The sequence below is a fragment of the Lytechinus pictus genome, chromosome 16, assembly GCF_037042905.1.
Source record: "Lytechinus pictus isolate F3 Inbred chromosome 16, Lp3.0, whole genome shotgun sequence".
NCBI classification, from domain to species: Eukaryota; Metazoa; Echinodermata; class Echinoidea; order Temnopleuroida; family Toxopneustidae; genus Lytechinus; species Lytechinus pictus.
The window spans coordinates 19511830-19565451 of NC_087260.1; the positions used below are offsets into that span (position 1 = coordinate 19511830).

Consider the following 53622-nt stretch of genomic DNA (forward strand, 5'->3'; position numbering starts at 1 on the left):
TGGAAAGTTGATTCATGATTTTGCCCCCCCCCCTAATCTGAAAACAGGATCGACGCCCCTGTGTATATATAATATAGTAAAAAAAAAAAACTTGTATCTCAATTAATATACAAAAGTATTGGCCTCATCGCAATAAAAGGGTTAGTACAAGAGATTTTGAACTCGCACATAACATGCATAATTTGTGTTACTTTTTGCTTGTTTCTTTCTTTAATAAGTTTTTCAATCTCTCTACATATGTTTTAGAAAGATTATATGTTTAAATTGGTGTATATTTTCTGTTATAATGAGATATGTTTAAGTGGACTTCAGGGAATGGTCGTACGCAGCAAGGGGGAGGGGGGGGGGCAACTTCCCGATCAGCTGTTGTGAAAACACAATTTTTTTTCCTTAACATTTCATCAAAACTATGAAAAATGTGCGAATGTGAGATGTGCACCAAATACTTTTATTACACTTGTAAAAAAAAATATCCCCATTGAGCAGCTCGGTTCGTTTACTCTATCGTTTTTATTTTATTTGTTTTAATAAGTTCGAGTCTTGCCCCCCCCCCCCCCGGAAATATTATCTGCGTGTGGTCATGCAAAATGGCATGACTGGAAATCCTACATTTTGAAAAGAGCATTTGACAGGGCCAGACTTAACCCCTTTTTCAACATCTTATTTTATGGCGCTGGTGAAGTGCAAAAATATGTGCGCCACTCGGTAGTGCGCCCCCCCCCCTTTCGCCAAAAGCTGGATCCGCTTACGCTCTCTCTCTCTCTCTCTCTCTTCCCTCTTCCCCCTCTCCCTTCCGTCTGTGATGGGGATAGGCCCTATTGGATATAGGCATGACAGGAGTTGCAAAAGCTAATTAAAAGAAAAATAATAATACAAAATAAAATAAAATAAATCTAGAGATGTGAAAAGATAATTCAGTTATGGATTACTACATGAAAATATGATGTAAAGTGTCAAATACGGGGTCGTTACCCAAAAGCCTTTTTATTAGCCTTATTGTTATTATGATAATAATTGAATTCATATTATGGATATAAAGTAACATGACCCATACGCAGTGATAAGCCTCATATTATTTCATGACCACCATAGGAATCAACAAAGGGTGGGGGCATGCAGGAGGCGATGCCCACAAAAATATTGGGGCAAATATCGATCCCCTAAAAAAAATTATGTTCACATTTTTACAATTACTATTATTCATGATAGGCCAAAATGCTGTGCAAATATATGTTTAAAATACCATAAACATACAAAATTGTCAATATTTTGGGCGTGCTTTGCGTTAAAAAGTTTGTGCTGGCGAAATATTTTCTGATTTGAAATAAAAAAAAATCTTTTACCATCCCCCTATCTAAAGCATGTATGGAGTGATGCCCTTAATGTCCACAATATTATATACGTGCACACTTTATCCCAACCCCAAGTAAAATGTAAATAAACAATTTATTCAAAATTTCAATATCAATCGTTCAGGAGTGTACACCAGGGTGACCAGACGTCCCGTATTTCCCGGGATCGTCCCGTATATTGCCCCTTTGTCCCGGCGTCCCGACAAACCCTTCCCGGGACGCCTATTTGTCACGTATTCCAAAATATTGAACAAAATGTAGTTAATACATTTAAAAGTGACGAATTTTCATCCAATAACCAACAGATGACGAAGTAGAGACAGCGATAAAATCGATAACTGTAAACTTTTGCAAGTTATGCGGTGATTTTCTTGCTAACCTTCATTGCAAACGAATTCCCTCCTGTGTGTGGCAAGCTACTTGCTAAAAAATGCTTGGCATGTACGTTTGGAGCAGATTGTCAGTGGTGCAAACAATGACATGATAAACAGTTTTTCAACCATAATAATAAAAAAAATCGGCGGGAAATTTTTTATAATTATATTATGGATTCTCAGATTGCTGATTTGGGGATGTACGTAATGGGAGGAACAAGTTATTGAGTTTTCATAACTAGATCTAGTTGTTTCAGCTTTCGTTTTTAGTCTGGTTTCGTATGATGCCGCGATGTTTCATCTAATTTTTAATTTTGACAATGTTTCACTTTGAAGTTTTATTAATTTCTTAAACATTTTACTTTGTTAAAATTAAAAAAATATATTAAAAAGAAACACGTACCAATATCATAATGATTTTGTTAGATAATTGGATTGTTTTTGTTTGCTTGAAGTTTGTACTTTTTTTCTCTTTCTTTCTTTTCTATCCATGTTTCTTCATCTTTCTATCCTCCTGCTTGCCCTTTTTTGTTCCATCTATCTTTATTTCCTATCTTTCTTTCCAAATTATTTCTCTCTGTGTTGATTTTCTTTCTTTCCTTCTTTCTCTTACTTGCCTTCTTTATAAAATTTCCTTTTTTTCCTTCATTCTTTCTTTCCTTAAACTTTTCTTTGCTTCCTTCTCCCTTAACTCCTCTCCTTTTTCTTTTCTTTTTTTCTCCCCTTCCATTATTTTCTTTTTAAAAATTATTTCCGCCCTCTTTTTCATTCTTTCTTTCATTCTTTATTTTATTTTTTCTTCTAATATTTTTTCCCCTGATTCTTTAGCCTATTTCCCTCATCAGCATCAGCCTGGTTAGGTTTGAAGGAGAGATAGAGTTGGATGTCATCGGCATAGATATGATAATCAATATTATGGCGTTGTAAGATATGTCCCAAACTAATCAAGTAAATCGAAAACAAAGTGGGCCCGCCCACAGAACCCTGCGGTACACCGTGAGAGAGGGGCATACTACTTCCTTTCTTTCTTTCTTTCTTTCTTTCTTTCTTTCTTTCTTTCTTTCTTTCTTTCTTTCTTTCTTTCTTTCTATATTTAATTCAAAGAATGACTGAAACCTTTTTTTCTCTCTTTTATTCTTTCTTTCATCCTTTTTTATTCTAACTTCTCTTTTCTATCTTTCGTCTCAATTCATCCATTTTCTTTCCTCTTTTCTTTCTCTCCTTCATTCTTTCGTTCACCCTTCCTTCCAATTCTTTATACTTTTTTCACAAGCCTTCTTTGTTGATCTTTTTTTGTCGATTGTCCCGTATTTCATTTTGTGAAATCTCGTCACCCTGGTGTACACTATAAATCAGACTTAACTAAGTGAACTGCCCCCCCCCCCAAAAAAAAAAAAAAAAAAAGAATAAATAAGAATAAATGAATAAATAAATAATTCAAAGCAGCAACGGAAATAGTCATATATAGTGACAACCCCGTCTGTAAGCAAACTGATATACCAGTAGGTTCCATGGAAATACTAGCTTGATATATTCAATGGCAGCATCTTGTACTTCGTACTTTTTGATAAAATATTTGAAATATAACATCAGAATCGACAAAAAATACAAATAAATCAGGAAAATTACGCCCAAACAAAATAATGAACATATCAACAGAGCTTAAAGATTATCACCTCACATTGGCGGTCATGCACAATTAATACGAGCTATATAATTATGAATGCGTTTCTATTCTTCATTTTCCCTTTTCATGCTATTCCCGATACTTCTATACCCTTCAGTTCTTTCCGGATAGTATTTGTAATCCAATGATTTTGTCTCTTTGCACTCCAATGATTTTGTCTCTTTGCACGTAAACAGAGTTATCACAGATGCGCCAGCTGCAGATCACCAATACTTATATGCAAGGCAGTGGCTTAAGCCTCTAAGATGGCGCATAATGACATCAATGCCCAAGGTCCATTCTTGCAAACCATATAACTTTATGCCAAACACAGCACAATATATAAAAGATATCAATGAAAGGCATACAAGATTTGTACTACATGTATTGTATCAAAATATGAACATTTATTGAATATGAATCGTATGCAATACATTTTCAACAATATATTTGACAATAACATTAGTACATAACTGTTATACTAATTCACATATACATTTACTCTACTTTCTGACGAGTCAAACTTGACTAATGGCTTCTGAATTATTACAGAATTAAGTGAAAACGAACCCATACTTAGTCAAAGTGACTCAGATATCCAATACAATGGAGTCTAATCCAAGCCTACGTCATCCCTAGTCAAATTTGACTCTGGAGGTTTGTTGATTTAGCCTTCTACAGTACTCGCCCAAGTGCTACATCTATAGTCTACAAGCACAGACTCAAATTTGACACTGTAACCAATTATACCATGTCTAGAGTAAAGACTAGACTCCAAACTCTCGGTCATTGTCAGAAATATTTTGGTAGAGGCAGCCACAGTACAGAGTGAAATAGTCTCACTCCTTCAGACTCTGCATTATGCATTATGCAAATTGTGAAAACCAAAGGTCTGTGCCTACAGACTACTACTGCTACTATGATTTGACTTAGTTGAAGAGATGTGTATCTCTGCATCCAGGCTTATACAATGTAAAGGGTAATATCAAATATGGTTACTTTGGGGAAGCATTCAATGCTACAGTTGTTCTCTATCTTCAAGCCCATCCACTGCGCATCACAGATCAGTGAGTTTGAATAATTCAGTTTCAAATGTAAGTACCAATTTCTTTTCTCTTGAAAGTATAACGTAGCATATCCCAACCAAAAGTTGATTGTATTATACAAATCACACGAAATCATTCAATAATATGGCTTTTTATACAACTCCAAAGTTGATGTCATGACCCTGACAATATATTTTGTATCGTTAAGTTTCATCGGCTTATCAACGATGCAATTTTTAGAAAAGTCATGGATTCAATTTTGTAAAAGGATATTTCGGACCTGGCATATTCATTTTTATTTTCAAAGGGAAATCAGGCAATCAAGAAGGAAGCTATTTTGATAAATATGTAAATTATCAAAACATTGTGATTACGTTGATTTGATGGTATAGTTACTGACTTAAGATTTACATGCAAGATTAATGAAATATGAGTAAACAAAGGTCAGAATTATACATACAAGAATTATAAAATGTATAAAAATGAGATGCACCGATGCTTTTGAAAATGTAAGAGACGGAAAAACGATATTTCAAAAAATCTATATACATGTGTGTAATGCAGTCAGACAGTAACTAATAAATACAAAGTTGTTATTTCTTTAATTTTTTAGTGATTTTAAAATAAAAAAATATATAAAAGTAAAATAAGCCCCCTCGTTCAAGAGGGGAGAAGAAAAAGAATAATAGTTTTCTATTTAATATCACGCCACATTAATCTAACTGTTCTTTCATGAAACAATGGATGAATTCCTATAAACTAACCTACTGAGAATGATAATAAAATCGCCACAGAACACAGATTTATATGAATATTTTCATTTGATTATGTACTTATAATCATTTTCAGGATAATATACAGGATTCTAAAGTAAGAAAATTGGGAATACACATTCTTCGATTTGACAGGTATATATAATATACCACTGTGAGAAATTGATGTAAGTTTATACCTTCAGAGTCTTGTAAGACCGAAGTATGGAATATTTTAAACTTCTAACATTTTTAAATCTCCTATCACTTTCTGAGGAAATTGTTCTTATCTAGATTAATTTAATGATTGAGATTTTAGAAAAGGGAGAATATCTAAACAAAAATCTCTTTTAACAAAAGCCTCTTGGTGAAAGCACAGTTGAAAAATATCCAATAAAGAAAATAATAGAATAGAAATATGAAAGATGAATGGTAAAAATGTATTTTTTTATTTAAAAAATCTATTGTGTGCACATTGTGTTTTAAAACTATTAAAAACAGTGGTACTAGGTGTAATGTGATTTTAATGGTAACATTTCAGTATTATAAATATCATCTCAAAACTATCAGCTCTAATCACCTAAACATCAATATCCATTTTAAATTCGTAAGATAGCATCATTGATTGTACATGTACAATGATATATGGACTATAAATATCTTAATTTACATATAATACAAGTATGGATACATGTTCATACTTAATTGTTCTAAATTTGCAGCCTCTTTAATTTGTGCTTGCATTCAGTACACAAGATATTGTCTTGTGAATAAGCCGCTAGCTGTCGTGAAAATACCGGCCTGCATTATTCGACACAGACTGCAGGCTCATATATTTCTGACGTAACATTCCTTAAACTTCTCGCAAAGTTCTTAACTGAAGGTTCAGAAAGGGACATCTCAGTGATTATTTTTGACAATTTTTGAAAGTTTTTAGAACTCTGGCAGCCAATTGGCCGAGAGCAAATTCGTCGGTGAAAAATCACTGGGGTGACGCACCTTATAGTATAACGCTCCCATTGATGACGCTTCATACGAAAACCTAACTTGTGGAGATGATACCAACAGTGTGTATAACGTCAAACACAGACTTTATCCATCTAACATAACCATCCCTTAACTTTAGCCATCGCCAATAAAGTTATAAATAAAATTAAAATCCAGTAGACATTGTGCAGTGAGACTTTCATACGAATTTGACCGTGTTTTTTAATCGCACTATAAAACGTGCACGGCCATTATTGCAAGCGATGAGGGTAACTCTTATGACGTCATATACTGAGAGTAAAACACAGAAAAACTGAACGTTTATCTGGTACACCAACCATGCATCCATAAATGCATCCATTTCGAGTTGTTCCAGCTGTCAGCGTCTTTTAAATGAAGAAATCTCCTCGAACTTAACGACACTCCTGCCTTCGTCCCCCATGACAGGTTGATTTGAAGAGTCCACGCAAAGGTATTCTAGAACGATAAAGGAGAAAAATTCACATACTTAGGGAGAAAATATAGATACTTAAGGGGAATGATATGTCATCTAGCTGTGGCTGGAAATTTGATAATTCCATACAAATAAAAATCACAAATTACTTGAGGTCACTTTGATAGTAAAACGTGAGAACTGTATACATTAAAATTTAATGTGGTGCATCAAATAAACTAATCCATACACTATCTTAATTTGCGAAGTCATGAAGAGTTGGATACTGATACATGAAAGCAAATGAAATAAAAACAAGAAATGCCATTAATTTCTCCAAATTTAATATATAAGAGGAATTATTAAAAATTTCATTTTTGGCATATCCTTGGGCCTTCGTCAGTGCAAAACCTTTACATTTCCAGAGACGAGTCCCTGTTGGATGAACACAGTGTGTTCACATGGACAAAGTGAGACGTGAATCACATTGTTAAAATGCTAAATAGTGTGAACATAATTTCTCTTTCACACTGCTGACTCCAATACAGCGTACGCGTTGAAAGTGTGTTCATATAGTGCACTATGTGAAGATGTGATTTACAACATTAAAATGCTCAAATACACTACTCAAAAAAAGTTAAGGACCACTTTTTAAAACGTACATAAAGATTTTATACAAGGTGTTTTATTTCTGGAAATACCTCAGTACAACTGTCCTAAATGTCCTTAAACACGCTGTAATCAATTTCACGCATGGGTGGTTTCAGTTGTTGCACAATGTCTCTCGCATCACTGCACATCCTGAAAAGTGGGCCCCGAGGGGTATCAGCTACCGACATGAAGTGGTAAAAACGAATGTCTGAGTGTCTTTCAGGCAGTTCAGTAACGAGTGTGACCACCTCCTGCAGCAATAACGGCTTCACAGCGCTGTCTCATGGAGCTGATGAGGCGATTGATGTCTCTGACGTCCAGTGCATCCCATGCAGCCTCCAGAGCCACACCCAGCTGCTGCAGTCCAAGTGGATGGGCTTCGAGCTGCTCGAGACTCCTCCCCATCATGTCCCAGACGTGCTCTATCGGGTTTAAGTCCGGGGACCTCGCTGGCCACTCCATACGCTCAATCCCCTGGCCCTCAAGGAACTCGGTCACCACCCTAGCTCGGTGGGCACGGGCATTGTCATCCATGAAAATGATGTTTTGTCCCACATTTTCTGCAAATGGCACCACTATAGGTTCAAGGACCTCATCCCTGTACCTCACTCCTGTCATTGCTCCCCCTGGGACCACGTAGAGACGAGTACGGTTGGCGTAGGTGATGCCTCCCCACACCATGACGCTGCCTCCCCCATAACGGTCATGTTCTGCAATACAGGGGTCTGCAAATCTCTCTCCTGGTCGCCTCCAGACTCTCAAACGTCCATCATTGTGGTCAAGGGAAAATCTGCTCTCATCTGTGAACAGAACTCTACGCCATTGCTGTCTGGTCCATCTGACATGCTCCCGGGCCCAGTTGAGACGAATTCTTCTGTGAGCAGGGGTGAGTGGGACACACTGAGCTGGCCGTCTGGCATGCATATTGGCTCTGTGAAGTCGGTTACGGATTGTTTGAGTGGAAACAATCACTCCAGTTGCTGCAGCGAAGTCATTGTTGAGGCGGCGTGCACTGTGAAAGCGGTTGCGGAGGCTGAGATTCGTCAAGTAGCGATCATCTCTAGGGGTTGTCGAAACTGGTCGGCCACTGCGGGGTCTCTCGGAGTATAGCCCTGTCTCTCGGTGTCTTTGATTTGCTCTGCTAATGACACTGTGTGACACGCCCATCATTCTGGCTACTCTTCGCTGACTGAGGCCAGCTTCCAGCATCCCTAGGGCTCTGGCTACATCTGTTTCACTTAGGTGGTGTCTTGGCATTGCTGTTGTAGGCAAGTTGGAAGCTGGCCTCAGTCAGCGAAGAGTAGCCAGAATGATGGGCGTGTCACACAGTGTCATTAGCAGAGCAAATCAAAGACACCGAGAGACAGGGCTATACTCCGAGAGACCCCGCAGTGGCCGACCAGTTTCGACAACCCCTAGAGATGATCGCTACTTGACGAATCTCAGCCTCCGCAACCGCTTTCACAGTGCACGCCGCCTCAACAATGACTTCGCTGCAGCAACTGGAGTGATTGTTTCCACTCAAACAATCCGTAACCGACTTCACAGAGCCAATATGCATGCCAGACGGCCAGCTCAGTGTGTCCCACTCACCCCTGCTCACAGAAGAATTCGTCTCAACTGGGCCCGGGAGCATGTCAGATGGACCAGACAGCAATGGCGTAGAGTTCTGTTCACAGATGAGAACAGATTTTCCCTTGACCACAATGATGGACGTTCGAGAGTCTGGAGGCGACCAGGAGAGAGATTTGCAGACCCCTGTATTGCAGAACATGACCGTTATGGGGGAGGCAACGTCATGGTGTGGGGAGGCATAACCTACGCCAACCGTACTCGTCTCTACGTGGTCCCAGGGGGAGCAATGACAGGAGTGAGGTACAGGGATGAGGTCCTTGAACCTATAGTGGTGCCATTTGCAGAAAATGTGGGACAAAACATCATTTTCATGGATGACAATGCCCTTGCCCACCGAGCTAGGGTGGTGACCGAGTTCCTTGAGGGCCAGGGGATTGAGCGTATGGAGTGGCCAGCGAGGTCCCCGGACTTAAACCCGATAGAGCACGTCTGGGACATGATGGGGAGGAGTCTCGAGCAGCTCGAAGCCCATCCACTTGGACTGCAGCAGCTGGGTGTGGCTCTGGAGGCTGCATGGGATGCACTGGACGTCAGAGACATCAATCGCCTCATCAGCTCCATGAGACAGCGCTGTGAAGCCGTTATTGCTGCAGGAGGTGGTCACACTCGTTACTGAACTGCCTGAAAGACACTCAGACATTCGTTTTTACCACTTCATGTCGGTAGCTGATACCCCTCGGGGCCCACTTTTCAGGATGTGCAGTGATGCGAGAGACATTGTGCAACAACTGAAACCACCCATGCGTGAAATTGATTACAGCGTGTTTAAGGACATTTAGGACAGTTGTACTGAGGTATTTCCAGAAATAAAACACCTTGTATAAAATTTTTATGTACGTTTTAAAAAGTGGTCCTTAACTTTTTTTGAGTAGTGTATAATAGTGTGAACATAATCGACACTTTGACTCCTATGCAGTATGAGTTTTCGATTTGTTCACACGATGCACTGATGTTTTAATCCCACAAGTCCTGTTTTATCCCATAGTTACCATAGTAACAGTGCTTCTCATCCAATCAAATTCAAGGAAAGTTGCCAGACCAGATAACTTGCTTGACAACACATGTTATTGAAACGCTCCCCAGGATATGGCACTGCTAAGCAAAATGTATAAAAATTCAAAACTCACTTGTGAAGACACAACTTCTGAGTGTGGAGAGAACGTCATCTTCAGTCTGGTAATAGAAGAACCGTTCATCGGCTTGGCTTATCTGTTTTGCATTACTTTCAACAGGCTGCAAAGAATTTCATACAAATGAAGAAAAATAATATTCCTTTTAGAAGCAAATAATCTGTGTAGCTTTTATGGTTAAATTAGTTTATTCCTAGTTTAAACAAATCGTTTGTGTCATTAAATAATAATAATAACACAAACTTCATAAGTGTGTTGTTATTTGGATACTTGCTTCAGTTGTTCAGAAAATCTGCATCACTAATGGAAGGTCATGAATTCCACCCCCTCCCCCAACAAATTTTTTTTTAAATATATTACAAACAAATAAATAAACAAATAGATACATAAATAAATAAACAAATAGATAAATAAATGAAATAAAAAATAAAATGAATAAAAAAATAAATAAATGAAATGAAAAATAAATAAAAAAACAAATAAATGAATAACAATATAGATTTTAAGTTCAATGTGAGAGTATCATTCATAAGCCAGGTCTTCATATTAATATAAGATGGAAGAAGGGTGATTAATGGTGATTTTCCTGTTTGGTAATTAAAGCATTTTAAAAACCATATTTATGAAAATGGAATGATGCAAATAGGAATATGAATTCTAAACCAGCAACTAAATGTAAATATAAACCCATTCCAGTATCATTCCGTTGAGTTTTCCATTCTGATTTATTCATTAATGTTCTATTTAAAAATGCATCATTATCATCATAATTGTTTTCACAATGTTTCCCTAAATAATTTATGTGAAACTTTACAATACCTGGAAGTATATTTTGCCATTCGTGTCGACCGCCATGCATTTAGATGAGAAAGAAACTATTACAGGAGACCCATGGCTACTCTTATCCGTCTTACTAGTGTTAAAGGTGTATAGGTTTATCAGATCTGTTTGCGAAAGAAAAAACAAAGGAAAGGTAATTTGGACGTGTTGACCGCAATAGTGAAGCTAATAAATAAGTGAAGTTATTTTGGAAAATAAAAGTGTATCAAGTAGTATATCAACACCATAATAGCCAGCAGCTAAGACATCATTATATTATCACCACTACCATCATCATCTACACCATTATCACATTATTATCACCCCAATTATTATCATTACCACCACCATCGTCATCATCACCACCACCATTATCACCATCACCATTTAACTATCACCTCCATCATCATTATCATCATTATCACCATCATCATCACCATCATTATCATCGCCAATACCATCATAACCAACATCATCATCATAATCATCATCATCACTACCGCCACTACCACTATCACTTTCATCATCATCATCATCATCACCACCACCATTATCATTATTGCCATGACCTCCATCATCATCATCATCATCACCATCATAATCATCATCATCATCACCACCACCAACATCACCATCATCATCACCGCCAAAATCAAATAATCAATACATGTACCACCACCACCATCATCATCATCACAATAATCACCTTCCCTATCACTATCACGCTGCTTTACAAAACTCACATCTATCCTGTTCAGTCTTGTCCTCGCTCTCTTCTAGGAAACAGATATTGCCCGCCTCGTCCAGCCCAAGGTATTTGTTCAATTTTTCGGCTTTGAGATACACTTTCTTCATCTCGTAAAGATCGACCTTCAATCCAATCCCTTTCCCTGTACGAAAAACAAGATGAAAACATTCGTTTTTTGACTGAGTCTTCTGACGCATGACCCTGGCGCATGACTGACAAAAATGAAATGAATTCAACCAGCTATTGTTAAAATATTTCACATTTCACTTACACCTTTTCAAATCAAATGTTGCTCTTACCAACCTAAAAACCTGTCGGAGACATGCACCCATGGGTGTCGATCACGGGGGGGGGGGGGGTGGGGGGGATATATCCCCCCAATATTTCAAGTGGGGGGATGGCCTGTATTATCACCCCCCCCCCAATAATTTAGGGTAGAAAATTTATAATAACGATGATGAAAAAATGAAAAGTTTGATAAAGATGATTATAGTGATGATTATAGTATGCCATCAATCAGTTTGTTTCCCTCGCAATTTGTGTATATTGTTATTAAATAAAAACATTCTTTTCCAGGACTTTTAAACAGATGGGTGGAGGTTCAAGATGAAAAAGAATGAAATGTTTATGTATATGATATTTTTTAACACATGACATAAAAGGACCCCGACGAAAAACAACTTTTGTTGATAGGGTGTTTCATCCCACCAGTGGTAATATGATCATATTTTTACATTTTTTTAATAAGTGAAATGGTTTCAGAAAGAATAATCATTCATTTATCTCTAAAGCGTATCTTCGGATATGAACATCGGATGTTTTTTTCTTCATGTTATTCTTGTTATTGTTATGGACTTGAATATCTAAACTTGATTGATTTTTTCTTATTTTGGCAAAAAGAAATCTCTTGAGTTTGGAAAGGGATGACAATTTTTGCATTCTGTATGAGCACACTCATGCGGTACGTAAATTTCATTTTAACACAATATATTAGCTGATATTACATACTGATGGTTCAAGAAAATGTTGGAGAAATATCATAACATGACAGTTGAGTTTTGATTTTTTTATGTTTGTTTTGTTTCATGCACTTATAAAGCATTTAAAACATGTTAAAATCCAGGGTTAAAATCGTCTAAGGAATGACGGTAAGCCCGATGGCGCACGAGAAGTCACACAGTTTGTAATTTGTGCTATAGTCTTAATTTGTCCGAATCTGCATTTTATCATCATGCATTAAGAAGAAAAAAGATATTGCCCGTCGGGTTAGATTTAAGAGAGAAGTTGTATACATCATGCTCAATTATAAAAACAGATCACTTTGTACATTGTCCAGACAATTTTTGTCATTTTTTCTTTCGTATGAGTTTAGAAAAGGCTTACTTGTAACACAAATTGACTTTTCAAAATATTATATAAGTACAGTACACTGCAACAATGAAGGAATTTCCAAGAACACAGTGGCGTAACTACGGGGGGGGGGGGGGCACGTGCCCCCCCCCCCCGAATCGACTGGCCAAAAAAAAAAAAAAAAACGGGGAAGAGGAGAAAAAGAGGGAGAAAGGAAGAGAAACGTAGTGGGAATGAAGAAATTATTGTTCATTATAATGTTACATTATAATAATGTTATGTTATAATACATAAACATTTTTTCATAACTTTATTTTGCTCAGGCCTAGATGTATTCATTGTTCCCGGTGCTCGCATTGTCTGTTTAACGTTTTTAAGTCAATATACACCAAATATATTTCCTCGCACTTCGACTTATTATTGTTTTATGTAGTGACATATGGTTCTTTTTCTTGACTTCTTAAAGTGATTGCCCCATTTTAAGGTGTTAATATAAAGCCTTTCCTGTCCGTGCTTACGTTCGCACTAGTAGATTGGTGAGATATGTCTGCTCTTCATGAATTCCTAAAAATCAGTCCTTAAAATGTCCCTTTCTCTGATCTGAATATCAAAAATTTTCAGCTCGCGCTTCGCGCTCGCATCATTTGTTTAGTGAAATACGTATCGTATGGTCTTAGTGAATTCTTATAAACAGGTCTTAGAATGCCTCTCTTCATGTCTGAATATCATAAATTTTCAGCTCGCGCTTCGCGCTCGCAATATTTGATGAGCGAGATGCGTATTATCATGATTACAATGACTACAAAAAGTGCTTCATGTGTTTAGATGTAGCAATATCAGCAAGCGCTTTGCACTCGCATTAGATGACTATGGTGAGATATGTATACTCTTATTGGATTCCTAAAATATAGTCCTTAACATGTCCTTGTTTGGGGTCAATATTTACAAAAATCTCAGCTCGCGCTTCGCGCTCGCATTGTTTGTTTAGCGAGACAGATATGTATCATGATTACAAAAATTTGCTTATGATGTCCATTTTTGGTCTGCATATCAAAAATTTTCAGCTCGCGCTTCGCGCTCGCATTATTTGAGCAGTGAGATACATATCCGTTTAATGGCACTGTCCTTAAAATGTCCCTATTAGGTCATATACCTGGCAACTGAGCGCGCTTCGCGCGCTCACTAAGTGACTCAAAAATTTTGCTGGTGCCCCCCCCCCCCAATGCCGTGACTCACGGTACGCCACTGCAAGAACACCATGCAGATCAACCACTCCCAAATGTCCTAACTTGTGATTTTAGTGGGGGTAATCTTGAAAGATCCCCATCCACAAGAACATTTGTGTCAATCATCCCCCCAACCAAGAATACCGATCGACACCCATGCTTGCACGACAAGATAACGATGTATGCCAACTTGATTAAAAGCAAGTTGTTCAATACAATTATTTTATCAAAATACTCTGTATGGTGGATTAGTTTTAAGTGAACCTTAAGAATTCATCGTACAGATGAGATAAGAGTGGTTTTTAACACGAATCTAGCGAAGGGAGAATAATCGAAGATCGGAACGATGGTGTTGAACTTGGAAAAAAAAAATCAAAACTTAACAAAACAAGCAATGGAAGGGTAAACGAACGCCTTGAAAGAAACAATGTTGAGTTGTGGAATCTACTTACGGACTTCATCGGCAAGCTTCATCTGTTGCGTTGCCACCAGGACTTTGACCAAGGTATCCGCCTGTTTGACGGTCGGGTCCACTCCTCGTACCCAGGTGGTTAACATTTCAAACGCCGCGTTTCGAACATGCCCTTCCGCTGCGGTCCACATAGCCGCAACATCGCGGTACGGCAAACCGAGGTTGAGACCGAGTGGCACGTATTTCTCGGTGGGGATACGGTTGGCCAAGCATTGGACCTGCATTTCAGAAAGGCCTGGAACTTCCTTCTTTGAACTCACGACGTACTTCAGATGATCATTACCGGCTTTAAAAGGAACAAGGATGAATGTTGATAAGTATCATGAACTTTGAATTTGAAAGATTGAGGAATCATAAACGTGGTGAATCTGCAGACAAGGAATACTGAAACAAAAACTAAATTTAATGTCACTGAATACATTGTAAGATAGACTTAAGCTAATTATATTTATTCCAAAGATGAACCGTACATACTGAACCATGAATGTAAAGTAATAAGTCCAGCTTATGCTTACATGTTTGTCTTTAAAGATTTAACAATATTATGGCCTAGCATTTATAATACTGTTATGTTTCTAATAACAATAATTATAAAACAACATCGCTATCAACTACTTCACCAATATAGCACAGTCAATATTAAGGGAACATTTTATCAAAGATCCTTGGTTTTTATTGGCTGAAAAGCGCCTATCTCTGTCTGTAACCATAGCGACTGTCAGAGAATGACATGTTGTCAGGCTGACATTTTTAATGAAGCGGTCCACGGGTATAGTTTTTTTTTTTGGGGGGGGGGAGGGAGGGATTTTCTCCAGATGAACTTTGGCGACCAGGATACTGTGTCTTACCTGGATTGATGAGGTCATTCTCCTATATTTCAAAAGATCTCCACAATCTTGTTTCACAGTGTCCCAATTCTTACGTTTATCTTACCCTGATTTACGAGGTCCTTCTCCTAAAGGTCTATGGTCTTTCTTAAGACCACCACTCAGATTGTTAGCTGTGTTTCTGATTTATGTCTGTTTTACCTGGATCAACGGGACCCTTCTCCAAGATGCCAAGTTTCTTCAGAACCACGCTCAGGGTATCCACATCGAGAGTGGGAGATTCTTCTCCCAGACATCTATGTTCTTCGACCCCTTCTCAGGGTGCTAGTTGTTCATATAAATGTCTAGGATCTCAAGAACCTTTTGCTTAAGCCGGTGCTTGAAGAGTTAAAGTTCTTCTACTTGTCTTACCTGGATCAATGAGGCCCTTCTCCCAGATGTCAAGCGTCTTTAGAACCTTGATCAGGGTTTCTGCAGTGTTCCTGTTCTTCTGCTTATCTTGCCATTGGATGAGGATCTTCAATGTGGCCTCCCGGGAGGACGAGAGTTCTGAAGAGTTGCGGATATCGCTCACTTCTTGGACCTTGAGGCCTAGGATCTCGCCCAGTTTGTCCTGCAAACCAGGCATCACCTTCTCGCTAACTCGCCATAGTTGAACCTCGGTGATTGCTGCAATTAAGGCAAATAATGTATTTTAAATATGAAACATCCTCGTCTTTGACATAATTATCGTAAAATGGTAATCCATGCATTTACTCTGCTAATACTTATCAAGACAATGTATTCCCATGAAGATTTGTACTTTTTTGCTGGGTATTTCATTTTGCCTAGATAAATAAGAGCGCGAAGCGCGAGCTGAAATTTTCTCATAAACTGACCTGTTAACAGGACCTTCAAAGGACTTTTTGTAATCATGAACAGGATACATATGCCTATATAAACAAATAAGCAATACAAGCGTGAAGCCAGAGCTGAAAAATGTTCACATGCTGACCCAACGAGAGACGTTTAAAGACTGCTGTTAGTATCAGCACCACAATTAATGCGAGCGCGAAGCGCGACTTTTATTTCTTAAACTGACCTGATAAATGCATAAATAATGTGAGCACCAAGCGCGAGCTGATTTTGTTATATATTTTGACATGGACAGGGACATTGAAGGTCTGCCTGTAAAGGATAAATGAAGAGGGCATCTATATTACTAAACCATTATGCAAGCGCAAAGTGCGACCTTTTTTCCATATATTATTAATGACCTAAAACAGGACATTTCAAGCATTATTTTTATACCATGAAGATAGTAACTAGTATATCACTTAAAAACTAATACACTGACCTGGAGTATTACAATATAGAATATATCCTACGTATCTCATTTACAAATCATGAAAAGTGGAGCAAAGTTTGATAGTGGGTATACACAAACGGGATTATCTTACAAACTTGATAATCGAGCAGGAATCGAGATTAAAATTGTTGAGAATAATGATCTGTAAAAGCCCGCATATTTTTAAGCATATTTCACAATAACAGAATACATCGAGAAGCGCGAGCTAAGATTTATACTTGCCTAAAAATGAGGATACAATTACGTACGGTTGTGATAGAAATTATACCTAAATACGCATTACAACATATTTATTTATTTATTTATTTATTTCAAATATTTAAAAGAAGGGTAGCCCAATCAGCAACAAGCTGGTTTTCGTTGGGGCCCTTCGTAACAAACACAAATATCAAACATGGTGACATATTCAAATATAATCAAAGAATAGAGCATAAACTAATATCAAAAATCAAATGATAAAATAATCATAATTAACTATGGAAAATAACAAAATAAATGAAATATGATACTGTACAAATGTATATTCTACATCACCATATATTTGCCGAATATCTTAATATTTATGTTTCACTTTTCACTCAGTTTCTCTTTCATCCTCCTTCTCTTGATATTGATATTGATATATTCATATTCCACAATCATCAAAGTACATTTATAATAAATCATTTTAACACTGAAAAAAATGCATAACACACAGGATTGAAACGTAGCAATGAAATGAAAAAAAGTGGAGGGCCTACTAAAAAGCAAAGCTTGTAAAATGTAGACCCCCTATCAAAATTTTATACAAGGGTAATATGATATAAGTAGAGTAAAATAATCAGCAAAATTCTATAAAATTATATATAAACACTGTAACACAAATGTATTTACACTATATACAAAATTAAATATTGACTTTAAAATAATCAATACTACCGTGTGTAAGTATGAGGTTCACAAAATATTTGATTGAATCAATAAGAATTCAGAATAAATTTTTTGATGAGTAATTTAAATCGGTTTAGATTAGCTGCCTCTTTTATTACTCTGTCCAGAGAATTCCAGAGTTTTGGTCCTGTAAAAAATAGAGTTTTGCTAGAAAATACTGTTCTACTTTTGGGTAAGTGATAGTCATTTGAATGTCTCGTATTATATGAATGTAAAGTATTGTTTCTCATAAATTTCTTTTGTAGGACATTAGGTACACTATTTCTATCTAGCTTATACATGAATTGGAATAGTTGCAAGCGGTACAGGTCATTGACTTTAAGAATACGTTTATGACGAAACAATTCATCTGTATGAGCTCTAAAGGACATATTGCATATTATTCTCAGTACTTTTTTCTGAAGTAGCAAGACTTTATTGAGTCTCGTTTGAGAGGCATTACCCCATGCCAGAATTCCATAATTAAGATATGGTAGAATTAATGCACAATACAACATGGATAGCGCCTGTGCTGGAAGAGCGTTTTTAAGCTTATTGATGACTCCAATATTTCTTGCCACAGTTTTGCAAATATTGTTGATATGAGCATTCCACGTAAGCTTGTGATCAATAGTAAGACCTAAGAATTTTGTTGTTTGCACTTCTTTGATTTCAGTATTATCTAAAAGTATTTGATGCGGTAGATGTTTCAATGAATGACTAAAAAGCATATAATTAGTTTTTTGCAGATTCAATGACAGTTTGTTGGCTTTAATCCAGTTTGTTACTTTTTTAAATTCTGCATTCATAGTGCTCACAAGTACATGTGGATCATGATGTGTAAAGAAAATATTGGAATCATCAGCAAAGAGAATAAATGAGATAACATGAGATGAATTTTTCATATCATTAACATAAAGTACAAATAGCAAAGGGCCAAGAATACTACCTTGTGGAATTCCACAGGAAACTGGCCTTGTTGGAGATTCTGATTCATTTACTGTAACAAACTGAATTCTATCAGTAAGATAACTCCTAAACCATTGTAAAGCTGTCCCTCTGATACCGTAATTTGATAGCTTACATAATAGTATTTCATGATCTATTGTATCAAACGCTTTTGAGAAGTCAAGGAATAACACTACGGTGTGATCAGAATCGTCAAAAGAAGTAGATATTTTATTTATTAATGTCAATATAGCATGAGTTGTATTATGTTTTTCTCTAAAACCGAATTGATTATCACATATAATACTATATTTCTTAAGGAAAGCAACTGTCCTTTTATAAATTATCCTTTCAAGAATTTTTGAGAACGAAGTTAGCAAAGATATTGGGCGGTAATTACTAGTAATTAATTGGTCTCCCTTCTTGAAAATGGGTATAACTTTAGCTATTTTCATCTTCTTTGGGACCTGGCCAAGCTGCAACGATAAATTAAATATATGAAGCAGAGGATCAGCAAGAGAATGTATAATGTTTTTCACAACTCTATTTGTAATGCTATCATAACCGGGAGTCTTTTCTGCTTTCAAATTAAATACAATCTCAAGTAATTCTTCTCTATGAACTGGAGTAAGAAATATTGAACTTTCATTTTGTTTATCCAAAAAGTCCTTAAACGAATTTTCTACAGGCATAATATTTCCAGCTAACTTTGGTCCAATTTGAGAGAAATATGTATTAAATCATTTGCTATAGAATGAGTATCTTCAACCATATTTCCATCTACACATAATTTATGAACAGCACTAGATTTGTTAATTTTGTTTAGGGCCCCATTTATTGTTTTCCATGTATTTTTAAGGTCGTTTTTATATGAATTTAATTTTTCTGAATAAAACCTCTTTTTTGCTATTCGGATAGTAGTTGTTAAGGTATTTTTATAAGACGTGTATCTATTCCTTGAAATATCATTTGGATTTGATATATACGAAACATACAGATTATTTTTCCGATTTATAGACCTTAATATCAATTTTGAAACCCATGGGAGCTTTGGAACACGTTTATAATCGTAATTTCGATATTTCTTTAAAGGAACACAAGAATCTAAGCAGTCATTGAAAGATTTCAAAAATATGTCAAATGAGTCATCGACATTCACATTCGAGTTATAAACGTCAGACCAATCAACAGAGCTTAAATCTTCTTGAAGGCGTTCAATATTTTTATCACTAAAGTTCCTCCCTTTGCCTTTTGATGTTGTTTTTCCAGCCGATTGGGGGTGCATGCACGTGACCACTAGCTGCCCCTTAGGTCATTTAGCAGAAGAACAGGTCACCAGTTCGTGTGTAAAGTCGTGCGTCACTAATGCTGCAGTCATATTTCCCCTACGGCAGCCATACGGCGAGTCGAAAAGAGCCGTTTTATTCATTTTTATTCAAACCTCCTATAGTGTAGCTGGTATGTTAAACGGCTGTTTTCGAGTCGCCGTACGCCAACGTATATGGGAAATGTGACTGCGCCATAATACTGCCATTTTCATGATACAGCCCCTGGTAAGTATTGACAACAAATACTTTTCCATCCAAAGTCGATTAAGGACCTTATGGAAATTAAAGGCTCTCCATTAATTATTTTCTTTCTCTTTTTTAAGTATACCCACACCAATGTATCACATTGCGTGATGGTGGCCAACGTATGCTATTGCCTATCGGCCATGTACGTGATGTAGATTCTAAATATATCCATGATGGAGTAATGGTTTGTTTCATGATTTCATCCATGGATTCTACAAAGGAAATCCTGCGACAATATGGGATTATCATTTCCGATGTTTAAAATTGCAGCCAATATATATGGATATGCACATCGTTGTTATATTGTTGTATTGGTGGTATATAACAACAGAATAACAACAAGAATAGATGGAAGGAAAATGGTGGATAAATATCCAGGGGGGAGAGAGATAATCGCTTAGTAGGGGGGGGGGGGGGTCTACAACAAAAAGTTACCCATAGAGGAAAGAGTGGAAAGAGATGCATGGGAAGAGGGGAACAGAATAAAGGATAGACAGACCATGCAGAAGGAGTGAGAGCTATAGGGAGCGGGTCGTAGAGAAAGGGGGGGGGGGGTAGATTAAGAGAGAGAGGGGGAGAGAAACGGGAGAAGGGGAGCTATAAAGCTCGAGAGAGAGAGATATAGGGAGTGAGCGGGGTGGGGTATACAGGGAGGGAAAGTGAAAAAGAGAGAGAGGCCGGGGGCGGAGGTAGATCAAGAGAGGGGGAGGGGAACAAAGTGTATACAGGCAATAGTAGGAGATGATGAGAGAGAACATGATGCACTTATTAATCTGGATGCATCCAAGTGACGTAACGAGTCCGGTCTTCAACAAGAGGTTTATTACAGTAAGCGAGCCTCTAGATCTCGAATTCGCTACCACATACACCCCGTGAATATGCATCCATCCACGGGATGTCGCATAGTCATAGTATGCACTCAAAAACTATATATACCGTACAGTTACATACGCACTAAAACATAATACTCACTCGTCTTCAATTCAGACTGCCCGTTGCCCATACCTCCCGTTTACAGTTGTGAATATAGCTCCGTGACATCCACACATGAAACGGAGTCGATAAATAGGATTTATATGACAACGAAGATGATGGATGGGGTTGACAGATGAGCAGTGTGATAATAATGACTATCGCCTTAGTGATGAGGCTGACAAAATGGTGATGCATGGAAGATCGAAATGCGAATAAAATGCAAGATGAATCGCCGATACGATCACAACTTTCGACGGCACGGGATATATTCCACTGTCAATTTTCCACCAAAGTGGGTTACGAACATGCATTAGTCCATGGGATATAACAATATAATTTCCATACAACAAATGGTGCTGCGCGCGGCTGACGATTGAAAACCCTCGTATACGACAACTGAAAAAAGGCGATGGAATAACATATATGCACCGAACTCCCCGAGGGAGTGTATATTCAGCGCAAGCAGCGGTACGGTGTCCTCTCTTTAACAGAAGAGTGTGTGTGTGTGTGCATGTCGACTGTGGGTTAAGCGTGCACGTAGGTGTGTATGTGTGCTCGTTTTGATGTGCGCTAATAATGTTATTCCACGCATATGTGGAGTGCTATCTACCAAACAAAATCATGAAACCATTTTATGAATGGGGGACTGTCATATTTCGATCATCCTATTGTTGTGTTTGGTTTACATTCTCAGCAGTAGGTCTTGATATCGATTTGTCACGAACGGGGAGACGGGAGTTTCCCGAGTGACCACAATACCGCCATGCCCTTTTTATACTCATAGGCCGGTAATCTGAAGTCGGGTTTAACCATAGAGACGTTACTTAGTATATATCTCTATGGGTTTAACTTAGACCATGGTCTAACTCTGTGCTAAATGTATGGGAAGCCAACGATGTCAAAATTTGGTTTACATTGTATGTTTATTAAATTCATTGTGCTCTTTCCCAATTCTTTAACGGTGAAGATAATTATCTTATGTATCATTCCCAGACAGTTAAGAAGATTTGAGCGTCAAACAAGCTGATAAGTTGAACCTCTACTTTTAGATATTAATGTCACAGTTGGCTTTCCATAGTTAAACCACAACTTTAAACCAGAGTTTAAATTAAACCAGACTTCAAAATACAGGCCTTAGAATGATGCTCTGTTTTGCCGCGATGTTCGATTTTAGAGCTGGCATGGATCGAAATCCAGGGAAACAATCGAAACAATGAGGACAATTTGTTTTAAGATTATTTTATGACGTCACAATCAGATAACTGCTTAAACCTTACTTTAATCGGTGCCTTGAAAAAACAAAATTTCAGGTACGTGTACTGGATCAATGGTATGTAGGGTAACTGTACGTGGTATTAAGACGTTTTATATATATATATATATATATATGTATATATATATATATATATATATATATATATATATATATATATGTGTGTGTGTAAAGTTATACATTTGTATACTTTCTCCCATACGTGTACTGTATCAAAGCGATAGCTTTGATCCAGCTGAAGCATGGCGGCTTGTCATTGTTCGAAACCCACCTTCACCCGACAAAGGAAATTATAATTGGTATCGTGTCGAAAATCTGTCTATCTGACGGTCAATCGGATCGGGGTCGCCCTAGCCACTAACCCGTCTCTGTGGTCTAGTGGTTAAGGCACCGGCGTTCAAAGCTGGGGGCCCGGGTTCGATTCCCGGCAGAGACATTTTTTCGGCATCACCAATTTTTCCAAAGGGTAGATAGCTCTGGGGAACCTTGATTTAAGCTACGCCTACCATTGTTCTCTTCATCCATTTCTTTACAATATATATATATATATATACACAACAAAAAAAGTAAGTCCCCCCTAAATCAAATTGCTGTAACTTTTGAACGGAATTATTTTGAGACATGATATTTCGTAGGTGGTTTTCTGCACTCATTAAGCAACTCCTGGGGAAAAAATTGATTGATCGGTGGAGTCATGCATGAGTAATTAAAGATTGAATTAAAAATGACCATTTTTGAAAGTCACAAGAGTCGTTTTTCAGATTGTGCAAATACAAAGTTGGGCAAAAGTTGTTTTTAGGTGAACTTATGGTGTTAATGCTGTTTTACTATCCATCATTTAGTCACTCCACACACAATTTGATATCGTATGTTCATGGTTGAGTGAGCACAATATTGCAGGGGCCGCGGAAGTGGGTTGGGGTGGGGGGGGCTCAGCCCCCACTTTTTTCCAAAAGCATGTAAAAAAATGTAAAAATGACCATACGATTGTGATTTTGTGCATGGTCAGCCCCCTCCCCCACTTTTGGCTCAGCCCCTCCCCCACACTTTAAAAACCGTTCCGCGGCCCCTGTATTGTGACGTATCATCATAGGGTTTTTTGGTAGTATCCTCTTCAACTTGTTAGGTCATATTAAAATTTGAAAATGTTGGTGGCTCCCCCGATTATAGACAACTCCCCCATTTTAAAATTCTGGATCCACCACTGATTTGTCCATAAATTAAACTGATCATGAGAAAGTGTTAGGAAAAGAATACATTTATGCAGTATAATGAATATTCATTCCTAAGTTTCGAATGTGCTCGCTCAACCATGAAAATGTTAAAAGTTCGGAAAGTGTGTGCATGGTGATATAAATGATGGATGATAAAAACAACAGCAATTAAAGTCACATTTGAAACCGAATTTGCCCCCAATATTCACCTTATTACCCTTTAAAATGAGTCTGTGACATTGAAAATACACATTTTCCCACTTTGATGCGTGCTCACTCATCCATAAATGAACAAATCGATTTCATTTTTGCACAGAATTCTGCCGATAGGTTGATAAACATTACTGCCAAATGACATTGCTAAAGACAGCCTTGATAAAAAGTTACACCATATTGAATAAGGGATTACTTATTCTTAAACATATGCACCCATAATGTACACACGTCTATGAGAGAGGAAGTCAAATTTTTAACAAATATGAAATGAGGGTTTGTTTCATGGACAGTTTTTGTTACTTCTGCCAACAGTTATTTCATGAAACTTCGCACATGGCTTCAGAGTAACACTATCCAAAAGGCGCGCACACCAAAATAACAATTCGATACGGCACAGAGTGGGGCCAAGGCCTTAAACTTTCTTCTCATTCGAATAATTTTCGAATATTGTGTGCTCATTGATGCATTAAACATCGGGATTTTCATAACAATCAAATCAAATGAACCATGCAAGGAGGTTTGTGACAGATATCCATAGTTACAAATTGCATTTTTTCCAATAACGTAAAAAAGAGCTAATCACATTCCACATGTTCATTCAAGCGTGAATGTTTAATTAAACGCCTTTGAATCATTGAAGCATGTTATCATCATTGGGGGAAGCAAGATATCATCCCAGTGCATGATCATCTCATCTATGCTACTGACCGCGATTTATCGCTAATCTCCGAAGAGCGGAGGATCAAAACAGAGAGAGTTAATTGGTCATGAACATAAAGAAAAAGTGGATAAAAGATCAGTTTCAGTTACCAAAATGAAACAATACTTGCCTATGATATTTGAAAATTGTATTTTTTGTTTTCAATAAATGTTCATTGAACCGTGAAACGATAAATATTGTTGAAGATACTCTTCCCAAAAATGACTGTTATCATATTCTATCATTTTTATTGATAAAAATGTGTAAAAATCAAATTTTAGCAAATTTTGACTTGTGCTTATTTAACCGTGAAATTTAGCCAAAAAAGTTGTATCGTCTTTTAGAAAGTATCTTTTACAAGCCTTCTGACTCTTTTTCATGATGAGAATGTAGAATTAGTTCCAATAAAATGGAATCAAGGTCATGATATTTGGCTTGTGACTTTTGAAAAGTGACATTTTTGCCTTCTGACGGTGCTCACTGAGGCATGACGTAAAATACGTCCATAACATTTACTCAGAGGGTAGCTTATAAAATTACCTATACGCTCATGTAAAAATATATTGATAACTCGCATTGGTTCGGAAATTATTGATGTTTGTTTAAGGGGGGACTTACTTATTTTGTTGTGTATATATATATGGAAAGTATAAGAGATGGGCCTCACATAAAGGAGGCTGTTGCCCTATATACCATTGATCCAGTACACGTGCCTGAAATTTTGTTTTTTGAAGTCACCGATTAAAGTTAGGTTTAAGCAGTTATCTGCTCGTGACGTCTTAAATAATCTTAAAACAAATTATAGATATATATATATATATATATATACACTTTTACTTATATGGAAATGTATATATATATATATTTATATACATATGTAAGAAAATATAAGTAAAAGTGTACAAAGAATAAAGTTAAGATTCAAACCGAAAGGAAAAATCACGAGCGGAAACACCAGAGAAGGTGATACAGAAGAGTGGGGTGGGGGGGGGGGGCTTACAAACTGATACAAATCCTGGTTCTTTAACGAAATTAAAAATTATCTACCTATATTATGCCATTTGGGGTGAAATTCAAAATGGTAAGAATTTTATTGAATATCTTAAAGAGCCACTGAAAGAAAACAGATACTTTACTTCAAGGTTCTTGCAAACATTGAGATGAAAATAATTATCTTCTTCTCATATTATGAATAAAATAGATTAAGATCAAGAATAAAATAATGAGTTCAAATGCGCATACTTCGTGCACAAGGACATCTCAATATCACGTACATGTTTCACTTGTAAGAAATGTGGTCTTACTTAAAATAAATATATCTGATTGACTCACCAGCACTGGGTTCCTTTATGCAAAGGCGAAGATGTAGAACATCAAACGACTATAAATTCATTGGGATCCTTTAATGCGATGTCCATGAACAAGATAAATGCGAAATATATATATATATATATACAACAGATGGAGAAAAACGATGTCGCGATGAAGAACGACCGCGCCCGTGAGGCCTCAGCGAAACGCGTCGCGAATAGGGTGACACGAGATGTTCTCCTGTACCTTTCCTTTCCTTTCCTGGTTTTCTCCCTCCGCTGCTTTCGGAGATCAGCCCTATGAAGGCAATAGTATCCATAATAAATAATCATCCAGGGTTAAGTGTAGACAGGACAAGTCGTAAAGATATAGTTCATGCAGTTTAATTATGGTTATATGCAGGTTCTGAGCATGTATCAATATGTTTCAATCGACACATATGAAGTTTATAGATAAAAAATAATGTCTTAAGAAGCAGGCAGTCTTTGATAGAGACTGGTGGATCAGATACAGGAGGAAGAAGTACAACACAAGTGAACAGAGTAGGGTTTGCTGAGTTATAAGAAGAGATCACATCTGGGTAGTCTTTCAGAGATTCATTGAGTAAAGAAATAAACTCAAAGCGAATTGAGTTGGAATGGGGACATGTGGCGATAAAGTGTTCTACTGTTTCGTCTGCACTATGACAGTGCTGGCAGGTTGAGTCAGCGGTCTTAGCTATTTTTTTCAGTCTGGTTTGAAGAAGGTAGGTGGAAGAAAGAAGCTGTGCTCTCACTGTCAAGGCCTTTCTAATCAAGGAGGATGGAGGGTTTCTTGGGTAGAGGTCCTTGACGTCCATAGGCAGATTACCTGCCCAGACTGAAAGACTGGCTTTCAAAAGGATGGTTTGCTCTAGATCCTCATTGACATTTCTCCTCATTGCTATGTTGATGGTGCGCTTCCAAGTGTTGTATTGAGGTGGATCTGTAATTAGATCTACAAGTGGTGGGAGATGATATTTGGACAGAGTATCAGCAAACATCCGGATGGTTGGAGTTGTTTTCTCTGAGGCATGAAGAAAGATTCTAAACTCGAACCGACAGCGATCAATAGAAAGAATTGACCCAAGGAGGAGGAGTCTGTCCAGTTCTATCTGAGCAGACACTGGAATCAAGTCTGTGAGAAGATACACAATTTCATCGGCTGAAGTGATTGGTACTCCTAGGATCCTTTTGAATAGCTGAAGTTGTGTTTTGTTCAGTTTCTTTAGCATTGCCTGGGTGAACTTCAGAGTAGCACAGCCATAGAGCATACGTGGGATGCAGTAAGACGTCCATAGGCGGGCAGTCACTAAAGGCACAAGACCCTCCGAGTATGCACCAGTTCCTACCATTGCATAGAAGGTGTTCAGACCTCTTGTAGCGATCATATCAGATTGGTCTGATTTCGTACTGGTCTTGAGAATTCCTAGATGGGTGTGTGAATCTGTCCGCAAGATTGCATCATTCCCTACTGTCCAACTATCCTGGTTACTGGCTTTGCGGGGATTGGTGACCACGATAGCACTCTTAGATGGGTTGATACGATAATGCCAACAAGAAGCATATTGGAACGTCACTTCAAGCATTTGTTGTAATTCTGAAGGGGAGTTGCTTAGGAGAGTGATGTCATCAGCCAGTGCAATCACACCTGCGTATTCCGATCGTATGAAGGTGCCGAGCCCAAGTGACTTTAGATGTTTTATGAGGCCATCAACGAATACGGTATATAAGGTGGGAGAGAGGATACCACCCTGCCTGACCCCTTGAGTGATAGGAATGGGATCTGACACATCTCCATCCCAAAGAACATGGCTTTCCATCCTTGAGTGTAGATTTTGTATGAGACGAACAAGGGAGATGCTTATCCCAATGGACTGCAACTTATCAATTAAGCCTTCATGCCACACACAATCGAATGCTTTCTCCGCGTCAAGATAAGCGGTGTATGTCGGAAGTCTCGAAGCAGTATTGAGTTCCAGAATAAGTTCAAGGCACAGAGATGTTAGCATGCATGAGAAACCTTTCCGAAACCCAAACTGGAGCTCATCGGGTGTGTTGGCAATCTGGAGTTGACGATCCAAGGCAGGTTTTACGCAGAGTTCAAGCAGTTTGCCAAGGGTGGAGGTCAGGGTTATACCACGATAATTTTTTGGATCCTCTGCATCCTTACCTTTCCCTTTGTGAAAAGGTAGTATCAGACCTTGTTTGAGATTTTCAGGCCAGTGTGAGTGACGCAAGAAAGCATTGTAGGCTAGAAGGAGGAGCCTAACAGCAACCGGTCCAAGATGCTTTATATGTTCACTACTGATATTATCCATACCTGCTGCTCTTCCAGACTGAAGTTGATGTATTGCAGCTGTGAGATCTTCAAACGATAATGTGAGATGTGGCGAGCAGTCAACGTGAGGTGATGAAGGTAAGTGCATACTGCTGACTCCATGGTATGTCGGTTTTGTAGGCTCGGGATCCATACATGTAGATCCTATGGCCATTGAACAGCCCTGTTGAATATTATTAACTGGGGAATCAATGTGGAGTTGTTCAGTGACAAGATCTTGCGTGTTTACAGGACCAGAAGCCAGATCCTTGAAGTAAAGTTGCCATCCAGAAATGAGGCTATCGCCTTCATATCTCTGATTCTTGTATGTGATGGATCGAGTTTCCGCTTGTTGTCGGTCACCTTTGTTTTTTTTGATGAGTTGATAGAAAAGCTTTTGATTGCTCTTGGAGGCACGCTCAGTTTGCGTGATTTTGTTCTTTTCGGCTATGGCAATAGATTGGCGATAGATTCTTCTAAAGTTCTTCTTGGCAAAGATGCGCTCATCATGAAGAGTGCCTTCTTTAGAGTTACTTTGGGATTTCCAAGCTTTCCAAGCAGCCAAGGCTTCATTGTGAGCTTCTTGGGTCTTGGTAGACCAACCTGGTTTTCCCTGCTTTTTCTTCATAGCAATTGAATGGGGAAGATCACTGGAATACTGACACATAGCTTGACTTAGCTGAAGAAGTAGATGGTCGGCTTTATTGGCCTCAAGCGACAAGTTACTGTCAAAGGATTGAAAGAGAGCGGCAGCTGTTTTCTCCATAGGGATTGTATAGTGCATCTCAATCTCCTCAGAGGTGGCTTCATTCCACTTCACCTTGAATCGCTGAGCTTGGAGACTAGCAGTAGGGCATGTCATGGAATCTCGGCTCTCCCTGTTAGGCTGGATTAAGCACCTCATTGTTGTGGAAACAAGACAATGATCTGATGTGTTTAGGTCATCTTCGGAGATGTCGATCCCGCGAAATTCACTGGATTCATAAGTATGAACATAGAATCCATCAATATTGGATTTGTGTCTACCATCGTCGGATGCAAATGTGTATTGTGAGCTTGAGCAGTGTAAGGAGGTCAGACTACACAAAGATTCTTGATGAAGAAAGTTCCGCAGGATGTTACATGTTTTCTTGTTGGGTTTGCCAATAATGTCATTGTTGAAATCTCCCAGAAGAATTGGGGTGGCATCTTTAGTTGACGCTAATATCTGTGAGATGGCGGCCAAGCAAGTGTGTAGTTCATTTTGAGCTACTAAGGATGAACCACATGGAAAGTAACAATTGATGAGGACAATTGGTTTGCAGGCAGATGAGAGTTTGCACAGAACTGCCAGTATTCTTGGAAGAGTAGTGGGAATCTCTTTACAGGTGGAGACTACTGACTTTCGAATAAAGATTGCGACTCCTCCTTTACCTCGCGTTCTGTGACTGAAGAAGGCATCAATCCGATCTTCAGATGCTTTGAAGATATGTAGATGAGAGTGACTAGTGCCATGGAGAGGCAAGGGAGAGCAGAGCCAGTGCTCTTGTATCGCAAGAATATCAAGGTCCAGAAGTATTTTCTGGATGTAGGCTTTGCTAGTGTTGAACCCCCTTACGTTCAATGTTGCTATGGAAATATCTATTGTTTTGATGGGTTTGACTGGAGCTTGGTGCGATCTTTGGGAACGTTGGTGATTTGGGCTATCACTTATCGGGGCAGTTCGGATGGGTGCGTTGTCTGATGGTTCTGGAGAAGTACTTGACTTGTCCATACACAGTCGATGATCTGCTTGTGCAGGGTGTGAAGATTGTGTACTGTTCCTGGGTTTTGAAGGTTCCCTCCAAATGTTAAGAGATGTAGAGCCATTGGAAGAAGGTAGTAAGCTTTTTCGAGAAGGGCCAGGTGAGAGGTTGTTGACGCTCGACCATGCCGAAAACCCGGCTGTTGGTTACATGGATGTGAGGGAGGGATACTGGGGTCCAGGTTGTCATGATTCTTTCCCTGTACTCCAGAGTTCTGGGTGACTGGAGTTTGTGGGTAGTTTAGATTTTCGGTTACAACATTTGAGGATGATAGATTTTCTTTTCCTAGTATCCTTGGAATAGTTGAAGTAGAGCTTTGTGAGTGATCTCGTCCTCCAGGCAGATTTCCTGATAATGAAGCAGAATTCTTTCCTTGTTTACTGTAATCATTAAGATTTGGAGAAGAAGGGTAGTCTTGATTTTCGGGTACCAATCTTGGAGACAGTAAGGTAGCATCACTCGAGATATGTGGTGCAGGGAATGGTTTGCCTCGGGGATGGGAGTCCTGGTTCTTATGGTCTTCTTGGATTCGTTTTTGTCTAACCGAGCTGGGGCGGTCTTGGCGTACGGGTTGAGCAGAAGAAGGACATTCTAGATTCTGTGTCATGACTCCCTCATTGTCAGGGTTTTGATGAAACGATTGCCTCTCTGACGTGAACACTGGTTTCTGTATAGTTGGGTCACATCGCACATCTGGCATCGACATGCGGGGGCTACGTATCTTTGCAGAATTCAATTGAGTACCAACAGGGCCAGACTGAGAATGGTCAGAAAGAGAGGGAAAGGAGGCTGTTCTGCGAAGAGGTATTGTGTCAAATCTGTCTTTAGCAGATGCGGAGCCAAATGATGACCTTCTCACTTTCTTCAATTTTGTATTTAGTCTGGTTACTTCCCTGGTCGGGTGTCCTTGTTCGTTGTGGTTCAGGTGTCGTTTATGGTAGGACGTGTTAGAAGTAGACCAACGAGGGTGCACTGAGATACCTGGGACCTTGGAGACCTCTGCTTGAGTTGTTGCATACCGATTGAATGTAGATTTCTCTGTGTTGATAGATCTTGGTAGTGAAAGGTTACTGGAGTTCGGGGAGCCTCTCGGCCTTAGCTTTAAATTCGGTGCACTGAGCAGTTGGTTACTAGTACGTCTGGCAGACTCGACTTGCCCAGGTGATTTGTAATGTTTGTTTTTATCTGTAGATTTGACTTTCTCATAAGGTTGCTGGTGACGCCACATATTTGAAGTGTTTTCCTTTGAACCGCATATCTTCACGTCCCCGTTGAAATCTGGGGATTCATTAGGATCAGCACTCATGTCATCGAGGATACTGAAACGGTTTTTTGTTTTCACAGGGTTGTCTGTTCTTGTCTGATTTGGTGAATGAGGATGGCATACAGAGTCATCGCTATCCTCATCAATAATTACAGCCGTGCAAAGGTCCTCAATCGTAAAGCCTTTATTGAGACAAAAAGCTATGAGTTCATCGTTCTGAACAAGAAGGTCTGTTGTTTTCTGTTTCATCTCGCTGATTTCACGCTTCAGGTCAGCTATCAACTTGTCTTTCTTTCCTGCAAACGACTTCTGATTTTCAAGAGCAAGCAAAGATCTCTCATGTTCCCTTTTAGATTGTCCAAGTAGGTCAACAATTCTCTGGTGTTCAGTAAGAATCATATCACAAGTGGATGATTTATCTGTGAGTTCTTTCTTGATAGTCTGCAGGCGCTTTTCAGTTGAAGCACACTTCTGACATAATGCTGTTGGCTTGTCAGTTTGCACATGTCTGGAGGAAGTTGTGATATTATCTTTGGGAGACACTTCTGGTTTTGCTACAGCGATTGCAAGAAAGGTATTGTCAGCAGTGTGAGCAGAGGAGGATACTGAAGACACTGGAGGATCAGCAGCCAAGGGGGCAGCTGATTGCGTCCGAGGTTGGTTATCCTGGGCATCTAGAGGAGTCATGATAGCAGCATTAGCATTAAGTGGAGGTGTCTCAACGTGAAGCTCTTTACAGGAAGGGCAGTGTAGAGGGGCTCCAGAGGAAGAGAGAAGAGTGGAGAGATTGGGAGATAAGCAGTCATCATGGTACCAGAGACCACATGTCTGGCATTCTTGGGAATTTATAGTAGCTGAAGACTGGCAGACAGGGCAAGTTGGGTGGCTGTCATCTTTGGGAACCAAGTTCTTTTCATCTGATGGTTTTTCTTGACTACTTTGAGTACATGTTGTGCCTTGGGAGTGGAGAGGAGAGGCAAGACCATTTTGAGATCCAGTGATGTTACTACACGGGCGACATACATATTCCTCATCGTGATGCATACATCGATCAAGTTTAGTTTGGCTAAGCGATGTGCAGGTAAAGTGAAGCCATTTATCGCAAATTCCACATTGTATAGTGTCCATGCATGCATGCTCTGCACATATTGGGCAAATAACAGTTTTATCGGAAGGCGTGCACAGGCAGGTCTCTGACACAGACTTAGGATGGAGGGAGTGAGATGCAGAGGAAGAGATCTCCATAAAAAGGTCGTCAAGATCCTTAGATTGGAAGAAGTTCGGATGATCTCTATGTAGGGAGGCAGAGATTGCTGGAAGCACTGTAGTGGCAAGGAGATCGAGGTGTCTTCCATGAAAGCGGATTTCTCCCAGGATATTAAAAAACTGGATAGTGAATTGTTTCAGCTTTCCTGCTCGACCTGACTTTATTTTATTAAAGAAAGTAATATCAAGGTGTTCTTCGGTAGAACTGCCTTTCAGTGACCATGTGGGGACAGCATTTAGTGATTGGGTGAAGCTTCGGGATTTGATCAGTTCCAGGGAGGCTTCTTTAAAAGCTAGGAATACCCTCATGGGAATACGGCAACTGATTTGTTTCTCGCCATTTCTCAACACTACTATACCTTTGAATTGGCAACTACTCATGGAGGCGCTTTTACGCCCAGATCCTGGACCAAATGAAGAATCCATTGCAGGATTATGGTGAAACTGGATGTGGGACGTAGATACGTGCGAATATAGTATAAGTAAGCACGGGTAGACAGTACATGTATTTGTATAAAGTATGATAGAGGACACGCTCACGAGAATTAGCAAGCTGTAGGAGAGCGTGTTAATTTTCATATAGGTACAAAGCTTGAAGAGCAAACTCAAGGTAAAACATGCAGGATGAAATAAAGGTGAGGTTCAAACATGCAGGGGACGAGTGTAACAAGATGGAGGGAGAACACGCAAAGCGGAGTTACAAGCATGCATGAAACGGGTGGTAGGATGAAGGAAGAAAGAAATACATGTAACACTAACAGTTCACTCACGGCGGACAACAAATTCACAGGTACTGTACATGTACTATAATAAGGCGAGTTGGGTGGAGGTACATGTAGAAGAAATAATATTAACGTGATGAAGAGTAGAACTCTGGTTCTACAAACGTATGATGTAGATTGATACAGTACAGGTTTGTGATGCACACTATCATGTAGGACGTAGGATGAAGAAAACAAAACCAAATCAAGCATGCAGGGTGCAGGAAAACAAAACAAAAAGGATGAGAGAGGTACGTGTAAATAATACGTTACCCAATCTCGAGTTCTAGGTCAACTTTTTCTTCAGTGAAGCCAGGTTGCTCTGGTCATTCCAGATCCCAGAATAAGGTTGAACAGTATAACTGGGTGATAGTAAGATTTCCCGCCAAAAGTTACAGAGTAGACCGGTGCGTGTATTGTAGTAACTTGCACATGTGTTGTAGTACTGTGAGCCGAGCTGACATGGATATCCACAAGTGGGACAGTGTGAGTGTAGATTCTGACTGAGCTTCCCGCGTATTTTATGAATGAAGATTGTGAAGTGAGTATCCAACAAAAAGAGTATGTTTATGGAACCAAATGAAAGCAAATTAAAGCGATGGGCAAAAAAAAATCATATAATTGCGAAAAGAAAATGAAAATATGAGTAATAGGTGAAGAAAACAGGGAGCGCTATTGGATGGTACACCCTATGCAGCTCGGTAATCCGTGTTTACCGTGTTTACCGTGTTTACACTTAATCGGCAATTGGTTCTGAACCAAATGCCGATGCAGAATCGGCATTTGGATTGCGTTTACACGTTGTTACAGCTCGCGGTTCAGAACCGCGAGCCGATGCAAAAACCTGAAATGATACGCATACCTACAATATACGTCATAATAAAGACAACGCTGGATCAGTGCGCTTACAATTACGTCACAATGGTAATTTAGTAATTGAAATGCGCACAAATTGCCGGTGCAGAATCGGCTTTCTATTCTGTTTACACGTAGTAAAAAGGCCGATTCTGCATCGGCTCGCGGTTCAGAACCTACTACTTTGGTGGTGCAAATTGCCGGTTCTGAACCGCGAGCCGATTCAAGTTGCTCGCGTTTACACGCTATGAAAAAGCCGATGCTGAATCGGCTCGCGGTTCAGAACCGCGAGCCGATTCAAATGCCGATTAAGTGTAAACACGGTATAGAGATATTGCACGCTCCCACTTGGATAACACAAGCGATGGATATATATTTACATATGTCGAAATCAAAAGGATGAAAATGAAGAACTTGAAATCCTGATGATGTAAAATAAATCCAGAGTATGAGCTATTTGTTGTGTTGCAAAAAAGATGACTAGCAGAAATTGTACATGTCCTTACTAGGTGAAGACTTTCTACTGAGTGTGTTGGAGTGTAAAAATTAACCATGAGGTTGCTCTCAGCTTAAATCTGACTGGCTAGTAGTTGCTAAGTGAGAAAAACATCCACTTAGATATAGACAGGAGCATTCCATGGCTTAGAAAATGAACATGAAAGAATTCCTGGCTGTTGTGTGAACATCTTGAATAAAGGATGACTGGGCCAGTAGGTGCACAAAAGAATCAAGTTGAATAGGCTACTGAGAAGTGCTCCATCAAAAGAATTAATTAAGTTGTTAATCAGCTGTCTTTGCATGATCAATGTAAACAAAGTAGTGATCAAGCTCTGATCATGTTGAAATCAGTGTTTGATGAAAAGAAAAAAAACAAAATATTTCATAGTCATTTAAGTTAAGCTGCAATGGCAATGGTTGATAAAACATTTTACAAAAAGACATGAGCAAAAAAACTATCGAGATAGAATTGCACATCAAGGAGAAGCACCTTGTTCGTGATTTTCAATGACTTATTTTATTCTAGGACGATCCGATACGAGAATTTCAGTAGCTTATCATAGTTATAAAGCGCATACAGTATTAGAGAACTATTCTAGTAATTAGGCACTTTATAAAATAAATACCTCTATTGTTATTATTAACTATGTTTCATGAAATTCTCCCCACAAAATAATGAGAAACTTCTGTATAAACTCCGCTATGAAGCTACATCATTTCCATAAATGGACCATTGAAAGTACAGCGTATCCAACAAAAAAATGCCAATGCCACTCAAAATAACTACGTGAAAATTATCGTATAATATATTATGATGATCGTAAGCTAGCATGTATTTTATACAACTGGCTTAAAAATGCGGTATGGTCTATCAAACACAGAGATAGCCTTCTTTCAGCAGTCATCAGAAAACCTCTCAATCCAAGTTTCGTTAATACATGTACGTTGAATAAAACACCTCCGATTGCGTCTTAATTCCCTCTTTTTTATATTCCTTTTTAGATTTTGGGCCAACAACTTCCGGGCTCATAATTAAATTTTAAAACTAAGGTTTAAGAAAATTGCCTCGATACTTTTAATCAAACATGGTATCTTCAATAAAACCTAAGTACTAAACGATAAAGGAAGTTTATTATTGTTATTTTCAAAACCATAGTTTCATCTTCATCTCACCTAAAGAAAAGTGCCACGATACTTTTAATCACACGTGATAATAATAATAATAATAAATCCATAATTTATTGTTCGAAATAGACATGAAATGAAATACTCCGAAAATTTGCTTTGCCCAATTGATCGTGGGCCCGGCAGCCGCTGTGCAGCGCCAGATCGACGAGGCTCTATCCTTTTAATCGTTGAACGCCAAACAGGGTAGCAGCAACTCCCATCTTTTAACGTCTTTTGGTCTGACGCGGCCGGGGTTTGAACCCCCGACCTCCTGGTTGTGAGACGGACGCTCTGCCAACTGAGCCAACACACCGGTTGATCTTCAATAAAACCTAAAAATTACACTAAACGATAAATTAAAGGAAGTTAGTTAATTGTTATTTTCAAAACCATCCTCATTTTTCAACCTATCAGAGGTGGCTGAATGAATAGGTCATCTTCAAGTACTGAATAAAAGAAAATCATTTCAGATGAACATGAAAAGATACAAATTGCACATCTTGAGTAGATAACAAATCTTGTTTGCTGAACCCCCTGAACCCGACTTCATAATCAATACAAAACTTGGGCAGAGAGGTTTCCAGGTGTGTAATGAACATTTTTCATATCCTTGTGATTATTAGACCATATCAAACAAAATTTCATCCACTTGATTTCCAGGTGTGTAATGAACATTTTTCATATCCTTATGATCATTAGACCATATCAAACAAAATTTCATCCACTTGCAGAAATTGAATTGTAGTTGACACTTGTAAGGTTATAAACAATATAAGGTTTAGAGATGTAGAGTGCCATAAGCATTTTTTTTTGGGACACGCTGTACAGTATATTCTATTTTGTTTTATGCGTATCAAATGGCATTTATTCATTGACAATTTTACTGGTATTCAACAAGCTCCAAAGTTGGCATCATTGTATACAAAAATAATTGCCAAATTAATCTACGAATTTGAAGTATAAAAATATTTACAATTGTATCATATTTCTAATGAACATTCAGTTTTGATGTACATCTACTTACCACTTAGTCTGCTCTATTGTTTTTAATATTCTACTTAAATGATACTATTATATTCCCGGTTGGGTTCCGGATCTACGAATCGTTGTGATCGCTCGCGGGCTAAAAAGCCGGGGTCGGTTTCCCTAGTAACTATAGTGTAAGGTCAATAGCGCCCAGTGCATATTTCGCATAGTGAAAAAAAATAACAACCCGATATTCACTATTGATCAGAAACGCAACGCAAAATTAAAAAAAAATGTCACACAATTCTGTGAAATATACACAACAAAAAGAGTAAGTCCCCCCTTAAACAAACATCAATAATTTCCGAACCAATGCGAGTTTTTAATAAATTTTTACATGACCGTGTAGGTAATTTTATAAGCTACCCTCTGAGTAAATGTTATGGACGTATTTCACTTCATGCTTCAGTGAGCACCGTCAGAAGGCAAAAATGTCACTTTTCAAAAGTCACAAGCCAAATATCATGACTTTGATTCCATTTTATTGGAACTAATTCCACATTCTCATCATAAAAAAATAGTCAGAAGGCTTGTAAAAGGTACTCTCTAAAAGACGATACAACTTTTTTGGCTAAATTTCACGGATGAATAAACACAAGTCCAAATTTGCTATAATTGGATTTTTTACACATTTATATCAATAAAAATGATAGAATAGGATGACAGTTATTTTTGGATGAGTTTCTTCAACAATATTCATCGTTTCACGGTTCAATGAACATTTATTGAAAACAAAAAATACGATTTTCAAATATCATAGGCAAGTATTGGTTCATTTTGGGAACTAAAAATGATCTTTTCTCAACTTTTTCGTTATGTTCATGACCAATTAACATGCTTCAATTATTCAAAGGCGTTTAATTAAATATCCACGCTTGAATGAACATGTGGAATGCGATTAGCTCTTTTGTACGTTATTGGAAAAAAAAAATGCAATTTGTTAATATGGATATCTGTCACAAACCTCCTTGCATAGTTCATTTGATTTGATTTTTATGAAAATCCCGACGTTTAATGCATCAGTGAGCACACAATATTCGAAAATTATGCAAATGAGAAGAAAGTTCAAGGCCTTGGCCCCACTCTGTGTCGTATCGAATGGTTATTTTGGTGTGCGCGCCTTTTGGATAGTGTTACTCTGAAGCCATATACGAAGTTTCATGAAATAACTATTGACAGAAGTAACAAAAACCGTCCATGAAACAAACCCTCATTTCATATTTGTTAAAATTTTGACTTCGTCTCTCATAGACTTGGGTACATTATGGGTGCACATGTTTAAGAATAAGTAACCCCTTATTCAATACGGTGGAACTTTTTTTCACGGCTATATTTAGCGATGTCATTTGGCAGTAATGTTTATCAACCTATCGGCAGAATTCTGTGCAAAAATGAAATCGATTTGTTTATTTATGGATGAGTGAGCACGCATCAAAGTGGGAAGATTTGTATTTTCAATGTCACAGACTCATTTTAAAGGGTAATAGAGTGAATATTGGGGGCAAATTCGGTTTCAAATAAGACTTTAATTGCTATTGTTTTTATCATCCATCATTTCTATCACCACACACTTTCCGAACTTTAAACATTTTCATGGTTGAGCGAGCACATTCGAAAACTTAGGAATGAATACTCTTTATACTGCATAAATGTATTCTTTTCCTAACAATTTCTCATGATCAGTTTAATTTATGGACAAATCAGTCGTGGGTCCAGAATTTTAAAATGGGGGAGGGGCCTATAATCGGGGGAGCCACCAACATTTTCAAATTTTAACATGATCTAACAAGTTGTAGAGGATACTACCATAAACCCCTATGATGAAACGTAACAATACAGGGGCCGGGGAAGGGTTTTCAAAGTGGGGGGGGGGGGGGCTGACCATGCAAAAAAATCACAATCGTATTATGGTCATTTTTACATTTTTGTACATGCTTTTGGAAAAAAGTGTGGGGGGGACTGAAGCTCCCCCCCCCCCCCCGCTTCCGCGGTCCCTGCAATACATTGTGCTCACTCAACCATGAACATGTGATATCAAAATTGTATGTGGAGTGGCTAAATGATGGATAGTAAAACAGCATAACACCATAAAATTCACCTAAAGACAACATTTGCCCAACTTTGTATTTGCACAATCTGAAAAACGACTCTTGTGACTTTCAAAAATGGTCATTTTTAATTCAATCTTTAATCACCCATGCATGACTCAACCGATCAATTTTATTTTCCCCCAGGAGTTGCTTAATGAGTGTAGAAAACCACCTACGGAATAGCAATTTGATTTAGGGGGGACTTACTTTTTTTTATTGTGTATAGATGGATAAATAGAAGTAAGGGAGGGAGGGAGGGAGGGAGGGAGGGAGGGAGGGAGGAAGGAAGGAAGGAAGGAGGAAGGAAGGAAGGAAAGAAGGAAGGAAAGAAGGAAAGAAAGAAAGAAAGGAGAGAGAGAAAAAAAAGAAAGAAAGAAAGAACGATAGAAAGGAAATGAGATAGATAGATAGATTGTTATCATTTCTTTATTTCAAACTTTTCACAACCAAGTAAAATAAAAAGAGAAAAGGAAAGAGAGAATGGTGAAATATTTTATTATTTTCTTAACATTATGCCAAAATCTATCACAAAATTTGATTTTGTATAAACTTGTTATTTTTTTTTTTTAACCCACCATGGGCATTTATTATATACATAATTGAACATTCAAAATCACATCACATGTTTACATATTTCTTTTTCAAACAAATATTCCAAATTAAGTTCTCGACAATCTTTTCCTGTTTTGTTTCTTATAAGTATACATTTATAAATGCACCAAAAAGCAATTGTAAGAAATGAATCGAGTTCGGTTTCTTTGTGAGCCTTAAGTAAATACAATTCTGTTATTTGAAGGTCGACATTGTATTCAATCTTAGCTACTGTTGTCAAATAAGAAAAGAATCTCTTATTTAGCTTACACTCAACGAAAGCATGTACAACATTTTCGTCCACGTAACAATGCGGGCATCTCCCATCTGTTACAGCATTCCATTTAAACAAATTCTTTCTTACTGGCAATAAATTATATATAACCTTAAAATTGAATTCTTTCAGTTTATTTTCTTTACAGTGACACAAATTTGTTTTAAAAGTTTTTGTCCAATCTAATGGTGACCCTATTATCTGTTCCCAATACAGATAGCATCTGTTAATGCTCGATGAATCTAAGGATAATAGTCTATAGAATTGTTTACTTGAAATATCATGAATATTTTTAATTTGATTTTTTGTTCCTACATCTATTTTGGGAAACTCTAAAGAAGGTTTATTATTGCGGTTGGTACAATGTGTTGTAATATCATTTATCCAAATTTTAGGGATAGCCTGACGTAATAAAGTATAGTCAAATATCAATCTTTGCTTACTCTTCTGCGATTTAAGAAGGGAATAGATTTCCATTGTAGGTAAGAAACTTCCATTCCTGAGAATATCTTTCAAAAAAACTATCCCAGATTTATACCATCCTTCAAAAAATAGGGTGATGTTGCGAAAGGTTACATTTTTATTGTGCCACAAAATTTCGTATTGTATACCATGTACTTTAGGGTGATATTTTAAACAAGCATTATTCTTTATCTTTAACCAGGCCTGTAATATTTCAATGTAAAAGACTGGAAGATGGTGCTTGCATATATGTTTAATATTCCAAGCATCAAAGTCTGAATTAAGGAGTAGTTTCAAACCACCTAAAATATTAAACCAATAAAGGCTGAATTTACACCACATTCCTTTACTAGACGCAAGAGTGCGCCCCAGCCATCTTAGTCGAAAGCTCAATTTTTGGGTATATAGATCAATCATGTTGACCCCTCCATTGTCCAGTTTGTTGGTCATTATAGTTCTTTTCACTTTTTCTATCTTTGTTTGCCAAATAAAAGTATATATTAAAGAATTCAGTCTTTTTAACATTTTCTCAGGAATAATATCAACCATGAGAATATGTACTAACTGACTCAAACCTAGAGTTTTTACAATGGTTACTCTTCCGAAAATAGTAAGCTTTCTTTTTCTCCAATTATCTAATAATCTTTGCAATTTCGTTAGTTTATTTTCCCAGTTCATTTGACGTGCTTTTTCTATATCAGGTGAGATGTAAAACCCTTAGTATTTTGTAGGAATATCTGTCCATGATAAACCAATATCATTGAGTGACCATTTGGAGTTACTTCTCCCCACCCACATGATTACTGTCTTAGTTTTATTAAGTTTTGGACCTGCTACATTCCCAAATAACTCAAGTTCTTCATTTATCAATTCTAGTGATCTTTTATCTAACACAAAAAACAGGGTATCGTCAGCATATTGTAGTACTTTAACCTCACAATTATCTTCTGGTTTCAAAACAGGTATTCCTCTTATACATTTATTATTTCTTATTTTGTTAGACATAAATTCTGCTGCGAGGACAAAAAGTAATGCTGAAAGTGGACAACCTTGTCTGATTCCCTTTTGTATTGAAAATGACTCTGATATCCAGCCATTTACTAATACAGAGCTTCGAATATCTGTGTACAATGTTTTTATCCATGTCTGGAAATTATTTCCAAAATTCATTTTTTCCAGACATGAGGACACAAAATTGATATCTATTACATCAAAAGCTTTAGAAAAGTCTGCCATCATTATAGCACCATCTAAGTATTTTCTTTTCATAAATTCAATTACATCAATTGTAAGACGTATATTGGAGGCAGACAGGCGATGTTTTATATAACCAGTTTGTTCTTCGTTAACGATCTGTCCAATAACCGATTGCAATCGTGCGGCCAAAACTGCGGCCATTATTTTATAATCGCAATTTAAAAGCGAGATTGGCCTCCAGTTTTCTAGATTTCTATGGTCTCCTTTCTTATAAATCATTGTAATAAGACCAGCTTTCTGACTTTCAGACATTTCTCCATTTGTGAAGCATTCATTAAGAGCGCACAATAAAATATCTTTGATGTCGTCCCAAAAGGTTTGGTAAAACTCTATGGGAATACCATCCAGACCAGGTGATTTGTTTTTATTCATAGAAAAAACAGCACGTTTGCATTCGGCACTTGTTAACAATCCTTCACGTTTGTTTCTTCCCTCATCACTCAGCTTTGGAACATGTACTGAGTTGATGTAATTATTTCTCTCAGTTTTATCGATATCAGATTTTCTATATAACAATGAATAAAACTTTACGACTTCCTGTAATATCTCTGTTTGGTTAGTACAATATTTATCTTTGTTTACAGATAGTAATTGGGTAATATTTTTTCTTTCTGAATTGTATTTCTCTAAACCTAAAAAATAACTTTTGCACTTTTCACCTTTTTCTAACCACCTGACTCTTGCTCTAATAGCAGCACCTTTACACTCTCTTTCATATATTTGTTCCAATTCTTTTTTTATACAGATGTATTCTTTCTGTTCACTGAAATCAATGTCAACATCAACTTTTCTTTGGAGTTCAGCGAATCTTTTTTCTAAAATAGTCTTTGTATCCTTCTTTTTGCAGGCCTTGCTTCTACAATATCTCTGTGTGAATTCACGTGCTTTAATCTTTATATTTTCCCATATATGCATAGGAGATAAATTTGTACTTTCTAAAATACCATTAATTAATAATCTAATTCTTTCTTGATAACATTTTTCTTTTAACACCTCTGTATTCATTTTCCAACATCCTCTTCCTTTTAAAATATTTGATGTTGTCAATTTGAGAGAAATAGCATTATGGTCTACTTTAAAGCAGGGTCTTATATCGGTTGATGTGACCTTTGCTTGCAGGTTTTTACTTATTAACCAATAATCAAGTCTTGATGCAACTCTCAAAGATAAGTTTCTCCACGTAAATTGTTTCGTATTTAAATGGGTCTTTCTCCAAATATCTATCAATCTTCTTTGTTTACAAAGTTGAATTAATTTTTTTTTTGTAAAACTTGTTATAAATATTGCCAGATACGCAATATCTCGACCCTCATAATTGTTTGGCTCATTACGCCACTGATGTGACCAACTCAGTGACATGGAATAGAGAGCTAGAGTCGATGATGTCACCCATTGGCGGATCTATGCAGGGGGAGGCACAGCCGGCCCGTGCCCCCCACCCCTTTGAGAGGCACAATTAAAATGTATAATGCATAAATGCTGTTAAAACAGAAGTGTGCCCCCCTTTGAAAATGAAGACATTTTTTTTGCTTGCTTGCCAAATTTTTCCTCGTCAAAATGTGCCCCCTTTTGGAAAATCCTGGATCCGCCTTTGATGTCACCCACTCATTATTTATTTTGTATTGTATTATGAAATATGAAATATCTTAATTTTCTCATCATTATCCTGTGAAACAAAGTTGTATTCCTCCCTGAACATGTGGAATTACCGTTGTTCGTTATTTCACACTCCATGGTTCAGTCAAGTCGGTTCTTATTGTCAAACCTGTAAAAATTGAATTTATTGCATGATTATTCATACAATGAAAAACAAAATAAATAGTGAATGAGGGACACCATCGACTCTCTCAATTGCATGTCACTGAAATGTGCATAAAATGACTCGTATGTGAAAAAAAGGCAAAACTTTAAAATGCCACAAATTTTTATTATACATCCGATTCAAATATTATTTTCGGGGTAACGCTTGTTTTTTAGTTTCTCTATCGATTCGATCAATATTTTGTGGGGTAGACTAACCTGACCTTCAATTTATAATGTCATGAAATTTACATCGTAAAATATCCAAAGGGGTGTCAAAACACCCTCTAGATGACTAGAGCTAGCCTAACTATATTGCATCTTTATAATCAACGTTTACGGTGAAAGATCTCTGGGCCGACCTCGAGATATTCTTGGCTTCTAATAGCATGTTGTTTGAAGTCTGGACGGGATGCGAAGAGGGACGCTCCCGACCAGACGATGGTCTCCCTATCCTGGCGGTCTGGGAGCGTTAGTGGCATCGTAGGTGGAGCCAGTTCCATCAGCTCCCGCTCAAGCCGGTCGTGGAACCCGCGGAAGAGGGTGGAGCCGCCGACGAGGACGACATTGGCGCCGACATTATCGCGGGTTCCCTCTCCAGAGGCCATGATGCTGTCGATGGTGGCGGCGTGGATGCCCGGGTGGTTGCGGCCGAAGATAGAAGGTTGGAAGAGAGCCTCCGTGGCGTAGAGATGGTGGACGTCCTGGCCCTCGCGTTGGAGTCGCGTTACCTCGTCGAAGTCGGCGACGACCTCGCACGTACTTTTCTTCATCGTCTCGGCGATCTCTAAAAACCGCGAGAATGAGAAACGGCAATATTATGGAAATAAAAAAGGAGTTGCATATTATTTAGAATTTTCGTGCAAAATGAGATATTACGATATTGGCATAAGAAACTATCATAGTGGAAAGGGAAGGGGTGGTGTAGGGGGGGGGGGGGGGAGAAAGCACAAGGTATCCGGTCCAGATGTGACGATGGCCCGCGTCAGAGCTACACTTTTTGTCAAGGGTAATCAACGGCAATATGGTTTGTATGCAATCCCCAATACAACTATCTTACTACTCATGACAATTTAACAATATGAAATTGTTAACTCGATCTTCTATTTGCGTCTCATCGAACTTTTTTTTTCCTATTTCATTTAGTGACTTTTTCCATTAATGATTGGTAAAGAGAATTATGGCATCAGTTAAGCTTGTCGGCATTAACAAATTGTCATTCTTTTACTTAACAGAGACCGCGGAACCGGGGTGGGGGCTTTCAGCCCCCATTTTGTTTCACTAAACATGTGCAAATAGGTAAAACCTGTTTGTGTTTTTGTGCATGGTCAGTTCCCCCCCCCTTCAGTTTTGGCTCAACCCCACATCCTTGGCCCCTAGCTGTTTAATATTTAAAAAATAACAAGCATACTATCCTCTGATTCTTAGCCAATCAAAAGCAAGACAAAACTTAACCGAAATCGTATGATTACTGATTTCTTAGTGCTGGCAAATTTTATGAAACGCGCCTATTTTATCTTGTCTATTATTATTATTTGATAACGAGTCCCGGTTATGAGTAAAAAAAAAACCCATAAAGGCTGTTTTTAGAAATAACAAATTAAACCCCTAAGAAAATTAATAGTTACCGTGAGTGATTTTCTCCCCGCGTACAGCTGGACTCTTCATCATGTATTCGGTGATGTCACGGCCGGCGAGCTCTAGCCGACGAACGGATCCGTCGATGACTACGCCGTTATTAATGGGTACGATGTCCGTGACGCCGTCACCGACGTCGATCACGATGCCGGTCATGATTTCCGAAACGAAGAGGGCGCTCATCGATTGTTTGACGAGATAGAAGGCGGGAACCTCGAACTTCTCAAACATAATCTGTGATTAGTGACACATTGAAAATTATTTTCACAAAGTAGTTGATTTTCTTATAGATTTATTGTTTCCACACTTGTTTTTCCCTGACAATAATCATAATTATACACTCCTATAAGAAGAATACTGACAAAAATCAAACAAAGTGAGCTCAATAATTTGGGTATAGTTTAACGTGGCCGAGTCTGAAACTGATTAAAATAATTACATTGTTTGTACTACTCAGTTCTTTAATGTACAAATTAGAAATTTTAGGCCCTACTAATTTTTTCCGGCTAAATAGGGCCTATTGTTAGTTAAAACATGGACTTCCAGGGTTAAAACGATTTGAGATCATTTTATATCATAGTAGCCAAATCAAAATAAAATAACTTAATGCCTCTATGATGAAATAGAGTATTCATTCATTTATTTTTGGATGGACCCGGGGGATGGGGGGGGGGGGTCTTTTAACCTGACAGCACTTTGACTATAATCAGAGTGGAGAGTGCCATTAACGGGTTGAAACCATCAAACCTCATTTGATCTAGTGACATCACATGAATACAGACAACCTTCTTACTTCAATCATTTTTTCTCGATTTGCCTTCGGGTTCTTAACCGGTTCGGTCAGCACGACGGGCCTGGTGTTGGGGTCGACTCGGAGTTTGCGTTCGAAGATGAACTCCCAAACGGTTTCCATATCATCCCAGTTCTTCACGAGCCCGCGTTCGACGGGGTAGCTGATGTCTAAGACACTTCGTTTGTTGAGGGCGTCAATGCCAATGTACGAATCCTCCTGTGGCAAAGGAAGTGAATGGATTGATTAAAGACGACGACGAGGATACGATGGCGACAATAATGGGCGTTGAAGGCGGTGGTGGCGGGGGGGGGGGGTGGCCCTTTGTTATTTCGATTGTTTGTTTTTAACAACATGAATCTAATAAGACCTAGACTTCTCTCTTTGGCATTCTTCAATTCTTTCTTCCATTTTCCTCCCTCCTCCCTCTTTTTGTAGCGTCTTGAAAATGATAAATAATAGGGGCAGTCGCCCTCTGCCCTCCCGAGATGCCGCCCTAAAGGGTAAATTCCAAACAGCTACAATTATCTTCTTTGAGAAAAATAGCCACAATTAACAATTTTCACACGTTGTAGGCCATACCCACATGACACAAGGGCGGTACTGTGGTATTTTGATGGGGGGGGGGGGGGGGGGGAGGGGGGAAGAAACCCCCTTTTTCTTACATGTACACGGGCAATGTATAGAGTTACATGACCTATTCATCTCTCTTGATGCTCTTTTATTTTCTTTTGTTTTCTCCTCATTTTATTTTCCCATCTTTTTATTTCCACTAATTGAAAACTCATAATGAATGCACTTCCCCAGCGTTGCCCCTGATCCTACCCCATAGATATATTTTTCTTACATTTTGTTGGTGCCTCCCTACGATGGTTCGGACATCGCCAGCTGGATACGATTCCCCCGCCAGCCCGTATTTGCACGAGTACGATCCGATGTCAATGACCACGGCTGGTTCGAGGTCTTCGAGTGGCATCTGTGGTTCTACATTGCCGCGTTGGACGTCGGTACCGGCGGCCCTTGTCTCGTCAAGGACCCCTTCAGACTGTGAGGCTCCGTGGTTGGATTGTGGTGCTGGGAGATCGAAATACTTATCATGATAATAATGAGCTGGTAATAAAACTTTATACAAAATCATGATGATCCTGCACTCTCGTTTTATACGCACCATGAGCATGATGAGAGACGGTAAGTGGAGAACGGGGGTGGGGGGGGGGGGGCAACCTCACTCTCATCATTTAGTCTGCAGGCACAGACCCTGATTGGAACTTTGTTCAACAAGTGTGCCTCCACGCAAAGACTAGCACATACAAAACTTGCGAGAGAGCCTTCAGTACACAAGGCATGAGTAGGCTGCACATTCAGACCCTTAACTCGAGTGAAGGGTTTGCCCAGCAGACTACTCATCATCATGCTCATTGATTTGTCTTCAAGCACAGACCCTCGGTTTTCGCAATTTGCATAGAGTGAATAAGGCAGCTAGAGTCTGATAGTGAGAACAGACACGGAACAGACAGAGAGTTTGGAGTCTAGTCTTCACTCTAGACAGTTATAATATTGATAAAAGTGTCAAATTTGAGTCTTTGCTTGTAGACTACTCATTGCTTGCAGTGAAGGCGAATAACAAACTATAGTAAGCGCCAATCGACACCCCCCCCCCCCCCGATGTGATCAATAATCAAAATGATACGCCATGACCTTGATGACTCTTAACCAGAAAGAGAAGTTTCCAATGATGATGGGACCCCCACCCCCACCAAAACCCCCAACCTTTTCATGAAAACTGTATATTGATCAATCATAGTATGTTTTAAAACCATTTTCATCAAATTCCCTTAAATATCCAATCTGACCTCCTTTTAATTGCTTAATCCGTGATAGAATATTGAAAGAGCAGTTTCACTTGCTCATTAGCTTCGTTCTGTCGAATTATTATTTTTTTTTTGCGTTCCGTATAAGAAACATTGTTTTTCTTGCCTAATTTCGTATTTGCTATATACCATGGGTAAAAACATATCCCTAATATATCTAATGACTTTATATCATGTAGATTTTTTAAAGATTATAGCCGACTTATGTAGTCGAGTGAACGACCTATTGCAATTCAATGATAATTAGCACGAGCGATCCTGACAGTACTCTCCCCTTTGTTTTTTCTCTTCTAATAACGTATTTGCGTGTTATTATGTATTATCATTATAACTACTACTAGTAGTAGTAGTAGTAGTAGTAGTAGTAGTAGTAGTAGTAGTAGTAGTAGTAGTAGTAGTAGTAGTAGTAGAAGTAGTAGTAGTAGTAGTAGTAGTAGTAGTAGTAGTAGTCTTGTTACTATTATTTTTTTGCTGTTATTATTATTATTATTATTATAATACAACAACTACTACTAATAATAATAACAAATTATTATCATTATTATTTAATTTTCATCATTATTATCATTGATAATATTATTGAAAAATAATATTATTATTTTATTATAATCATCATTATCATTACTATTATCTTTTTTTTTTTTGGGGGGGGGGGTGCTTGAAAAACACTACCCCATCCTCACCTCTCAATATTTCACTTACTTTCTGCTCGTGGTGGTTCGGCTGACGTATTCGTAGTTGGTGGATAATCCTCGGGTGATTTTTGAGCACTGTCCTTATTTTCACTGGCATGTTTCTTTTTTGACGATTTCCCCTTTGCGTGTTTTGAGGATGATTTCCCCATACTGGCTTGCTAGCAGGGACTATATCGACTCAAGCGACGCCCAAAATCAAAGTCCCTAAAAATCACTTTAACGACACCTAAGCGATCCCAGAACTTAAATTGGCTACGCGACCACAAAGACAACCTGAAGTGTTCATCAGCTGAGAAAAATTAATTCGGTTTACGACATCTGAGTATTTAACAAGTTTCCAGACGTCTTTGAACTTATCGGTTGCTTTAATATACTTCTACATGGAACTGTGCCTAACGACTAGTCAATACTTCGACAGGTCCAGTGATAGGCCTATTTATCAAATATTCAGCATTTTCGATTTACGTTGGTGCGATTGGCGAATTGATCATGTCAAATACATATCGAAAATCCCCTAATCGTTGACGAATCAACGCTGCATGGGGAAACGCATTATTCAAAATACTGTACTGCCAGATCCGCGGCGGGCCGCGGCGATATACTTCAGTTTTGAAAAAGCACAGAATGATCTGAATTTCCTTTTCGTCACGGTTTCGTGAAACGCTAAAAAATCAATTTGAATGTAACAATCCGCACATACATTGTTCATGTGTTGATGATATCAATAGAATGCTTGATATGGCTGACATTACAATTGCATGCTTTCATTTTGATTTTCATTGTATTTTGAAGACCTTTGGTCGCTCTGAATGATCAACTGGGAGATTTCGTTTCGAAAAGTCAATACAGACTTTACGATTATTAATAATTGTTTGCTTTGATCTTGGATCGAGAATAGAAGTTTACTTTATAGCTGTCATTAATTACCGAGAAAACATGGTCAAGTTATTAGTAAACTGAGTAATTGCCAATAATGTGACTAGTTGTTCTAGGTAATACAGTTTTAGATGAAGTAAATATAATATTTATTGTCTCATGCAACTAAGGCCAATATCATACTGCTGCGTACCTGGTTAGTGTAAATCTATCCTTCATGATGAAAGGTTTGTATTACTCTCTACCAGGACTTAAATTTAGAAGAGAATGATTTCCATTTCCGGATTTACAAGTTCACTGGGTAAATTTTGTCAGTGGGGATATACAAAACAAAAATAAAATCAAAACATAATTGTCATTGTGTTAGAATAAGTGTCATTTTAGTTTTTTTATGTTTTAAGTGTCATTGGCATAAATTTGTTGCCAGAGGTTTTAGTTATTTGCAAGAGTTTTTTTTTTTTTTTTTTTTTTTTGGGGGGGGCGATTTTTTTATGCAGCAGACCCAGCTAAGCCTTCGTAGATATTTCTTCTTGTTGTCCTTTGGAGTTAAAGTGAGAGGGAGTGGGCAAGCGAGATCGACCTATAGAAAGTGGGGGAGCTGAGAGTAGCTGAGAGGAGAGAGAGAGGGGAGAGACTGAAGGGGCCGGGGGGGTGGAGGGGAGTAGTGAGACGGAGAGGGAGGGGGGAGGAGGGGCAGGAGAGAGAGCCTTTGTGATGAGAGAGAGGGCCGGGGTATAGCGGGAGAGAATGAGAAAGTGATGTCTATTTGAGAGAAAATACCATGAATAAGGAATCGATTGGCCGATACAAGTGTAATAATATTTCAAATTAGAAATTACAAAGTACAACGTAAATGAATAGAAAAGGAACCTGTTGGAAAGCAGAGTTATGTTCGTAGCATTGGTTGATTTCAGCAGCTTTCTCCTTTTTGGCTTTTGTAGATCATAAACATGACAAAATTTGAAAATGAATAAAATAACGTTGCCACAGTGATAAAACTATACTATACTAAGAAGAGAAAGAAAAACGGAGATCAGCACTATGGCTTTAGAAAAAAAATAATCAGTTTCAATCACTCTTTGAAATCCGTCGCCCCCCCCCAAAAAAAAAAAACTTGGCTCTTCCCACACCGGGAATCGAACCCGGGCCACGGCGGTGAGAGCGCCGGATCCTAACCACTAGACCATATGGGATTTCGCGTCAAAGATGTCGCACAGTATGCAATTATACTGTAGGCCATTATTCTCAATAGCGCCACCAACTGTCTCCCTCTCTCTCTCGATTACGCCCTAGTCTACAAGCACAGACCTTTAGTTTTCACAAATCGCAATAATCTGCAGGCACAGACCCTGATTGGAACTTTGATCAACAAGTGTGCCTCTACACAAAGACTAGCACATACAAAACCTGCTGTTCCAATACGAGCGAGCGAGCCTTCAGTACGCAAGACATGAGTAGGCTGCACATTCAGACCCTTAACTCGAGTGAAGGGTTTGCCCAGCAGACTAATTTCGCATATTGCATAATACAGAGTCTGACGTATATGTACTGCGTCTTACTGGTATATGACAAAGAGAGAGAGAGAGTTAGGAGTCTATTAATTCTGTACTCTATACATTATTGGTTAAAGTGTCAAATTTGAGTCTGTGCAGGCAGACTAGTTACGCCCTTATCTCTGCCTCAGAAACGTTCGTTGCTCTCTTCCATTCTATTCTGCATTTCTCTCTCTCTCCTCAATAATAATAATCTAACTTTTCTCTTACGTCATAAGATTTGCATCCAGTAGAGTGTCATAGAATGGTAATATGGAAAGTACATACATAGTCATACCCTGATTACTTGCACAATATAGTAATAAGAGGCAACAGCTAGGCCAAAAAAAAAAAAAAAAAAAAAACGTTGCCGGTGTACCGGCGGATCCTGCGCCTGGCAGATACCGTTCTAGGCACCAAATCCGCCGGCGGATATGGTTCTCCTCCGGCGGATTCAGTACCAAAAAAGGCCACTCCCTTCGGAAGATTCGGAAGATATCGTTCTTGCGCTATCGCGATATCCTTCATTCATCACGTTCACACGTCATGCATGCACGCGCGGTGTGAATAACGTTGCGAAATGAAGTTCGAAGAAGAGGTGGGTTAGCCTTAGTCTAATTGAGAGCCAGCTACCTTTCGGATTCTAGTTACATTAGGCCTTGAAGAGGAAAGCCTCAACATTTTGCCTTTATTCTGATGATTAGGGACAGAGTCAGACTCAGACTGACGTTAATCAGAGATTAAGTTTGCATTAGGTTGGAACTAAGTTCTAGTGGAGAATTTCTAGTCCGGAATTTCTTGATATCAAAGCCATTTAAACCTCGCAGATTGCCGCTATTTTAATCAAATCGCGGGCATGTACCGGATATAGCTTTTACACAACACATTTATTCAACCCAGTTGCGTAATGAACCAAATATTTTGAGGGGCAAAACATAGTAATGTGGGAAAAATCTGTAAAAAGTCGCAAAGCGATCGAGCTGGAAAAAAATGCCTTTTGAAATTAAATTCTAATTATGTAATTGATTTTTCCATTAGATTCAGCAACTAACAAATTTCATTGTTTCCATTCATTTCATTATACCTTGTCTCCTTTAATTTATTTTTATTTCTCTTGGGTGTGGAACCAAGACCCCCCCCCCCCCCGGCGCATGTGCAGTAATTGAACGTGATTGTGAACGGGAAGCGTTATAGAGCAATTTGAGGTTCAGTATAAATGAAGAGCCCCTACTGTGTGGGGTCTGGGGCAAAGCCCCGGTAGCTTATTTACATAAAATTTAGCTAGCTTATAGCACAATGTTGTATGCAGTCCATCTTTCTTCCCGCTCTTTAATTTCAATCATCGGAAGCCCGGTCGTGTTATTTTTTTTTTCTTGTCCCTTTTCTTTGTTTTCCAAAAATTAGCTTTTGACTAATTGCATTTTACCTTCGTTTCGCGCCATTGTTTGCCATTTTGTCATCTTTTAATTTATTTCACACCGTGCTATTGCATTACATATGCCTGTTTTGGAATGATTTGTTCTTTCTTAAATGTTCTTCTTTCGTTCATTTTCCCGATTTCCTTCCTTTTCCATTAAAAAGGGTTTTTTTCTTCGTTTTCTTTTCACTTTTTCCTTTCCTTTTTCCCTCATTCCCCTTTCCCTTTCTTTCTCCCTCCTTTTTTTTCCTTTCCCGTTTTTCTTTTATTCCTGGTTAAATCCGCCAGGGGGCAACTCCCCCCCGCCTGTTACGTCATGAATATCCATTAGGTGGACTGATGATGTCACATCTCTACTTGTTCTTTTGTAATTTATTATATGAAATTAGGTTTATTCAATTTTTTTCCTCCAAGAACTAGAAAATTTGGATTGACAACTGATTTAGTGCATTAGATATTTATTGCTGCAACTTATTTCATTATAAGGGAGACATATTATTCACACAAGTATGAAATAAATGAAAAAAATATGGTTTTGTGTGATAACATAAGAAAACGGAAAATGGGGATGTGACATTATCAGCCCAACTAATGAATATTCATGATGACTGTTTTCACAAAATATTGCTTAACTTTAAACTTCAATAACTTTATTATTTGTTATCCGATTTTGATGAAATTTTCTGCATTTTGCTCAGTGAATTCTACTCTATGTATTAAGATATAAATATTTTCAGCCCGGACCATCCCTTTAATTCAGATTCCTTAACAAAAATATTGAAAAAAAAGGAATAAAAAAAAAACAAATAAAAAAAATACATGACAAATTAAAAATAGGCCTGGCAATAAACTACATAAGATATTAATCATGTTTTGAAATTCTTTTTTTAAATGTTTGTTTGAAAAATGTTTTCACAAAAAATTAGCACTCTACAAGCAATAATATGAGTTAACAGCAATATATATTCATAAACTAATTTATGCCTCATTTATTTTGAAATTATGAAGTTTTAACTCGTTGAAAATCTGTAGTTTTATAAAAACCATAGGCCTATATGGGGGTACAAATTTTCGCCAGTCTGGCAAACTTACACTAATCATGGTGTGAAAAAGCACAGTTAAAGATATCGATGCATACTGCGGACTGAAAGTAGTATAAATTTTCACGTAGGGCCTAGTTACAAAACAAAATGATGAAAATTTCATCAAAATCTGATAATAATAAATAGCAAAGTTTTGGCGCATGTGCCAGGTATATGTATACATGATATATCGAGTCATTGTTTCTCCTATTCCCTCACCCCCATCGAGCCCTTCGTCAAAAGCTGTATGGATCCGCCCCTGAATAAAAATTCACTAAAAGTCTAAAGGCGGACGAAAATCCCCTCCCCCCCATTGGTAACGACATTGCCAGAGCCGCGCATGCGCGCGCTGC

The 53622-nt window shown here is 38.2% G+C and overlaps 2 protein-coding genes and 1 non-coding gene across 6 annotated transcripts; all 3 read right to left on the minus strand.

Annotated features, from left to right (window-relative positions):
• Window positions 1–3777: 3777 nt before the first annotated feature.
• Window positions 3778–34820, minus strand: LOC129278556 (uncharacterized). 4 transcript variants are annotated; one of them, XR_010296074.1, is made up of 8 exons: window positions 21220–21722; window positions 15880–16137; window positions 14622–14927; window positions 11589–11735; window positions 10846–10970; window positions 10024–10129; window positions 4567–6654; window positions 3778–4343 (listed from the first exon to the last, which is right to left on the minus strand). XR_010296074.1 is itself a non-coding variant. In XM_064111274.1 (8 exons), exons 3-8 carry the CDS (start codon window positions 16094–16096, stop codon window positions 6557–6559), a joined length of 999 nt encoding a protein of 332 aa, XP_063967344.1. In that variant the 5' UTR covers window positions 16097–16137; window positions 25958–26025; window positions 34584–34820; the 3' UTR covers window positions 3778–6556. The 4 variants fall into 4 exon arrangements, 3 of the variants coding, with proteins under 3 accessions (XP_063967344.1, XP_063967343.1, XP_063967342.1); XM_064111274.1 differs by lacking the exon at window positions 21220–21722 and adding exons at window positions 25958–26025; window positions 34584–34820 and having other exon boundaries at window positions 3778–6654; XM_064111273.1 differs by lacking the exon at window positions 21220–21722 and adding exons at window positions 25958–26182; window positions 34074–34244 and having other exon boundaries at window positions 3778–6654.
• Window positions 34821–39465: 4645 nt separating this feature from the next.
• Window positions 39466–49103, minus strand: LOC129279176 (actin, clone 302-like). Its single transcript, XM_054915280.2, has 5 exons — window positions 48370–49103; window positions 46644–46870; window positions 45800–46015; window positions 44997–45240; window positions 39466–44155 (listed from the first exon to the last, which is right to left on the minus strand). The coding sequence occupies exons 1-5, from the start codon at window positions 48509–48511 to the stop codon at window positions 43698–43700; spliced, it is 1287 nt and encodes a 428-aa protein (XP_054771255.2). The 5' UTR covers window positions 48512–49103; the 3' UTR covers window positions 39466–43697.
• Window positions 49104–50359: 1256 nt separating this feature from the next.
• TRNAE-CUC (transfer RNA glutamic acid (anticodon CUC)) lies at window positions 50360–50431 on the minus strand. The gene has a single exon. It is a non-coding gene; the product is annotated as a tRNA-Glu (tRNA).
• Window positions 50432–53622: the final 3191 nt, after the last annotated feature.

What these genes read in the sequence shown, in the direction of transcription:
- LOC129279176 (XM_054915280.2), bottom strand. Translation starts at nt 48,511, where the DNA reads ATGGGGAAATCATCCTCAAAACACGCAAAGGGGAAATCGTCAAAAAAG. An exon ending in CGAACCACCACGAGCAGAAA is followed by an intron (nt 46,871 to 48,369) that starts GTAAGTGAAATA and finishes TCGATCTCCCAG; the next exon opens with CACCACAATCCAACCACGGA. An exon ending in ATCGAGAAAAAATGATTGAA is followed by an intron (nt 45,241 to 45,799) that starts GTAAGAAGGTTG and finishes CACTAATCACAG; the next exon opens with ATTATGTTTGAGAAGTTCGA.
- LOC129278556 (XM_064111272.1), bottom strand. Translation starts at nt 21,250, where the DNA reads ATGGGCAACGGGCAGTCTGAATTGAAGACGA. An exon ending in CAAGACTGAACAGGATAGAT is followed by an intron (nt 10,971 to 11,588) that starts GTGAGTTTTGTA and finishes TTTCGCAAACAG; the next exon opens with ATCTGATAAACCTATACACC. An exon ending in ATGGCAAAATATACTTCCAG is followed by an intron (nt 10,130 to 10,845) that starts GTATTGTAAAGT and finishes AATTCTTTGCAG; the next exon opens with CCTGTTGAAAGTAATGCAAA.